Raw genomic sequence first — 72,089 nt, forward strand, 5'->3', positions numbered from 1 at the left:
ATCGTGGGCGGGTTCTGGTCGCTATTCGTACTGCCATGTCGTCTTTGTTTAGTACTTTGATTTGATTCATGGATATCTTGGAGTTCTGTTGGTGGTTGTTTTTGGTTCCTTATGATGGTTCGTCAGGAGGGGTGCTTTCGATTGTTGTCTCTCATTCCCTCGTCTGGCCCTAAGTTCTGTGTGTGAGTTTCGACTTGTGGTGTGGCCATGTGATCACTTTTCTTTTGAGGGGTTGTCCTTTCGTGAGCACGTGGGTGCAAATGACATGGGGTTGTACGTTTTCTTCAGTTTTGTGATTGCTTTCGTAGCATGTTGTGAGAGATACTCAGAGATGTCCTCCGTAGTTATCCTGGTTTCGCCTTTTTGTTTTGGTGGGGTTGGATTTCGAGGACGAAATCCCTTTAAGGTGGGAAGGTTGTAATGTGATACCCCCTAATTTTGGAACACGGATTGATCAAGTCCGCGCACAAAATCAAGGGATATCAAAACAATTTAAGTATTTAACAAGCACAGAATACAAAGATGAATAATAAAGAATAAATAAACCGCTGAAGAAAACTAATAAATAAATATTACTTAATGATTCTCCAACAATTACAATTCGGAAATCCCATAACTCAAGGACCCCTTAAAACATTATCCAATAATCCAATACTATTTAAAAGTACACAAGATGAATAGACGAATGACAGTCTCCCAGCTGCGGATCCTCAACCTCGAGACTGGAACCTCTAATAACCTGAAAAATAAATCGTGGGTTAAACCCTACGAGCAAGTTCACTCTACCAGGCCTCTGAAAACCAATAAGCAGATCATCTCTGATCAAAACCAAACCTAATAAAGTTTTAACTTTAATAAAGCACGATATACATGTCTATATATAATTATATATACTATACTAATCACATCCATTAATAGGTTTATTAAATTTCCATACCTATTAAATAATTATTAAAATAATATTCATACCTAGACCAATCTACCATTTCATTTTATAAAAACTCCTTTGACCTTAATCCCATCCTAGTCAGTTGTTTAATCATTTAAACAACAAATTATAATAAAAGAAATACTCTATTTAATCCCAACCCGATAATGATTTTAATTGTTTAAATCACATATCCAAAATCCAAGTTTTGACAAATCATCCACGTCTTCCCCAATATTATTTTATTAATGTAAAATAATACACTAACCAGTAAGTACTAAACTATTCTCATTTAAGAATATCTAACCCTAATCAAATCCATACATACAACAACCATAGATGATATTTTAATCATCTAACACATAACAACGTAATTATGCTTTGGCAAATCAACCATGCCATTGTAAATATTTTTATTTATATATTGGCAATTCAACCATGCCTCCATAAGTATATTTATTTATACATTGGCAATTCAACCATGCCTCCGTGTATGTATATTTATACATTGGCAATTCAACCATGCCTCCACAGGTATATTTATTCATACATTTAATTAGCAATTCATCCATGCTTTCCATATATGTATTCTATTCATACAAATATTTAGGTAATATATTTAATCATTTGACAATTCATCCATGCCCACACTTTAACCATGAATTAACTTTAAAATTAACAATACGCTAAATCATACATAGCCATCACATGCATATTATACGCATATCATTAATTTAACAACCAGCCTATTAAGATATGCCAAATAAGAATGATAATATTAATCATCTTAAATGATTTATATATATATATACCTACACATATGTTATTTAATGTATATATGTGTTTAACACCTTCTTTAATAATCCTTGATTATTTAAAATCAATATACATACATACATATATATATATATATATATATATATATATATATATATATATTCATCCTTCCATACAACTCATAGACAAATTAAACTATATATACACATATATAAATAATTTTATATATATATATATATATATATATATATATATATACACTTCCTTCCATAACAAATTATTAATTTATTATATTTACACAAATTAGTGCAACTAAATATGTCAGAAATAGTTTCCTTTAAATACTCCATATTGGTTTAAATAGTTTTCCGACACTTTCTCACTAAAACATAAATATCTCCTAGTAGGATGGGAATCTGATAATGAAATTGGTACCATTGGAAAGAAGACGAAAAATCCTTGAATTTGAGCTCAAGAATGACCCGATTTCGATTTAAAATGACTAAGTTATGACCGTTTTAATTTCTAGTGTCAAATTAGGCCAACATAGTTTCCCACGCGCACCCACGTGCTTACTATGCACTTGCACGCGCTGGATTCAAGCCTCCTTGTGTGCTGGTATTGGCTAAGCTCTTTCAGCTACCGTGAGCTCACCACACTGAATCCATCACTTCCTTTATGCCGCATCCAATGGTCATAAATGAGTGCGCAAATGAACACGCTCACACTAGATTATTTTCTATTAACTATAATAGATCTAAGGTCCAGATCAGCGAGTGCACCATCTTCTCATGGTCTGCAATACACCAAATAATCCCATAGTTGACCAGACCACTTCTATGGTCCAGATACACATGCGCACCAAAGTTTTATGCGCCGCGATGCACCATATCAATTCACATAAGTTTAATTAATCAAATGGCCCTAATTGGCGTATACACCCTATTATCCTACACCGCACCGCACTGGATCAATTCTTTATTGTGCCGCCGCTCCACATGTGCCAGTTACCTAGTATATATATATATATATATATAATTATTTTCCTAACAAATAATAGGAAAATAAATCCTAATAAATTCCTAAAAATATCAGAAAAATTCCAGAAAATTCCAGAACAATTCTAGAAAATAAAGAAACCATAATTAACTCTCTTGGGTCACAAATCCACCTATAGATTGATTTTAAAATATACATAACACCTATATATATCAATTAAAATCCAATAATCTAAAAATCAAATATAATAGTTTATACTTTTTAATTATTCCGATCTAACCATAATTTTTAAACAAATAAATTTAATTAAAGCCTTGATACTCAAGGTGAAATTCTTATGAGTTCTAAGAGGAAAGTTAGAGAAAACTCGCCTGAAAGTTTCGAAACAAAACCGACGCTTTAAGCTTTAATTATCTCTTCCAATTCCGACGTCCTCCTTTTCAGATCCGACCTCCTCCTTGTCAGCCCTTCTTCTTCCTCTCTCTCTGTCTGTTTTATTTTTCTAACGTGTAAAACCTTTAACCCTAAAGCCTTATGTGTATTTTTATACACCTTAAATTCCAAATCCTATTCCAACTTGTATTATGAATTAAAATAATAATCTTTAAATAATTTATATCTATAAACATATATATATATATAAATATATATTCCTTCCATAATTAACTCATTAGTTAATTAAATCATATATACTTATAAATATCAATAAATATATATCTATATATATATCTTTCCATAACAATTATTAATTAATTATATTTATATTTATATATATATATATATATATATATATATATAATTGATACAAAAGTGATCATTTAAATAATTAAATAACCACGGACCTTCATTAATTAACCCAATAAGGTTTCATACAAGCCCAAGACCACATCTTTTGGTCCAACTTTCCTTAAGCCTAATCCAATTAATTTAAATAAATAAGATAATTAATTAAATACAGAAATTAAAATAACTAATTACATGAAGCACATAAACAAACAAGAATTTACAACTAAGTCATATAATACCAATAAAATCAACACACCAATAATTCAATCAATAATCAACCACACAAACAATCAATCATCATACATAATCACGAAATATAACTTAATTAAAATAAGATAATTAATCTAGCACTCAATAAAATAAAATAAATCATTGAAAAATAAAATAAAATAATTAATCCTAATTAATAAATCTTTTAAAATTATCGGGGTATTACATTCTTCCCCCCTAACAAACGGAATTCCGTCCTCGGAATTCACAAATCCATGAAATAAAAACTTTGATTATTTAATTTCAAATTTCATTATTCCTTTTATCCGTGTGGAAATTAACCCATCCACACATATTCATTATTAGCAGACACATCACGTAATTAGCTAATTCCATATTTATATAATTGATAAATATAAGTACACACTAGAGACTCTCACTGGACTAAAGCAGTTTCAACCGGATAGTGGGTATCTCATGTAAAACGCACACAAAGGTGGTTACGAGTCCTCCTTCTACCAGAGCCCACACATCCTTAAACCCAGCTACCCATCTCAATCGGCAATATACGCCTCCATCCTAACCACTGATCCTGAGACTCAAGCTTATATCATGGCCCATATATGTGTGTGTGTGTATATATATATATATATATATATATATATATATATATATATATATATAATCCATTATATCCACATAAAAGTAAACTATCCAACCATATTATTTCAATGGCATACCATCCAACTATTCCGTTAACCTGACACGAATAAGTAGGACTTAACGCTATGGTTAATCCGTTCCCTTATAAATATATAGGTAGGACTTAACTTTTTTGGTTAATCCGTCCCTGAAATGCCACCGTCCCATACCGGTGTATTAAACCATACAATTCATAAATAAATAGGTAGGACTTAACTATTCCGTTAATCCGTCCCTAAAATACCTCCATATTATTTTATTGGTGCATAAATCCATAAAACCCATACTTCAAAATTAGGGGAAGACTCAACGATTTACCAATACCTTCTAAATCAGTGTCTTACCATTTTCCTGATAAGACTCAATGATTTACCATTAGGACACACTAACGGACCGAATATAGAATACAACGAATCCTAAACTTAAGCTCTAAGTAAAAGAGTACACAACGCGGAAGTCACACAACGAAAGACACCCTAGGGACACTTGAACCTGGAGTGCTCTGATACCAACTGTGATACCCCCTAATTTTGGAACACGGATTGATCAAGTCCGCGCACAAAATCAAGGGATATCAAAACAATTTAAGTATTTAACAAGCACAGAATACAAAGATGAATAATAAAGAATAAATAAACCGCTGAAGAAAACTAATAAATAAATATTACTTAATGATTCTCCAACAATTACAATTCGGAAATCCCATAACTCAAGGACCCCTTAAAACATTATCCAATAATCCAATACTATTTAAAAGTACACAAGATGAATAGACAAATGACAGTCTCCCAGCTGCGGATCCTCAACCTCGAGACTGGAACCTCTAATAACCTGAAAAATAAATCGTGGGTTAAACCCTACGAGCAAGTTCACTCTACCAGGCCTCTGAAAACCAATAAGCAGATCATCTCTGATCAAAACCAAACCTAATAAAGTTTTAACTTTAATAAAGCACGATATACATGTCTATATATAATTATATATACTATACTAATCACATCCATTAATAGGTTTATTAAATTTCCATACCTATTAAATAATTATTAAAATAATATTCATACCTAGACCAATCTACCATTTCATTTTATAAAAACTCCTTTGACCTTAATCCCATCCTAGTCAGTTGTTTAATCATTTAAACAACAAATTATAATAAAAGAAATACTCTATTTAATCCCAACCCGATAATGATTTTAATTGTTTAAATCACATATCCAAAATCCAAGTTTTGACAAATCATCCACGTCTTCCCCAATATTATTTTATTAATGTAAAATAATACACTAACCAGTAAGTACTAAACTATTCTCATTTAAGAATATCTAACCCTAATCAAATCCATACATACAACAACCATAGATGATATTTTAATCATCTAACACATAACAACGTAATTATGCTTTGGCAAATCAACCATGCCATTGTAAATATTTTTATTTATATATTGGCAATTCAACCATGCCTCCATAAGTATATTTATTTATACATTGGCAATTCAACCATGCCTCCGTGTATGTATATTTATACATTGGCAATTCAACCATGCCTCCACAGGTATATTTATTCATACATTTAATTAGCAATTCATCCATGCTTTCCATATATGTATTCTATTCATACAAATATTTAGGTAATATATTTAATCATTTGACAATTCATCCATGCCCACACTTTAACCATGAATTAACTTTAAAATTAACAATACGCTAAATCATACATAGCCATCACATGCATATTATACGCATATCATTAATTTAACAACCAGCCTATTAAGATATGCCAAATAAGAATGATAATATTAATCATCTTAAATGATTTATATATATATATACCTACACATATGTTATTTAATGTATATATGTGTTTAACACCTTCTTTAATAATCCTTGATTATTTAAAATCAATATACATATATATATATACATATATATATATATATATATATATATATATATATATATTCATCCTTCCATACAACTCATAGACAAATTAAACTATATATACACATATATAAATAATTTTATATATATATATATATATACACTTCCTTCCATAACAAATTATTAATTTATTATATTTACACAAATTAGTGTAACTAAATATGTCAGAAATAGTTTCCTTTAAATACTCCATATTGGTTTAAATAGTTTTCCGACACTTTCTCACTAAAACATAAATATCTCCTAGTAGGATGGGAATCTGATAATGAAATTGGTACCATTGGAAAGAAGACGAAAAATCCTTGAATTTGAGCTCAAGAATGACCCGATTTCGATTTAAAATGACTAAGTTATGACCGTTTTAATTTCTAGTGTCGAATTAGGCCAACATAGTTTCCCACGCGCGCCCACGTGCTTACTATGCACTTGCACGCGCTGGATTCAAGCCTCCTTGTGTGCTGATATTGGCTAAGCTCTTTCAGCTACCGTGAGCTCACCACACTGAATCCATCACTTCCTTTATGCCGCATCCAATGGTCATAAATGAGTGCGCAAATGAACACGCTCACACTAGATTATTTTCTATTAACTATAATAGATCTAAGGTCCAGATCAGCGAGTGCACCATCTTCTCATGGTCTGCAATACACCAAATAATCCCATAGTTGACCAGACCACTTCTATGGTCCAGATACACATGCGCACCAAAGTTTTATGCGCCGCGATGCACCATATCAATTCACATAAGTTTAATTAATCAAATGGCCCTAATTGGCGTATACACCCTATTATCCTACACCGCACCGCACTGGATCAATTCTTTATTGTGCCGCCGCTCCACATGCGCCAGTTACCTAGTATATATATATATATATATATATATATATATATATATATATATAATTATTTTCCTAACAAATAATAGGAAAATAAATCCTAATAAATTCCTAAAAATATCAGAAAAATTCCAGAAAATTCCAGAACAATTCTAGAAAATAAAGAAACCATAATTAACTCTCTTGGGTCACAAATCCACCTATAGATTGATTTTAAAATATACATAACACCTATATATATCAATTAAAATCCAATAATCTAAAAATCAAATATAATAGTTTATACTTTTTAATTATTCCGATCTAACCATAATTTTTAAACAAATAAATTTAATTAAAGCCTTGATACTCAAGGTGAAATCCTTATGAGTTCTAAGAGGAAAGTTAGAGAAAACTCGCCTGAAAGTTTCGAAACAAAACCGACGCTTTAAGCTTTAATTATCTCTTCCAATTCCGACGTCCTCCTTTTCAGATCCGACCTCCTCCTTGTCAGCCCTTCTTCTTCCTCTCTCTCTGTCTGTTTTATTTTTCTAACGTGTAAAACCTTTAACCCTAAAGCCTTATGTGTATTTTTATACACCTTAAATTCCAAATCCTATTCCAACTAGTATTATGAATTAAAATAATAATCTTTAAATAATTTATATCTATAAACATATATATATATATATAAATATATATTCCTTCCATAATTAACTCATTAGTTAATTAAATCATATATACTTATAAATATCAATAAATATATATCTATATATATATCTTTCCATAACAATTATTAATTAATTATATTTATATTTGATTAACTCATGTATTTGACATTGATAGTATGTTTAAAGCATGACTTTTGACTTATAATGGATTTATGAGTTATGTTTCAATATTGTATTATATTGTTATAGCGCGTAACGAATCGCGCTCTGAAGATTCGACATGTGATGTTATTATAGCACGTAACGAATCACGTTCTGAAGATTCGACATTGTCATCCTATAGTAGTTGTAGATTTAGAGCATGTGTTGTGTGGTTTCAGCCTACTTGTGCATGAAGGTAGTTTCGTGTACTATTCAATACGTATATAAGTTGTAAACCTATCTAATTATTTTAGAACCACTTGGGACATTGCATGATGGCTAGGGTTTGGCTCTAGTACGGGGACAAGAGTCCTCTAAGTCAAAAGTTCGTGCATTGGGTAGGCTGCCTAAGGGTTAGTAGCTCCAAATTAGCCCAGAAAAGTTCGCGCGTTGGGTAGGCTACCTGGGGGTTAGTAGCTCCAAATTAGCCCTGTATCGGTCTCATCCGACTGATGTCCAAGTCTTCCACTATTTATTTTCGCATTCAATTCCAAGTTATCAATCATGTTTATATTGTGACTGTGGTTTTGGCTATTGGCGATTTGATGTTGTTAAGTGCATCTATACTAAATTGATATATTTAATTGATTTAGCATTTAGATTTCAAGTTGATAACTTTGAGAATTTATATCTAGTTGCTTTGTGTAAGCATGTTTCTATCTGGTTGCTTTATGTAAGTATGTTTCTAACTAGTTACTTTGTGTAAGCATGTTATATCTTGTTGCTATATATAGCATGCTCTTGTGTTGTTGAAATTGCATAAATGATGTATTTTATGCTAGAAATGATCTTAGGTAGCTAGGATGCTCCCTGAGTCTCACCCTTGACATAGACGTTAGGTGGAATGAACCACAATGATTAAATCATGTACACTTGTAAAACGTAGGTCGATGCATGCTCATTTCCTACGAGTAGCTTTATGTTACTCATCCCTACGATACTGGGGTATATTTCAGGTACATGATACAAGATTGGAGATTGCAATTGCTTGGGTGATTTGCTGAGTTGAGCTTCTTTAGAAGCATTCTTGTTCACATGCAAGTGTTAGCATGTTCATGATTTGTCTATGAAATGTAATTTTTCTAACTTGGAGGTCTGACATGTCAAATGTTGTAATTGAGTTGTAATAAGGTCATGGGCCATTGTAGCATGTTTAAAATACCATTTTACACTTGTATGTATGTTCACAGCATCACACAATAGCATATAATGCAATTTGATCATGCCATGGGGAGTCATTTTAGTGCCTTAGGGATGACGTACATCTCTAGTGGCCACTTAGTTTCCTTCGTTTTCGCATTTCGGATCCGTTATCAGGTCATTCTTTTGGTTCATCACAGGACACACTGGGTTGAAAAATCTAGGGTCGTCACACAACTCATTTGACAAATATGAAGGAGAGGTTAATGATGTAGATAAATGTTATGATCTTTAATGTCAAGGAAGTGAGCTTTTGTGTAAGACCAAAACTTCAAAGGGATCATCTTCAACCTTGCATTCTCAAAGTCTTGTTTCAAATTCTTGCCTTGAAAGGGCATGGTAGCCCAAAGATTGTGATTGCATTGACAAGGGATCAAAAGTTTATTTTGAGCTTAATCCAACAAGTTCTTCAAAGAACTATTTGTTGGTTGGAGTTCAAAGCATCTATCACCCCAACAAGAAGGGGATGCATTACAAGATCTTTAATTCGGGCTAAAAGAGCCCAACGTCGTGCTAAAGACGTTAAAGACTAGCACGACATTTCGTAGGGTGTCAAAACCCTATTCATACCTCATTTCTATCTTAAATTTCGTTTCTTGCAAAGTCTAGATACTTGTTTTTGGTTTATATGCATTTCTAGGAACTGTGATTAGGAATGCATGAACTTTTATGTTGTGATTGAGCATTTTGCATAAGTTCGATCGATCTCAAATGAGAGTTCGATCGATCGAACTTCCACCTGCATCCAACACTTAAAAAAAATTTTGACCTGTATCCACCGGCATCCAAATCACTTCTCTGTCCCATCGTTCGAACTTATTCTCAGATCGATCAGAAGACCTTAGATCAATCAAACTTCAAATTTCGATTGATCTTGAGATCCAACACTTAAGAAAAATTTTGAGCCTGCATCAACCTGTATATTTTAGCTCTCTATCTCATCGATGGAAAACATTTCAAGATCGATCTGAAGTTTTTCGATTGATCCAACTTCATCATTGGATCGATCTGCAAGTTCCAACATTTCATCAAATTTTTGAACCAAAAACCTGCATATTTTTGCTATCTGTCTGATCGATCGAACATTTTGTTCAGATCGATCTCAGTTCTTCATCTCACTATCTTTGACTTTGTTTGACTTTTTAATTTTAAAAATCCAAAAATATTTTTATTTTGTTTTCTGTTTCAAAAATCCCAAAAAGATTTTATTTTATTTAAAATAGAAAAAAAAAAAGGATTTTACTTTATTTCAAAAAAACCAAAAAGATTTTATTTTTTTTTAATTTTATTTTTACTCTTATTTTTCAAAAATCCAAAAATATTTTCCATTTTTCAATTTTAATTTTAATTTTTTTTTTAATTTTAGTTTTTAATTTTTCAAAAATTTCAAAAATACTTTGAAGAGAGATCATCATAGTTCGATCGATCTGAAATCTCAGTTCGATCGATCGAACTAAACGAGAAAAGTTTTTAAAAAATAGAACCTGAAGGTCTCAAGATCGATCCAACCCTCCAAACCCTTGTCCCTCATTCCCGTCACCACTGTGCACTCATCTTCATCATCTTCTCCGGCGAATCTCCGGCGAGATCCAGTGGGCGTTAACTTATCTCTTCTCTCGGATTCCATCACCCCCTTCGCATCTCATCCACTTCTCTTATATTTTAGGTGAGATCTGAGATCCACTTTGTGCTTTAAGCTTCTATTTTATGTATTCGTACTTTATATGCTAGATCCATGATATTTTGATAATGAAATCCACCATTGATGAAGCTTGAAACATTATGTACATATGTGTTTGTATATATTTGTATATATTTGAGTTTTGATTTGTTTTGTGGGAGTATGGGCTTTGTAAAGTGAGTAGGATTGAGGATTGTTGTGTTGATGGGCCCACGACCTTGTTCATGTGGTCCCCGTGCTTCCAAAGTCACAGATCTGTGACCTTTCAGTTTTCATCTTCGCACAGTTCGATCGATCGAACTTCTATCTCAGATCGATCTTAAGAGATCGATCAAACTCATCTTTTTCAGTTTCTCAGATCGATCGAAGTTTTGAGATCGATCTCACATTTTTTGTGATTGATCGAACTTCACATATTTCATACACACATTCCATGCATCTTATCTTGTGTCCATGCTATCTCATTCATGCCCAATGCCTGTGATATTCCGCATTGGATGCATTTCATACTCATATTGCTTAGCATGTTCACCTCCTGTCACTTGTATAGATTCATGTCATATATGTTTTGTCTATCTTATTTGACATGCATGTTTCTATTTTGTGCTTTCAATTCTTTATTCTGGCACTGACTCCCCTTGCAAGTTTTAAATTATTTTTCAGGCCATGACTAAGCACAAGACTATTGCCAAGAGGCAACATAGGTCTCAGAGACGTATCAGACCTAGGATAAAGGAGCCAGCAGAGCCCTCTCATATACAAGAGGAGCCATTAGAGCCTACTCCACCTCAGTCACCTCATGAGGCTGAGGCTGATCATATTCTATCTACTTTTGAGGCTCAGCCTGCATTTATACCATCTCCATCTCCATCACATGCTGAGGCTGAGCATTCACCATTACCATCTCCACCACACCAGCCAGCTCGAGATCGTGACAGGCCCGCGCCTAGATATGTACATATGACAGTGGACCATGAGTCAGTTTTCGACACAGATTTCTTCTCCAGATCGGTGCTGACCCGATCAGCTTATGATGGTATTATCTAGAGGGGCCTTGCAGCTATTCTTGCCCCAGTTACTGAGCCAGTCTACTCGCGGCTAGTACGGATGTTCTTCCAGAACCTCCGATCGTCCCCGCGTACCACAGCAGAGCTGGTCATTACCATAGATGGCCATCAGATTTCTCTTACTGTGGACACACTAGCCAGATCATGCCGTTGTCTACACAGATGCCCTCCGGAGCTACAGGAGCTTTATCCTAGGCTATACAGGCCTTCTTATGCTGACATGGCTATATTTCTGACAGCTCACCATGCCGATGGCGAGACTTTCGCTACCCGCACTTTTCTTCCAGATGACCTATGGTTCTTTGATTCCATTCTCTTTCGGAACATATATATGGCCGGGCACAAGATTCAGAGGTGAGGAAACTATCTGATAGCCCTCTACGCATTGTATACAGGCCACTGGTTATATATCCCCGCGCTCATCTGGAGCGTGATAAAGAAGCTCTTCGATGATTATATCAGTATGGAAAAGCCCATAAGGGCTAAGTCTCTTCCATTCGGCCACCTCATCACCTAGATACTGATCGATCAGCGCTATCTTTTCCATCCTCAGGAGCACCCTGAGAGAGGTTCCTGTCACTTCTTGAAGAAGGACTGGGACAAGAGCTACAATGCTATTATCACCAAACTACAGGACCACGTAGTAGTGGCTGCAGAGGAACTCAAGGCTGAGGAGGCTGAGATAGCAGCAGCAGACCCCGCAGCGGACGATGTACCAGTAGGTCCAGCTACCGAGCACATAGACATCGATTTAGAGCGACCTGCAGATGACGCAGAGCAGCACTCTCCAGCTGGGTCATCAGTACACGAGGAGGAGCAGACTCAGGATCTTTCTTTTGATTCATCCGTACCTGAGGCTCTTAGTCAGACCCCCGGCTTTGGAGAGCGTCTTCAGGCTCTTGAGGATGCAGTGGTTGCTATCAGAGCTGATACTGTTGCCATTCGAGCCAATGTTGTAGCCCACCGAGCTGATTTTGCTACATTCCGCACGGATGTCATGACTGCACTCCGAGACTTATCTCGCGATATCCGCGGAGCTCGCCCTGCCCGTCCTGCCTCGTCCACCTGAGATTCACAGTTTCTTCTGTCTTTTTATACTACACCTCTGTGATCTATACTTCATTTTTGTCACTGTATATTATTTGCAGCCAGATATGTCGGCTTTACTCTTTTGATGTACTCTATACTTTATTTTCTTTATATATATTTTTGCTATGGATGTCATCTATTATGTTCTCATATCTATCTGTTTGACTCCATTTGGTGTATCACAGTGACTACAGTAAGAGAGAATGCTACATAATTTTCAGGACCACCCTTATACCCCTCTCACTGTTTTATTTCATTTACACTTGCATGTCCACTGTGCACTGATTATCCCTTTTTGTTATCTGATGAATTTATCCGAGTGCCAAATTTTAAGACCACAGTTAATCCCAAGTTTGCCATGCCACCCACTTTGGATACTTCAGTCCCAGCCATTCTTTGCCTTAATTGCACCGGTATACTATTTCATTTTGTTCTCTTTGCACATTGAGGACATTGTGCCGTTTAAGTTTGGGGGTAATGGTGTATGTTACAGTATTTGCTTTTAAATTCAAAATTTTGAGTATAACTTGTGTATTTGAAAGATTTTCTATGATTGGTCTATATTAGCGATGATTTTGATCTTTTGAGGACTATATTGCTTAGAATTTAAAAATTGCTTGACTTGAGAGTCCAATACTCCTTGTATGCCTTGTGGATGCCATTTATGAGTAATTTTTTTAAAAGATTGATATCTTGCTTGCATTTGTAGTCCACATCATCTTGATTTTGTGATTGTTTTGAGATTCACTTTAGAATTCTACACTAGCACCGGCATACACTAGCATTCATTTGTGGGGTACATGCTTTGTTTATTATTGAATTGGTTATATCCCAATTGAGCTAGTAGTGCATTGAAAGCTTTCGTTCTTGATAAAGGTGGATAACAAACCCTTTTCATTGAGTACCCGAGATTCTAGCCTCATCAAGTACTGAACTTCTCGCGCCGAAAGGTGGAGGGCCCAAACTCTAGGTTAATAATCGAATATAATAAAAAAATTTGAAGTTAAAAAAAAAAAAAAAAAAAAAAAAAAAAGGAAAGTTGCAAAAGTAATAAAAAAAAGTGAGGACTTCTCCCAAAAGGTGAGAAGTGGGAAATGATTAGATGGAGGTTGTCTTGATTTGTAGCCTAGTTGATTTGAGCTTGTAAGTCCGTAGGGGTGTTTGAACACCTAGTGCCCTAAAACTGTCTGGTTTGGGAGTTATTGACCTAACGCTCGACCTCATGAATCTCTAGAAAGCTTAATAGATCAACACATTGCACCATGCTTCCATCTTTGATCCTAAAAAAAAAAAAAAAAAAAATCGAGTGAAAAGAATAAGCGCACCTAGAACAATAAAGTTTTAATAAAAAGATCCACTTTTTGTCTTGATGATCGGTACTAGATTTGCGTGCTAGTTTGAGGGTAAGGATGTGATTAATTCTTTAGTTGGCTAAGATAGCAACACATTTGATGCCGGTCCACTCAAAAAGGATTACAGTGTTGTTTTGATTTGCATGATCATTTTTTTGATGTGTGAAGGACCATATTTGCTTGCCTGATGTTGAAATTTTGGGAGATTGCTTAGAAATGTTTGAAAAATTGCATACTTGAGGTAGTTTTCTCCCAATGCTTGTTTATAATATTGGTGTCTTTTTTGTGAGAATGAGCTTAATGTTTGTGGGTATCATTTTTGGAAACCCTCACGAGACTTCACTCGTCCACTAGGGGTAACCTAGGGGTTTAAAAGGCTTGTTGCATATACTAAGTGCAATCGTGTTTCCTACGAAAGTGGCGTTATCCATTTATTGTTTTCTAGTTCATAGTTGTTTAGCTATTCATTTCAGTCCTTTACTTTCTAGTTCATTGCTAGGGACTAGCAATATTCAAGTTTGGGGTGTGATGAGGGCTGAAAAGTGTGTATTTAAACCCCTTAAGCTTAGGCATTCTAGTACCTTTATCTATCTTATTTTCCTGCCTTAGATTAATTTCATGTTATTTCCATTTTCAAGTACTTATCCCCTAAATAAGCTAACTTAGCCAAATAAGAGCAGAAATGAAGCAATTCTGGGATGAATCGAAGAAATGAGCAAAGTAGAGCAAAAGGAAATTCAAAGGTGGAATTTCAGCATCTTCGATCGATCCAACATCAGTCTTCGATCGATCGAACTTCCATCGATCTCAGCACTTTAAGATAGATCCAAGCCATGATGTCATTTTCAGATATCCTAAAAGTTCGATTGATCCAACATCATTCTTCGATCGATCGAACTTTCTTGTCCTTATCCAGATGCCAGATTTTATCCAGCTGTACCACCTTACCAACCGCTTTTGTCCTTTTTCCAAAATATCTTCAAAATATCTCAGATTTGTTTTTATCCAAAAAGGCGTCGCCATTGAGGATCGATCCAGCCTAAGTTCGATAGATCTCAACCATGTTCGATCGATCCAAGTCCAAGGTTCGATCGATCGAACTTCTTCCAGTGCAAAAAAGTTAAATTTCTAGCTCACAAAAAGTTATCCTTTATCCAATCATTGGGGAATATTTGCTGTACGACCCTAGCTTATTTTGGGTGTCATTTGACCTACCTATATAAGGATAAGGATTATTTTTTACATGATATCACATCATATCATATCATACCTTGTAGAACTCTTGGAGAGGAAGCTTAGGGGCGGAGGAGGCTAGAGACACCATTGAAGACTCTTCATCAACCAAGGAGCAAATCTCTACCATGGAGTTAGCCCTTGAGGGTTGGAGAAGCACTACCATGAGTGGCTAAACATCTTCTTGGGGCTAGAGTTAGCCCCAAGCATGCTTTCTATGTCTTGATTTTGTGTATTATTGAGGGATTAGTGTTGTAATACATGTTTTGGCACTTTTATATATATAGATCGTGTTTATTCAATGATTTATGTGGTTTAATGCTTCCAATTGATCATTTCATTCTATCCATATGTCTATGTATGTTAGAATAGATGTTCATGTGTTTGTCTCTATTTCTTGTGTTATTGATGCATGTCTATATGTATTAATGCCATAGATCTAGAGATTGTCAAAACATTGTGCTTAATGGAATGCTCTTGTAATTTTTTTGATGGTTCATGCTCATTTCTTGATGAATTGTGCCTCTCCCTTAGCTTAATTAGTTTAATTTCATGTCATTAGCTTAATTGTAATGTAGTGGTAGCATAGTTGTTAGATAGGAAGACAATCCATGCTTGTTGTTTGATGTTCCATACTTTTGAATGCAAGTAGCATATGTCTCTAACCTTGTAGTGTATTTGGCTTGTAAGCTTAATGAAAGGATTAATGACTTGCTAGATATATTGTGCTTTTCACATGTTATTTAGACAATATATACTTAATTGTTAGATATATTATGCTTTTCACATGTTGCTTAAACAATATATACTTAATTGGTCACCCTTACTAATTGAATCAACCAAACACACACACACATCAATATTGCAACACACATTTCCCTCATTAGTCACTTGTTAAAGGTGTAGAAAAGTATTGTTTGGTGGTAACCTCTAAACCCCAAGATCTCTCTCTTACTTACTCTTTATTGCATTCAATTATTTAGTTTAATTGGTTCTCTAGTTTAATCAACCAACCAACTATTTGTTTGTTCACTCGACCTGCTAACCCTAACAGTGATTCCACAACCAAATTTGACTTCAATCCCTTGGGACGATCCCTACTCACCCTAACTATATTTTTAGTGAAGGTAGTAGTGGCTTTTATAAATGTAAAACTTGGCCCTTGTCTTAATGCACACTCTTAAGCTTATGGTGTAGCGACGCACCAATCTCCAAATAGTTTTGAAACTGATTAAGGTCTGGTTGTATGTTCCATCTGCCTAAATAGCCAAGGTTTGGCGGTTCCACTTTGATATTTGTATGCTTCATCAGTACATTGGCAAGGTAGTTGAAATCAATAGATTGAGATTAGTTTAAGCAAAACTTCTTAATGGAAAAAATGTGCTCCCACAATTTCATAATTAAAAAAAAGTACTCCTACAAATGCAATTAATCCCCACATTCCAAATATTTGTGTACTTACATTCCTGGGTGGTATACAACCTAAATGAAATTATCGTACTCAAAATTAGAATTGAATCAGTTAGTAAGTTTTTTTTTTTTTTAAGTTGATACTCACACACCCATCAACTTTCTAGTTGATAATCACACACCCATCAATTCAATTGCAATAGTGAATAGTAACTATATTTTTACAAAAAATAAGGTCATATTGAAGCAATCAAGAAATAAATATCTGTATTCGATATAATAATCTAAGGGTTGTGTAGTCTAATGGTATTCTCTTCCCTTTTAAAATAAAAGGTTGAAGGTTCAAGATTTCATCGGAATAAAAAGTAGGTATATGAGTGTGTTTCTTGTTTAAAAAATAAGAAAATAATAATAATAAAAATTCAATGCAAGAAAAGAAAAGAAAAGAAGAGGGAGATGTTATTGCGCTTCAATCAAGCACGGACCTACAATAAGACCGTCACAATTGAATTTTTTGTTTTTGCATTTTATATTTCAAAATTTTGAGAATTTATGAATATACCCTTACTAAAATTATAATTCGCCCTCACTAGATTTTTTTTTTGCAATTTATACCTCAAATTTTTGGGAATTTATGAAGATTCCCTCACTAAAATTACAATTCTCTCCCACTGGTTTTTTTTTTTTTTTTTTTTTTTTTTTTCATTTTATACTTCAATTTTTTCAGAATTTATGAAGATGACCTAACTAAAATTACTAAAATAAATTCACTATATAAATTTGTCCCCATAAATCAAAAGTCCGCCCCCCTTCTATAAACTTCTCTTGTGCTACAATGACCAAAGTGTCCGTTTTTTTATTATTTATTCTTCAACAACTAAGGTCCATCTCTATTAGTCCTCTTCAACAACCAAGTCTATCTCTATTAATTCTCTTCAACAACTAAGGTCTATCTCTATTAATTACTCAACAGGGTTGTGACGATATTTTATGGAACATTATGATTGACGAGGCATAAGAAGAAGGAAATAAGGGAACATAGGAGAACAAAGGAAAAACTTCTCTGGTTTAATCATTTTGTTTATTAAAATAAGGAGTAAAACAAGAAGTTGAAGTGCAGGAGGGAGTTCATGGAGCACAAATATTACTGCTCCTCTCCTCTAAATAGCCTCTCCGCATATCAACAAATGAACCAATGGCACAAAGGAATGCCAGGTCATGGATCAAATTACAATAAATACGATGTGATTTGTGAGAAATAATTTCTTTCTTCGGATACTTCAAGGCTAATGTTAGAGGTTTGTTCTACATTATATTCTTCGGACGATAAATGTAATGGGTAAAAATGGGTCAAGTGTTAGTCTCATCTAACAATTTAAGTTTTTAGGTCAAATCATTAAGTATCCTACTCGTTACAATTGATATTAGAGCTAGTCCATGATTTAGTGTCACGTTAAGCGTTCGGGTCCCCACCCGAGTAGGTAGGCCAACCTGAGTCGCAATGATTGTGTTACAAGTTCGTGCGGACACCCATTCGTTGATTAGGAGTTGCCCAAATTTGCAGCCTTATTAATCAAATATGGTCGAGATAACCACAATATTAGCTCCAACATAAAATTAAAATAATGATTCACTTATGCCTTATTAATCAAATATGGTCAAGATAACCACAATATTAGCTCCAAAATAAAATTAAAATAATACTTCATTTAAAAAGAACATAAACTATTGGTCGAGTAGGAGTTGCCCAAATTACAGTCAAGACAACCATAATATTAGCTCCAAAATAAAATAAAAATAGCGTATAAGCAGTTTCTCATTTTTAGAACACAAAGGGCCCAAGATAAGATGGGTATAGCAGCAAAAAATTAGCAGCAAATATTATAAAATGCTGTTAAAAAATCAATTTTAAAAGCACTTTATTAAAAATGCCGCCAGAAGTAAAAAAATGCCGCCGACATTTATTATTATTATTATTCAGTTTTTTATTTTTCTTTTTTCATTTTTCATTTTTCATTTTCCAATTTCCAATCACTCCTCACTTTCTCTCTCTAACCCCAATCCTTTCTCTCTCTAGTTCGACTCAGACTCTCTCTCTATCCCCAATCCTTTCTCGTCGCTCCTCACTTTATCTCTCTACCCCACTCCTTTCTCTATCTAGCTCGACTCAGACTGGTCTCTCCTCGCTCCCCGCTCTTCAATGGAGATCTTGATCTACCAAAATTATACTGCGAACACAGTCCCGGTTGGAGTTTGATTTGGGAGCCAAATCGACATCTGATTCGCCAAAACAGGCCAACAATCATCGACATTATCTCCATTTTTGTTCACTCGCAAGTAAATTTCACAGCTCATTTTTTGTTTGAATTCATTATTTTATTATTAATTGGGGATTAATGTTATTTCTCACTTTCTCTCTCCACTCCCGTTCTTCAATCTTCTCTCTCTACTCTCGCTCCTCACTTCTTCACTCATCACTATTTCTCCTATATCAGACTGCGAACCCTAGGTTTTCACTCTTCATCATAATTTGTTTTTATTGGATTTCATGCTCAATTAGGCATTGATGTTTGTATATACAGTAGTGCATTAGCACAATCTTCTAATTTTCAACACCAGCTCGTCATTCTTCTTCCTTTTTGTGACCAGCATTAGCATTGTTCATCATAGGTTATCTGATTTCAGTATCTGATTTTTTTTATTGGTAGCAATTTTCAATTCTTTTGGCAATCTAAAAATCGCCACAATTTGGATTCCAATGAATGGCACTCAAAGCTGGCCATAGTTTACTTGTTCATAAGGTTGCATTAAGTTTTCTAATCATTCAATTCTATCCATAATCAAAGTTCTTTGACAACTTGAACTTGTATGTATGTAGTTTATGTTGAGTATGCGCAGCGGAATGGTTGTGGAATATAATATAGATAGATAACCTAGAGGATTGTAAATATATTTAACTTGTTCTTCTATCCAATTTTTAATTATTTTAATTTTACTAAAATAAAACTAAAATCAAACCATAAAGCAAAAATAAAGTGCAAGTAAAGTAAATAGAGTTTAAGACACCAGGATTTTATCGAGGAAACCCCAATCGGTAAAATAGACCAATTGTAATAGGAAAAACCTCATTGGACTTTACAATCCTGAGATAAACAATCCACTATGTTTGAAGCAAAGTATACCGAACTTTGACTCAGTCTCACACCCTATCGTTCTACCAAAAACCAATTGCTGACAATCCTTGGCTTTGCAACTCCCCCGTCCAACAGCTCTCGACCTCAAACTTACTCTTGATCTCTGTAGAAGAGTTGTAGGTAGATTAGACAACACTCCACAAATGCTCTGACCCCTTCAAAGTGTGATCGCTTCACCCCTTTGTTTCTGGATCTGAATTTGACGAAGAACGAATGAATTTTGCTTTTCTGGAATTTCTGAATCTTCGATTATGCTCCAATTCCGTTGAGATACAGAACAACACTACTAAATCACTCTTGTGTTTATGTGTGTGCTCTCAAAAATAAAATCAGAAAATCAGATAGATTTTCTGAATAAAAATATCTCTCAAAAGGCTCTCAATTAGATTTGAATTTTTTTATGCAAAAGCTACGTATAAAAATATCTCTTAAAAGGCTTTCTCAAAATATAGAATTGATGTTCCTTAAATCCATGAATAAACCTATGTGTATGATAAGGTTTATATAGAGTTTAGAATGTCCTAGTCCCTCCGAAAATATGGAAAAATTCGTGCATAGGACTTGGTACAATTCTAGACCAACTAGAAAAGAAATCAGAAACAAGAAACTGAAATTGTAACCTGAACAGGACTTCTTGAACCAGTTCAAGGGTGCTAAACCGGTTCAAGATTGGCAATAAGAATTCGAAACCAATCTTGAAGGCCTTGAACCGGTTCAATGGAGCTGAATCGGTTCAAGTCTAACAGACTTGAATTTTCAGGTTGAACTTGGTAAAAACCTTGTTTTGGAATTTCTGAAAATATACCAAGTATGGAATGTGTCCTAACCTTTTTAGATTCCTTCCTAAAGTGTTATTCTTACCTTTCTCGAATGATCTCAGTCATGGTAAACTTTGAACAAACTTCCAATTCCGCAGTCGCTGTCGATCCCGATATAGTAACTTGAAATTACAACCCGATTAGGACTTGTTTTGACACCGAAAGTTGCCAAAATATATATCTCACAATCTCCCCCTTTGGCAATTTCGTGACAAAACCTAAAAACAACATGTAATCTACCCAAGCGGAAAAAAACGGAACTCTTCTTGAACATCATGAAGCTTCAACACTTGTAACAACTTGTAATCTGCACATCAGCTCAACAAAACTATTTGTGAAGCTTAATTAAGAAAGATAAACAAGCAACATTTATCAATATATGAATATCAATATATATATATATATATATATATATATATATATATGTCCCCCTCAATTCTAGAAACTCTCCCCCTCAAATATGCACACTTCTCCCCCTTTTTATTACAAATTGACAGATAAAGCTTAACAAAGAAAGAAAAGAAATAATGTGGAAGAATTAGCAAGAAGAGAGATCAAAACTATCATCCATGCATAAGATATGGCAATAATCACAAAAAATTGATGATATATAGTAGCAATAGAACCAAAAACAAGTATCCAAGATGACACATGTTCCATCCACAAGATATATAGAACCAAACATGCTCAAAATCATACACATGATATCTCCATCCAATCAAAAACAAAAATTCCTAATAAAAACTAAATGGAAAATCTTTTTGGATTATTTTTTTATTTTTTAATTTTTTTTTCATTTTTCTGATATTTGAACAAAAAATATGATATAACAATTTCCATTAATTTCAAGCATATATGAGATCCAAAAATTTCTGAAGAATTCAAGAGAATTTTAAAACACAATTTTTAGACACCACAAATTATTCAATCAAATCAATTCTCAAGCATGCAATCATAACATGAAATTCAACTTGCAATTTTATAAAAAATTAGAAATTTGCCTAACAAGTTCACATGTGTGTATATGTGTGCAATCTAATTTCATCAAATTTCAATCAAATCACATTAATTAACTGTCTAAATCATATTGATCGAAAAGCATCAAAATAAGATTGTTTTGAGCAAACTTTTCTAAGCAAGACGGCTTTTACTCTAAAGAGTAGACACCAATTCCCTATTTTGACTTGTCTCCTCTTTTATTTTTACTCAATTAGCTCCTCTTTAAAGTCTAGTAGGAGCTTTCGAACTAGTCTCAATAGGTAGCATTTTCCTTAGCAAAGATTTTCAGCATTCTTTTGATTTTTCTTTTCTTTTCATGCTGAAATTTCATCATTTTTTTTTTATATATACACATGCTCATTTTTTATTTTTTATTTTTTATTTTTAAAACAATAACCTTATACCTTTTATGAGCAATGTGACCTAGTCAACTTCACAATGATTTTCAATTAAATTTCTCAGAGTTGGACTAGTGCACATGAAAAATATGAACTCAAGAGGCTCATCTCTAAAAAGAAATAAACAAAGCAAATTGTCTTTCAACATATAGATTACACATCAAGAACCTTTTCATCAAATAATCATGTGTCCCCAATTTGCATTCAAAAATAATTAATTCAAGAGAAATAATTATCACTCGTGTATTGACCAGAAAAATATGTTCATCACTTTTTCATGAAAGAAAAACAACCTAAATCTTAAACTTCAAGATATGGTCCAATGGAAATAAGATATTTATCAAAGTATAGTCCATGACCATAAAATCTTTTTAGCTTTTTACTCTGAGGGTTTTGCACCCAATGACCTATTGGAAACAAATTCTATGGTATCAAAAGGCACATACAGTTTCAAATCCTCTTTCTTCACCCAAACAGCTTTCACTTTCAACTTTTGATGAGAATTTTTAGGAACATCAAGAACATTCTTTTTCTTATGTGAATTCCTTTTAGCACAATTTTTTATAGATTTATTTCATTATTTTGCTTTCTAGCATGAAACTTATTTTGTACAAAGGAATTATAACCATGAAAATCAGAACAAGAATTATCCATTTTCTTTTTATAACAATAGTGTTGACTATGTCCAGTTTTACCACAATAAGAACAATAAACCACCTTGGACACATTCTTAGCATGCATAGGCTCAACAAAAAGTTTAGGCTTAACAATAGGCACATTCAAGTTCATGGGTTTAACAAAAACAATTTGACCCTTTTTACTAGATGAAGCCTCAATACAATCTACTCGAGTTTCATCACCTACATGTTTACCAACACTAACCATCTTATCAAGCTTAATCTGTCCAGAATTAAAGGCAATTAATTTCTCTTGAGATTTTTTCAATTTAGGTTCAAGAAAAATAATTTTAGCAACAAGAGATTCTCTAACAGAATTAGCTTGACTTATCTCGCTCTCGAGAATTTTTACTTTACCTTAAAGATTCTGAATTTCAACTTTGATCTCCTCAAGCAATTTCTGTTTTTGCTTATTCTCCTTCTTCAAGGTATCATTCTCCTTTTTCATCAACTCTAGTTCCTCAGACTGCTTCTGACTAGCATTTAACATTGCCTCAAAGATTTTCAATGTATTGTTTTCACTTAGTTCTCCTTCAATTTTTTTATCATCTGAATCATAAGAACCAACCTTGCTTAATGTCCCAAATTTGATAAAATCTCCTACACAAAAAGAAGAATTATTAGCAGTATCATTATCAACATTAGCAAGAAAAGTATTAGAAGTATCTTTCTTATTTTTCTTCTCTTTAAATTTAGAAGGATCTCCTTTACTAAATTTTTTATTCTTTCTATTTTTAAAAAGTCTTCCATATCTTTTAGATAAATGAGAAAGTTCCTCATCCGAACTTAAATCATTAAAAACAAGATCCAAGTCACCCTCATTCATAGGATTTTCCATTATGAATTTTTGAAAAAAAAAATAATAATTTTATTTTTCAAAAAAAATTCCACAAGGATTAACTCAATGTATAGAGGATGACTCTTATACCACTTGTTGAGTGTTTGTACGGCGGAATGATTGTGGAATATAATATGGATAGATAACCTAGAAGATGGTAAATATATTTAACTTATTCTTTTATCCAATTTTTACTTATTTTAATTTTACTGAAATAAAACTAAAATCAGACCATAAAGCAAAAATAAAGTGCAAGTAAAGCAAATAGAGTTTGAGAAATGACACCAGAATTTTATCGAGGAAATCCCAATTGGTAGAATAGACCAATTGTATCAGGAAAAACCTCGTTGGACTTTGCAGTCCTGAGATAAACGATCTACTATGTTTGAAGTAAAGTATACCGAACTTTGACTCGGTCTCACACCCTATTGTTCTACCAAAAACCACTTGCTGACAATCTCTGGCTTTGCGACTCCCCCGTCTAACAGCTCTCTACCTCAGACTTACTTTTGATCTCTGTAGAAGAGTTGCAGGTAGATCAAACAACACTCCACGAAGGCTCTTACCCCTTCAAAGTGTGATCGCTTCACCCCTTTTCTTCTAAATCTGAATTTGACGAAGAACGAATGAATTTTGCATTTCCGGAATTTCTAAATCTTCGATTATGCTCTAATTCCGATGAGATAGAGAACAACGCTACTAAATCACTCTTGTGTTTATGTGTGTGTTCTCAAAAATAAAATCAGAAAATTAGATTGATTTTTTGAATAAAAATATCTCTCAAAAGGCTCTCAAATAGATTTGAAATTTTTTATGCAAAAGCCACGTATAAAAATCTCTCTCAAAAGGCTTTCTCAAAATATATAATTGATGTTCCTTAAGGTCATAAATAAACCTATGTATATGACATGGTTTATATAGAGTTTAGAATGTCCTAGTCCCTCTGAAGATATGGAAAAATTCATGCATAGGACTTGGTACAATTCTAGACCAACTAGGAAAGAAATCAAAAACAGGAAACTGAAATTGTAACCTGAATAGGACTTCTTTAACCGGTTCAAGGGTGTTGAACCAGTTCAAGATTGGCAGTAAGAATTCGAAGCCAATCTTGAAGGCCTTAAACCGGTTCAATGGGGTTGAACCGGTTCAAGTCTAGCAGACTTGAATTTTCAGGTTAAACTTGGTAAAAACCTTGTTTTGGAAATTTCTGAAAATATACCAAGTATGGAATATGTCCTAACCTTTTTAAATTCCTTCCTAAAGTGTCGTTCTTACCTTTCTCGAATAATCTTAGTCATGATAACTTTGAACAACCTTCCAATTCCGCAGTCGCTGTCGATCCCGATATAGTAACTTGAAATTACAACTTGACTAGGACTTGTTTTGACACCGAAAGTTGCCAATATATAAAATATATATTTTTCACAATCTTCCCAAAATATATATCTCACAGTTTACACCTCACCCAGCATCCTCACTTCCCTTCCCCCCCATCCTTTCCTCCTATAAACTCTAATCTATTTCCTCTTAGATGTGGTTATTAGTTTACAGATTATGCTGTATATGAGACAATAATATAACTTATTTCCTCACTAAATTAGCAACGGATTGTACCCTATTCTTCATTAAGCAACTATGATAATAAAAGTATTTCCAGTAATAAGTTGGTTTTTTATATTCTCAGTATATTTTACTGTGTGTGAGCTTAGGTAGTAAAGTATATTGCAGCTAGCATCGGAGACTTCACTTAAACTTGAAGAATTAATGCGGTAAAGGTGAAAACAGAATGGGATGGGAGGGGACAGAAGGGGAAGGAGAGATCATAATTTTATGCCTTAGTTGACTCTTTTACATGAAGCTACTAATTTCATGTATCATGCTTGCATGTACTCTATAACCTACTTGCCTTTGTAGTTTCTTCAATCACATTGCTTATAGTTGCCACTTTAAGGACACAAATATGGATAGGAGTTGGATTCACAAATCAAGGTACATTTTTTAGAATACTGTTCCTTTTTGGATTTTTCATTTTCTAATGCAGCTAAAGAGGGGATGATCTTATGTCCATGCACTAAGTGTAGCAATTACTTTTGGAAGAATCATCAAGAAGTATTAAATCATATTATTGCAGATGGATTTCTTAATAATTACACATGTTGGGTGTTCTATGGGGAGAGAATCTCTTCAAGAGATGTTAATAACGTAATAGAGCGTGAGGTCTTAGACATACAAGGGATGTTACATGATGCATTTGGAGTTAGAAGTCTTAACAATGAGGTGGATGATCCGATGTATAAAGCCACCGAGAGACCCAATTTAGATGTTACGAAGTTTTTTAAGTTGGTAGAAGAAGCTGAAATGGAATTATACTCGGGATGTAAGCAGCTCACAAAGCTCTCATTTATTGTTCGGCTGTTTCATATAAATTGTCTTGGTGGATGGACCAATAAGTCATTCACAATGTTACTTGAGTTGTTAAAAGAAGCATTTCCAGATGGTGAAAGATTACCAAAGTCTTTTTATGAGACCAAAAAGATTATTGGAGACTTAGGCTTAGATTATAAAAAAATTGATGCTTGTCCTAATGATTGCATGTTATATTGGAAGAAGACAGTCAATCACGATTCTTGTGCAACATGTGGTATTTCAAGATGGAAAACATTTTCTGATGATGAGGCATCATCTTCCTCCGTTAAGGTTCGAAAAGTTCCTGCCAAGGTACTATATCACTTTCCTTTAATACCAAGGCTTCAAAGGTTGTTCATGTCATCAAAAACATCAAGTGAAATGAAATGGCATGCCGAAGGGCGTATAAATGATAGGATCCTTAAGTACCCTACTGATTCTAGTGCATGGAAAACTTTTGACTATGAGCACCCTGACTGACAGATTCAATCCCTTTAAGACCATGAGCACATCCCACAACACGTAGCCTATTATTCTGATCCTATACAACGTGTCCCGGAAGATCTGCATGAAGCAACCAAATTTTATCATGTCACTACTCATTCCAGGACCTCGAGAGCTAGGAATTGATGTGTATTTACAACCTTTGATAGAAGAGTTAAAGGAATTATGGGAGGTTGGTGTGGACACATTTGATGCAATAAGTAATGCCATGTTTAAAATGAAAGTGGCAGTGCTTTGGACTATTAGTGATTTTCTAGCATCTACAGACTTCAAAAAGCTCGATTTGCACTAGTACTTTGTCACTTGGAAAGGATTTTTCCACCATCCTTTTTTGACATAATGGTGCATTTGACCGTTCATGTAGCAGGGGAGTTAAGACTTGGTGGACTTGTACACTATCAAAATATGTATCCCATTGAGAGGTATGTATTAATTATTGAGGTAATTAATTTTCATATGATGCACTTTGAATTGTAATCAAACATATTTAAGATTAATTCAATTATATACTTATAGGTACTTATGTAGACTTAAGGGTTATGTACGTAATAGAAGTTATCTAGAGGGATCAATTGCTAAAGGATACCTAGCTGAAGAATGCCTAACATTTTGGTCTAGGTACTTGCATGGTGTTAAGACAAGGCTAAGTCGACCAATAAGGAATTTTGAGGGTAATGATGTTGACTTAGGAAGAATGTTCCCATTAAGGGGTCGTCCTCTTGGAAAGACTAGCATGGTCGTGTTGAAATGGATGACATTAACGCAAGCACACCAATATGTATTGTCCAACTGTGAAGCAATTGCCCCATTTCAGATGTAAGTTGATTGTTTAATGCTATAAAAATGTCTTAGCAATGTAATTATATAATATGACTTACAAGCCTTATGTAAAATCCAAAAAACATAAAGATGAAATTATGGCAAACAATCGTAGAGCACGACCAAGGGAAGTACAACGCATGCATAATGCAACATTTCTGAATTGGTTCAAGAATCATGTAAGAATTTGACGTTGTTGACCTTAATTGTCATATTTGTTTAATTATATAACTCTAACAAGTGGGTGTTAAATAATATTTCTTATAACAAAACAGGTAAGTCAACTAGTAGATGCTGGTCATGAGGATATTTCCGATGAAATAAGATTGATGGCTCGTGGTCCTTATAATGTTGCAAAAAGATATAAAGGATATATTGTAAATGGATATCGATTTCACACGAAAGATCTTGAGAAAATAAGAAAAACACAAAATAGTGGAGTTATTGTCACTGCAAAAACATCAAGCTTCTTGAGTTCAAGAGATAGGAACCTTATTGACGGAGATGTCACTTATTACGACGCTCTGAATGATATAATTCAAGTAACATATTCTGCACATTTGAAGGTTGTATTGTTTAGGTGCAATTAAGTGTATGTGGATTACTAAAAGAAGTAAGGTAACAATACAACCCATGAATGACGTAACATTTTCCTCATTGGGGCTTTAATTCTATTTACTTTTGTTAATAAATCGGTAAGATGTATACTTTGGCCGCGATGCTTACATGCTTTTGAATATAGCTTTTACTACAATATTTAATCCTCTTTGTAATATTCAAAAAATTTAAACATGTCATTCTCATAAAATACTCCATCGGGATTTGAAACCTAAGAATTTGCTTATAGATATCGACAACAAGGTCTTGAAGTTTGCTGACTTTGGATTGGCCAGTGCATTTGGTGTTCCTCTTAGGACCTACAGTGGCAAGGTATTTCACTGCTCATTACTATTATTCTTACATTTGTCCTTATAAGAAATCATGTTTATGAAATTTGGTTATGTTCTATTTTCCTTAATGTTGGCTTGGTAGTTTGGAGTGATGTTAAGATTTTTCCTTCATGGGCACCTAGATGTTTCCTGCATACCAAAAATTCTTTCTCTTTTATTGATTTTAGCAAGAAAAGTTGTAACATTTTCAGGAAATATGTGGTGTACTACAAAAGGCAAATGTACCAAGGGCTCCATGACTAATGGAGCACATGGGACACTACACCAGCAACCTCATATGGTCCAACCCAGTTCTAATGGATAATTAAGGCCATCTCAAAATTGTAGTACTGCTGAAACTTTCAAGTTTCAACGTATATATAAATGTGTGTGTATATATATACACATTATACACACACAAGATACTAGCTAGAGTTTTTATTATTATTATTATTATTTATTTATCAAACAGTATTGTCCTTTTCTTTGTGCTTGAAATTCTAAAGGTAAAAAATTAGTTTTCATGAGGAGAGTAATCATATTCTGTTTGTCTTTGATGTTCTGTGTAGAGTGATGCTCTATTTCATTTAGTTACATTGAAACTGCTAGGGCCATTATTGATCCTCGCCATATAGCAATACATGTACCAAGAGTTTAAATTGTAATGTATTTACTTTTGTTTAATGTGATGCCTAATACCTTATATGCTGCATTTCTTAAAGATGATCTTATTTCAATGGATTTTAAATTAGTGCTTTAAAGTTGAAGCAAATGCAGAGATAGATGCCAATTGAATGACATAATTATCTCATTTTTTACTGTTAAAATTTTCAGAAAATATGAGGCATAATAAGAAAGCCAAATGTATTAAGGGTGTCATGACTAGTGAGGTACAATAGTCACTTCAGCAGCAATGGGTTCATCAGGTTGGCTCCATGCAAACACAACACACTGGCTTTGTGCAAACTCTATGTTGAAAACTGTGGCTCAAATTTGCCAACTCAGCATTGATTACATCATCCATTACTTCATCAACTTGGCAGCCAAGGTGAGTGTTCAAGAAGCTGTTATAGTGCCATGTGTGGTCAACAAGAATATACTTGATCAGCAAACATATGTTGATGATGTTTTGGCTATAAATAGCCTTTGCTCCACTTGGTTTTTTCGCATCCTGGGATCATCAGTTGAGTATAGTTGAGTGAATTTGTAGTATTATTTGGAGTGAGAGATTTTAGGTGTAATTGGGTTTTGGGTGTGAGCCATTTTGCCTTGTATCTCTTTATTTCCAAAGTGAAATATTGTTCTATCTTCTCTCCATGGATGTAGGCATAGCCGAACCACGTAAATCCTTATCTCGTTTGTGTGTGTGCTATTTTATTTTCTTGTCATTAATTTTCTTTTTGTTCTTATAAACTCCTTTTCGATCCTTATTTCATAACAAACTGGTATCAGAGCTCGGGTTCGTATATTGTGTACAGATACTGTTCACAAATACAGTACTATTCGCCGAGAAATTTTTTGGGGATTTTTTTAAGATGTCGACCAGATACGAAATTGAGAAATTTAATAACAAGATTAGCTTCAGTCTTTGGCGCATTAAGATGCAGTCCCTGCTGACTCAGCAAGGTCTAAAAAAGGTGTTGTTCGGGAAGGACAAGTTGCCAACAACTATATCCAATGAAGACAAAGATGAGGTTGATGAAAAGGCGCGCAGTGTGATTATTTTGAATCTAGCTGATGAGGTGCTGCGTGAAGTTATTGATGAAGACACGGCGGCAAAGTTATGGCTGAAATTAGAAAGTCTGTATATGACAAAGTCTTTCACCAACAGACTCTACCTGAAATAGAGACTCTACACCCTTTGTATGAAGGAAGGTGTGCCTCTTAAGAAGCATATTGATAATTTCAATTCTATTACTATGGATTTGAAAAAATACTGATATTAAAATTGATGATGAGGATTAAGCCCTTATTTTGTTGTGTTCTTTGCTCTATGGAAAAGACACTATTAGTATGGAGAATATTAAATCCTCATTGAACTCTCAGGAGTTGAGCAAAAAGGTGTCTGGGAATATTGGAGATGAAGAGGCCGATGGTCTATTTGTAAGAGGCAAAAGTGAGACAAAGAGTTCTGGTAGTAGGGGCAAATCTAGATCTCATAAAAATGTGGAATGTTACTACTGTCACAAGATAGAGCACATCATCAAGCATTGTCCCAAACTAAAGGCAAATAATGGGAATGGCAAAGAGAAGGTTCAAGAAGCAGCTTATGTGGCAACTACTACAACGAGTGATTCGGAAAGTGACGAATATGTTCTCATAACAACCTTATGTTCATGTATGTCATTTAATGATGGTTGGATTCTTGATTCTGGTTGTTCCGTTTATATGTGTCCCAGTAAGGATTCGTTCTCTTCCTATAAAGAGGTGAAATGTGGTTTGATTTTGACTGCAGATAGAAAAACTTTCAAAATTTTGAGAATTGGAACAATCAAGATCAAGATGCACAATAGGTTGGTGAGACCATTGTCCGATGTGTGACATGTACCGGATCTGAAGATGAATCTTATTTCAGTAGGTGTGCTAGACTCCAAAGGTTACAAGGTTGTAACAGAGGGTGGAACAATGATGGTCGTGATGGATTCTCTTGTGGTGCTACAGGGCACCAAGGTGAAAATTTTGTATCTTCTCCAACGGAATACAGTAATAGGTGGAGCTACTACAGGATCTTCTACAGTTTGCAGAAATTTGCGTTCGGGTCTTAGCAAAAGAAGAGTTAGAAAGAGGAGTTATGATCCTAGTTCTCAAAAGGGTTGTGAGGGGACTACACAATATGGTAGGAAAATGAAATCCTTTTTTAGATGGCAACCGAAATTGCAGCAGTTCTTGATAAGCGCTAAAAAGTGCGCATTTAAACCCCGTAATCTTAAATGTTCTAGAACCTTATTCTATCTTATTTTCGTTTTAGATTAATTTCATGTTATTTCCCTTTTCAGACACTTATCCCTGAAATAAGTCAATTCAGCTGAATTAGAGCATTAAAAGAAGTAATCTCAAGCCTAGTGGAAGAAAGGAGCAAAGTGGTGAAAAAACCTTCAATGATCGATCGAACCAAGCTATGATCGATCACACTGTGATCGTTCCAACCCTGTTATGATGGATCGAGCCCTTTGTCCTTATCCTCAGGAAAATTTCCTGTTCGATCAATCCAATCTTTCTTCTGATCGATCAAACCCTTTTGATCTTATCCTCACCTTCCACTTTTGTCATTTTCATAAAATTATCTCAGCCTTGTCCTTATCCAAAAAATGTACCGCTATGGTTTGATCAATTCGAGCAACTATGTGATCGATCGAACTGCCTCAAATTGCGTGAAAAACAGAGTTCAAGCCAAATTAAAGGTGTACTCGTGGTGCAATCATTTGGAGGTCCTAGTGCACGAGATCTGACAATTGGGTGAAACATTTGAGCTACCTATATAAGGATTTTGGCTATTTTGAGTAAGAGATGTTAGTTAGAGAAAGAGACTTGGCTAGAGATTAGAGATAGAAACATACAATTTGGGAAAGTTCTTCCACTCGTCTAGGGTTTCTACCAAGAACACAAGATGAAGAGGATGAATTCTACTATGGAAATAGCCCTTGAGGGTTGGATGACAACATCAATGAGTGGCTAAACCATTCTCTTGGGACTAAAGATAGCCCTAAGCATGCCTCATAGACTTTGATATTTTATAATTAATGGGGATTTGTGTTGTATTTCTTGTCTTGACATCTTATATTTATAAATCTTGTTTCTACAATGATTTATGTAGTTTAATACTTCCAATTGATCATTTAATTCTATCTATATGTCTATGTATGCTAGAATGAATGTTCATGTGTTTATCTCTAGATTTTGTGACATTGATGCATGTCTATGTGTGTTGATATTATAAATCTAGTGATGGTCAAGGCATGGTGCTTAAATGGATTACTCTTGTGGTTTATTTGATGGTTCATAATTATTTCTTGATGGATTGTGCCACCTTCTTAGTTTAATTAGTTTAATTTTCATGTCATTAGCTTAGTTATAGTGTAATTGCCTTACTTTCTTAGATAGGTGGACAATCCATTCTTATTATTTGATGTTCCATGCTTATGAATGCAAGTGGTATATTTCTCTAACCTAATGAGTGTGCATTAATTGTGAACTTATGGATGGATTAATGGCTTAATTTGATATGTTGTGCTATTCACTAGATTGATTAGACAATGTATGCTTAGTTGGCCATCCATGTTTAATATTTCAATTAATGGCACACACTTTCATTTACAACACACAATCCCCCTAATCCATCAAATATTGAATGTCTAGGAAGGTAGTGCTTAATGGTGAACTCTATGACCCAAGACCTTTCTCTCATATATTTTCTCTATTTCTAGCTTGTTGCTTACTTACATTATTTTAAGTGAACCATTAGTTTAATCAAATCAAATCATCTTTTGATCATTCGACCTACTAATCCATTATTGATTCCAAGAATACCGCTCCTTTCCCTTGGGATGATCCATACTTACTCTAGCTACATTAATAGTTAGTAGTGGTAGTGACATTCTATAAATTCAAACTTGGCCACACTACATTTTACCACACTTTGTGCTTTGGTATTTGACACACACCAATCCTTATAGGGAGGCAGACCTATGAGGACAGGTGCGATATTGACTTGCAATAATCTTGGTGGCAATGAGATAGTCCATTCGAGTGCCATTAAGATACATAGGAGGTAAGTAGTTGGTCACAATAGAGATGCAAAAAAAAGCCAAGGACGTCCTATTCTCTGCAAGGGTGAGAAGATGACTTTTCATTACCAGCCGGTGGTTTGTGGGTGGTTGGAGAAGGTTGCTGAAGGAGATGTCAAACTTAGAGTTTCTGAGGGTAAGGGTTTAAAGTTTGATAGAAATACTGGAGGTATACTTGTGGCTGCGCAAGACATGCATGGGTTGAAGAATAAAAGGCCAAGGGTTAAGTTTGAGAATGACTTACACTTAACTAAAATTCTCAATTAATTTGTTTTGTGGAGAAGACAAATTATTTAGCAGAGATACAATGGCTCATTTGAATTTTTGCCAATGTGGAGATTTGTTGAAAACTGTGGCTCAAATTTGCCAACTCAGCATTGATTACATCATCCATTACTTCATCAACTTGGCAGCCAAGGTGAGTGTTCAAGAAGCTGTTATAGTGTCATGCGTGGTCAACAAGAATATGCTTGATCAGCAAGCATATGTTGATGATGTTTTGGCTATAAATTGGCTTTTTGCTCCACTTGGTTTATGGTATCCTGGGATCATCAGTTGAGTATAGTTGAGTGAATTTGTAGTATCATTTGGAGTGAAAGGTTTTGGGTGTAATTGGGTTTTGGGTGTGAGCCACTTTGCTTTGTATCTCTTTATTTCCATAGTCAAATATTATTTTGTCTTCTCCCCGAGGACATAGGCATAGCCGAACTACATAAATCCTTGTCTCGTTGTGTGTGCTATTTTATTTTCTTGTCATTAATTTTCTCTTTGTTCTCATAAACTCCTATTTGATCCTTATTTTATAACACTCTACATACGAGTTCCATACAAAAACAACAATTTTTACCTACACAAAATCAGTCTACCTCCAGTCTGGAACAGTCAATCCCTTCTCAAAATTTCAGTACTACTGAAACTGGAGGTATATGAATCTTTGAACATTATTTCAATAAAATCCATCTTGATTTTTGTAAGATTACTCATTTTCTTAAGTAACCACTCATGTAATATAATCATCAAGGATACAACAAAAGACTCATGGAGACACTAGGTGCCCTGACATATGGGGCAGATCTGAGGAAGATTGTACGTTTGTTGCTTTTAATGAATTGGGCAGTCCATTGAGGAAAAAGGCAGAATTTTGGGTCAATTTCTGGGTACTATAGCACGAAGCAGCGAGCTACTACCCTTGCATTTTACAGATTGGAGGAATTTACCTGATCGTTTTAAAGAGGAGGTCTGGAAGATGGTCTTGGTATGAAGCATTGTGTCAATTTGTTTATTAATACTAGTGGACGCACCAACACAGTTTATACTTTGTAGCTCCAACTAAGTTTGTTTTATGTGTTTTGAATTTGTGGCAGGAAAAGTTTATCATTCTAGAGTATGCTAAATCATGGGTACTGAAATCGACTGGTAGGAAATGGAGTAACTTTAAATCTAATTTGAAGAGAAAACATTACAAGAAACATGCGACTGATGCAGAGTGACTGACAGATCGTGATGATTGAGTTCTGCCAGAGCAGTGGTATTACCTAATTCAATTTTGGAACTCAGACAAAGGACAGGTGTAAAGCACACATTCCCTTTTTGATTTCTCTTATCTTTCTCTAAATAATGTTTTAACATGTTTTTCTTAGTTTTAGGAGCGTAACAATACTAATACTATCAGTCGTTCTAAGCAAAAATATACTCACATAGCAAGGTCAAAAAGCTTTATGCGAATACGCGAAGAAGAGGTAAGTTATTTTGTGCATTATGCTTATGTGATAATATTTTGGTAGTCTAATTTCCAAATAATTATTCTGAACTTTAATGTTAATTATTTATTTGAGGATAGCGTAAGAAGAGGCCTAATGGAGAGGAACCAACTCGGACAGAGATGTATATCCTAACGCACACGCAGAAGAATGGACAACCAATGGATGAAGCATCTGCAAAAATTATTATTGTAAGATATGTTCGTGGAATTTGGACTTTGTAGTGGACTCTTTTTTCATAATAATACATATAAGATTAAATTGTTGCTTACTTTATATTGTGGTTGTATAATGCAAACATTTGCCCTTTTTTTTTATGTAGAAACAGCTTAAAGAATATGCAACTCAGCAACCAGAAACTTCACAACGTGGTGCTGCTAGAGATGGCATCTTTTCCCAAGTAGTTGGCGAAGATAGACATGGCCTAGTTCGCACATATGGCTTAGGTCCCTCTCCGTCAGATATTTGGGGCACAACACCTAGTTGTGTGAAGTCAATGAAGATGGCTTCAGAGGGTAGAAAGGCTTGTGAAGAAGAAGTTCATGATTTAAAAGAAGTGCAAAAATTGAAGCAACTAATAATTGGATTGCAAGGCCGGATGGATGCTAGTGATAACCAAAATCAACTGGCTACACATACTGAGCAATATACCACTCAAACTGCCCCCACCAATACTCATCAGGTAACTTCATAGACAAATGATAAATTTCAAAAGCTTCCTTATCTTTTTATCATTACAACAGTTTTTCCTGTAAATGCCAAGGGCCTTGTTATATGGTCTAATGATGAATTTACCATTTACAACAGTCTTTCTGGGTTCAATGATATATTGATTTTTCTAGGAAAAGTACTGGACTTTTTTAGCAATTTTCTTCTGCTTTGAGATATTGTAGAATGAGGGCCATTTCTGGTTTTGTGATTTTCTAGATATTACTGCAATTTCAATTCCTCAAAACAAAGTTATGGGTTTGGGTTTCTATTATTTAATTCATCAAAGTTGATATTTTTGGTTGTTGGCCTCTATTTTCACAACAAACAATGTTATTACATTGTTCATATGTTTCATCATGACAGGAAGCTTTTCAGCATCTTATATAGTATGTTTTAGCATTCTCATCATTCTGAAGATAAATATGTGACTGGCTGATATGTGCTATCTGACTGCAGATCTATGGGTATAGAATGTCGTTCTAGTGTATACAAATTTTAATCTTCTCATCATATATTTCTTCATTGGCTGCAGGGCTTCCTTTTTTGTGCATTTGATGTGCCTGGCATTGGTTGCTTTGGTTTCTCATTGGTAATGGCATGGGATAATCTTCTACTACTACTGTCTTCAGGTGAGAAGTGAGTAATATTTGCCTCCATTAAATTGTACTAAGGTTAAGCTTGGTGGTATTAGAAATTTAGAATAGTGTGCTGATTATTTTACAATGAGATCATTTTAATTTTGACACGATATAATTTGTGCATTATTGACAATGAAATCATTCTAAGCTTGGTAGTATTAGAAATTTAGAATAGTGTGATGAATCTCTTGACAGTATGTGGGGTGCAGAGGGAACTGAACTTCCCTCACAATCAGTTTTCATTTTTCAATGGTGATGGGATTTAATTGCAGTTTTCTCTGAAAGTAGTGTTTCCTTATGCTCAAAGCAGGTTTGAATTTGTTGTTGTGGCCTTAGCCTCAACCAGATTTCTTCTGTCAACTCTGTCCTAATGTGGTTGTTGCTTTGTGATCTCTTACTGGAGATATGTTGTTCTTTTAGCCAAAAAAAAAAAAAAAGTATCACATAAAATAAAAGAGAAGGTATTTTTTTTTTTTTGGTAGGAACGAGATTTCTGTTGAAATGATTAGCTTGGTTTCTAATAAGTTAAATGTTTTATTTCAGGTTGTACAAGGATGATACTTGAAGGATAACAAGGATGATATATGGAGTCTCTCTCTCTTTTTACAAGGCAAGGAGTGTCAGAAGTTAGATTAGTAGACGGACACTAAAAAAATTGTATGGTTGAGGCATTTTTTTTTTTTTGTCAAGGATGATATATGGATTAAATATTCTATGGTTGAGATTTTTTTTTTTTATTTTTTTGTCACTAAAAAAATTGTTTCATTTAAATATATTGTTATAACCTTTAAAAATAAGTGTCATTATTGTGGATTGGATTTATTAATTAGTAAATTTGGTTTATGAAATGGATTGATGTTGATTATAAAAATTTGATTTTTTTAAAAAAAAAATTGTTTCATTTACATTTATTGTTATAATAACCTTTAAAAATAAGTGTCATTTTTTGCGACTTTTATATTTTTTGCCATATGTTTTTCATATATGGCAGCAGATACAATTGCTGCCATGCCTATCGCAGCACAGGTTATGAAAGCAAATACAAATGCTGCCATAAATGTTGCTAAGTAGTTATGGCAGCATTTTTTTTTTACTTTTGACAGCAAATAAAAGTGTTGTTGGAGACCATAATTGTTGTAGTGGAGTTTAGAAAGGCTCATATATACGCAATCTTATTTCTACATTCTGAGAGACTATTTCTCATTTTGAACCCTTATGGATGCGCCAAGATAGTTAACACTAAACAGTGAAGGGTTGTGAGTTCAACCCAAAGTGTGACAATACATCCTTGCTAAGTTATGTCAGCATATGCATATATTCATTCTCTATGTCATTAAATAAGGTGTTTCTGCCCGTGCACGACTTTAAGAAAGTGTATCTTAAACATGTAATATTGAATCATAGGACACCTTAACAAAATGCAAAATGGAGCTTGTAGAACATTTCATACAAGAAGACATTCTTCTACCACACGCTAATTTCAAATTCTGGGATATTATCAGTTTGGACCTAAATCACATAAAGCGAGAGAGAGAGAGCGAAAGTGAATTTGAGTGACGGAGCGTGAGAGCGGCATAATTAAATCATGAGTAGTGATAATTTAAACGAAAGAGCGCGCAGAGCTAGCGTGAGAGCGACACTAAATTATGTAACTTATGTTTGGACATTTCATTACAAATACTACAATTAAGAAGCCAAAAACATATGACCTCATTATATGACATCTATATAATCACCCACCCCTGCCGTGGCTATTCGAGGTACTTCCAATATAATGAATTGCCATTTACACCTGCAAGGAAAACCCACCATCACTAAATAACAATGTGTGTGTGTCGATAAACATAAGAGTAACTACAAAGAAGAATAATAGGGACCTTTTGTTGGAATGTCATTGAGAATAACGGCAAGAACAGATTTCTCATGCAAGGAGAAATTTTCAAAATTTGGATTTATGCCAGAAACATCTAATAATGGAAGCTATTTATTTAATAAGACAATTAATTGACCAATGTAGGAGAAAGCAAAATAAAAGATATACATATGGTTTTTTATTGACTGAGAAAAAGTATATGGTGGACAGGTAGAGTGCTAAGAGATATAATTTGGTGGGCTTTAAAAAAAAAAAAAATTGTATACAAATAATAAAGATTATCTAGGATATGTATATGAATACAAAACTAGGTTTGTTCTACATCTCTTACAACGAGGGTTGGGTGTTACAAAAAACATTGTGTAACTACCATCTAAAACAACTACTCTACAAAACCTAACCTCTTCCGGTACGTAATCAAGAATTATATCACTTCAATGGTTAATTTCTATAAAAATTCAGAAATTTTGGGCTTAGAATAAATAAAATAATCAACTTAAACAACTTGCTTGAGGTTGGAAAAAGTTTGTTAGCGAAATCAATTCAAAATTTCCCCCATCTACCTCTCATATTTTACTTATGTTACATTTGGGGAATGATGCCATTGGAATGTGCTTCAACTTTAATAAATTTTCATATTTAAGTGTTGGTAAAATATATGCTTAATGTGACTTTTAAGATATAACAACCTTTATACTAATATGTCATGAGATAATTAACAATATGCTAATAAATCATTAATTAAATATGCAACTCTATATTTAATTAAATATACAAAATAAAGCAATAAAATAATAATAATATGCAAGGAATGATTCTGTCTTAAGATTGTTGGATTGTTGGTAAAATATATGCTTAATGTGACTTTTAAGATATAACAACCTTTATACTAATATGTCATGAGATAATTAACAATATGCTAATAAATCATTAATTAAATATGCAACTCTATATTTAATTAAATATACAAAATAAAGCAATAAAATAATAATAATATGCAAGGAATGAACCTGGACCGAGGCTAGTATTGGATACTATGTCCTTAAGACAGATTCGCCCCGCTATGGTGCTAACGGACTCAGTGGCGTCTATCTCCCAGGATACAACGGTCTACATCCACCAGTAGCAGCACTACAAACTCGTAGATACGGCGAACCTCCTCCGTGTAATACTCTCTCTGACTAAAAAATGCATCTATATACTATATAAATGCTGCATTGGGTGTAATCCGAACCAAATGGTTCGAACCAATCTTAATATAGCTCGATGAAATTGGATTAGGATCGAAGTGGCTCGAACCACTTAACCTAATGTTTGAACCCACTTGGGTTGGGTTCTAGTCTAGAGAGAGAGATAGAAGAAAATGAAAATGAATGACTTGCAAATGATCTAAAGGGGGGTATTTATAGAAATAGAAATGCCTTTTCGGATGGGGTGCGTCTTTTCATCATTGGACACAACCATTGCAATAGGTTGCAATGGTTCACATGGTGTCTGTTCACCAATAGACACATCCATTCCAATAGGTTACAATGTGCCTTTTCGAGTGGGTGCAACTATGGGTTATGATGGTTCGGAAAAAGGTGTAACCCTTTGGAAAAAACTAAAAGTGGTTTTTTAATTTAAAAGGTGTAACCCTTTAGAAAAAACTAAAATATGGTTTTTTAATTTAAAAGGTGTAACCTTTTAGAAAAACTAAAAAATAGTTTTTTTAATTCAAAAAACCAACCACCCAAAAACCCTACTCATTTGTGAAACCCATTTAAATAAGTCCAGCCCAAAATTAGGCCCAATCCAAAATTCCAAAAAAAGAATAATCTGGACTTTACAATTAGGCCCAAGCCCAAGCCCAAATCCTAAACTCAGCTTATTTAAATTTCAATTTGTTTCAACATTTTTTCCATGTGGGACAAACACTTCCCACATTTTGCATACCCATTTAGGCTTATCAAAACACCACATTTTGGAGCTAATTTCTCATTCATCCGGAAACGGATTTCAGAAAGTAAATATACCACATTCATCTCCTTACGGAGAGAAACGCGCTTGTCTAGAGATCCGTAAAAAATTATTAACGGAATCTATTTCAAATCTCATCCAAAGTTTATGTTTTTAATGCCCCCGTTTCCAACATTAAGTGCATATATAAATGCTTGCAGCAACAGTGAAAAAAAGAAGGTGAATATTTCTTAGTGAAAAATGTTCTTGATATCTGTAAATATTGTTCTGATTTCAAGAGATATTTGGAGATTGGGATCTTCTCAAAAAGTGCTATTTTTCATGATCGCCGATTTTAATTTTTTGACCTTATACTTGGCAGGCTTTAGTTGATGCACCTCATATGCTCAAATGAATTTCAAAAGGCTCTCACTTACAGATATCAAGAACATATCTCTTGAAATCAGAACAATATTTAGAACAATAAAAAATAACACTCAGCAAAATAAGAACGTTCAGCTAGAAGTAAGATCATTGAGAAGATGCAGGAAGAAAAGACACAAAATAGGACTCTTTAGATTTTCCTTGGCATGCATTCCAGTAACAAAAGTAAACGGAACTGATTAGAGAACTATAGTCAACTATTTGAATGGGTTGAGAAAAGGATTTTCATTTTTATGGAGACCAACCAATGCAACATGTAACTTGAGATTTAAACTTTTCTTCTATTTTCTAAGTGACTTTTCCTAGCAATCAAGTGGTAAATTTCTGCAAAATGGAAGTTTATAATAAGCATCGGATAATAACTGTTAAAAAGAACTATCAAAGGTAACACATACAAAAGCAATCTACCTAATAGACTATTAAAAACAGCTACTCCTGTTTGACCGCTGAGAAAATGTAGTAAGAAAATAACACAATATTGGACCTTTAGATTTTCCTCTGTTTGCATCCAAGAAACAAAATAAACGAAACTTGATACAAAACTATAGTCGTCTATCTGAACAAGCTGATGTGAGATTTTCAATTGGAGAAACCAAAAAAGAACATATAAGTTTGAGATTGTTATATAGTAAAAGAAAGAATACATAGAGAATAATTGATGAGAGAGAGCGTTGTATTCAATTCTTGTTTTCAATCTATAAAAGATACTCACACACCAATCATATATATATATATATATATATATATATATATATAGGAGCTTTCCTTCGTAGTTAAGCATTTGGTGTTATCATTACAAATGCAAGTTGCCTTCCAATTTGTAGATTCACAATCCAAATGCATATGTACTGATAATGCATTAATAATGTGGAGCCCACATATTGTAACACTCTTCTTAGGAGTCCACAATGTTATATTAAGAATATGCCTTATTAAAACCTTGTTAGGAAAAACTCAATAAAAATAAAAAATAAAAAATAAAAAAAACATAGTGAAGGAAAAAAAAAAAAAAAAAAGGGTAATATTCTTGTCTGCCTGAAAATAGTATTGTATGGGTTAGAACTATCTCATTAAAACCTTGCCAGAAAAATCTATTGGGACAAAACCTGAGCACCTTAATATTAAGTACTCCCCCTCATTAGTGCCAAAGATCTTTAAGTTGTCGCATCCCAATGTTGTGTACCAATTTCTTGAACGTTGTGGTTGACAATGCTTTAGTGAACAAGTCTGCTAAATTTTCACATGAATGTATATGCTGAATATCAATTTTACCATTCTTTTGGCGTTCAGGTGCGTAAAAGAATTTGATGTGTTTGGTCTTGTCACTTTTGATATAACCATCTTTCATCTATGCATTGCATACAAAATTATCTTTATATAATATTTTGGAGCTATCTGTTATTGATGAGAGGCCACATGTTGTTCTAATGTGTTGGATTATGGATCGCAACCAAATGCATTCCCTGCTGACCTCATGAATTGTGAGTATCTCAGAATAATTTGAGAAAGTGGCAATCATTGTCTGCTTCATAGAGTACCATGAGATAGCAATGCTACCACAAGTAAACACATACCCTATTTGTGATCGAGCTTGATGTGGGTTGGAGACATAACCAGCATCTGCATATCCATTTAACTAAGATTTTAATTCTTTTGAATAAAATAATCCCATATCTATTGTTCCACGAAGATATCGCAATATGTGTTTGACTCTATTCCAATATCTACAGGTTGGTGTAGAACTATATATTGCTAATAAGTTGATTGAAAAAGCAATGTCAGGTCATGTGCAATTTGCAAGATACATAATAGCACCAATTGCACTAAGATAGGGTACTTCAAGACCAACGAGTTCCTCATCATCATCTTTTGGAGGTCGAAAATGATCTTTCTTAACATCAAGTGATCGGGTAACCATTGGTGAGCTCAAGGGATGGGCTTTATCCATATAAAAATGCTTTAGAACCTTTTCCGTATATGTTGGCTGTTGGATATGGATTCCTCTTGATAAATGTTCAATTTGCAATCCAAGATAAAAAGTTGTCTTTCCAAGATCTTCATCTCGAATTATTTCTTTAAATAAGTGGCAGTCTTTAGGAGCTCTTCAGATATTCCCACTAGATTCAAATCATCAACATATACTGCAACAATAGCAAAACTTGATTCTATTTTGTTAATAAAATTGCATGGATAAAGATGACTATTCATATACCTTTCTTTTATTAAGTACTTGCTGAGGTAATTGTACCACATGTGCCCTGATTGCTTCAATCCATATAAGAATCGTTGTAATTTTATTAAGTACATATTTCGTGGTTTTGTTTCTGGCATTTTGAAACCGTTAAGTTTGGGGGTGTTGGGATGTAACCATTTATATATACCTATTGTTGGATATTGTCATTGCCAAGTTGTGGTTATAAAAAAAAATAATAATAATAGGAAATTCTGAAAATATATAAAATAAAAAAAAATTTATATGTTTAGGCAAATGATTTTTAGTTTGTTGGAACTAAGTTTGGGGGGGAGGGGGGGATTTATGTGACTAATACATCTTGTATGTTTATATATGATATCAAGTAATGATTGAAGGTTGCTAGCATGAATGTTTAAATGAAAAAATGTTCATTGCATGATTCAAATGTCTTATTTTGGAATCTTTCATCTCTAAGTAACTTCACAATGAACATTGAGCACTCCAGAAATTGCATTTCCTTTCTTGTGGTCTTATTAAAATGGCTCCCTAAATTAGTAAGTTGGATGAAAGAAATCGTCCTTGGCATTTAAAAAATAAAAATAAAAAGAGAAAATAAAATTGCAATATTTCACTTTGTCAACCGAATAAAAAGTAAGACAAGTTAAGAATGTAAAATGTATGGCTTATTTGAGTTCGTAGCCTAGTCATACCAAGTCATTAAGCCCCTAGGAGTGTCTTTACACTTAATGCCCTAAGACCATCTGGTTTGGGAGTCATTGGCTCAACGCTCGTTATATAGGGTGATTAGAAAACTTAAGGGACTTAGACATTTCACGGTAATATGTTAAAAAATATACAAAAAGTTCAAAAAAAATTCATGCCTTGGATTATTATTTCAAAAGACAAGTTAAGGATATGTAAGCCATTGTATGAGTCATAATAAGGTTAGAATGCATTAGAAAAGAAAATAAATATTTCGGTTCACTTCTAAGGAACTTGAGATAAAATTCTATTGTAAATGAGATGTTGAAGGTCGTGTATGTGGACTATTTTATTTATGCATGAATGCTGAAAATTGTATATTATTTTGAGATATCTTTATATGCATACTTGTTGTAGTATTCATGATAGAGTCCTTCCCCAAGATCATATGTTTCAACATACAAGAATGAGTCTTGTTGCTTAATGGTTGTGAGTATCATTTCTGGTAAATCCTCACGAGACTTCACTCGTCCTCTAGGGATACCTAAGGGTTTAAAAGACTTATTGCATATGCTAAATACAATCGTCACTCCCACGAAAGAGGGGATGTCTTGTAGTAGTATGTGACACCCCCGGATCTCCGGATGCGAGTTGGCCAGGCCCACGCCTGAATACCCAAGGATATCAAAAACAAATGGCAATAAACGAACACAGAATACAATTAGGATTAAAAGGAATAAACAAAAATTACTGAAAGAAAACTAAAATGATAATCCTTTAATGAAAATCTCAGAATAAATTTTTATATATAAGAACTATTCTGGTACATCCAAAACCTCCAAGACAAATACAACTCGGGAATCCATCTGGTGGACCCCTAATCAAGAGCCAACTGAAGATAAACTAAACTAACAAGAAATCCAAAACTAACTATAAATAGCAGTCATACGCCGTCGGAAGAATGAGTGACCGTCTCTGTTCAGCACGAACAAGCTCTGAAACTGGAACCGTCCAATACCTGAAAATAATAGTGGGTCAGGCCCACGAACAAGTTCTATCCTAACTACAATCCAAATAAAGACCTGATAAGCAGATACATCCTAAATATCTCAACAATATCTAACTAGTCCATACATATATATATTCATACTAAAGGACTCTCACTGGACTACAATGGGGGTCTCAACCTGAATAAAAGGCAACATACAAAAACGCACCCAAAGATGGGCATGAGTACCTAGACCTAACAGGGTATACCTCAACCATCATAACCAGCTATGCATCCCAATGCATATACGCTCCCTAACCAACGATCCTGAGACTCAAGCTTATATCGTGGTACCATAAATATATATATATAAATTCCATCCAAAACCAATGAAGTGCCACTCAACTATTCGTTGCCAAGACACAACATTTAATTAGGATTTAAATGTTATAATTAAATCCATTTTCTAAATCCAGAATAGGTAGGAGTTAGCGTTTTGATCTAATTCACCTAATATGCCACCGTCCCATACCGGTACATATAATCCACAAAATCCATATAATTGATAGAATCGGTAAAGCAGTTCACCAATTAAAATTCATAAGAGATAGGAATTAGAGTTTTGAGCTAAACCGTCCCTAGTATGTCACCGTCCCATACCGGTGCATACAATCCATAACATCCATGTAATTACAGAACATAATATAGTAGTTTAGCAATTAAAATCCACAATAGTAATCCATGTAATTGACAAAACAAAATTTAATAGTTTAGCAATTAGAATCCAAAACATTTATTCATATAATTGTAGATCAGAGTTTAATATCTCAGAAATTAAAATCTAGAGTAAGCATAAAATAAGATTTATAAATCATACTACAGTCCGTTAAATTGTTAAAACAAAATTAGACAATTTAATCCTTCCTATCCGTTAACAGCGTGCAAGATTGTTTAAACTTCCCTACTATTAAATCCATTAGCATAAAAGTATTAATTCTGCCGTATGGCTTCTAATACAGCCTAATAGCATGTTTAGAGTCCATGCTATAGTCCATTAAATTGTAAAACAAAACTACACAATTTAATCCTTTCTATCTATTAACAACAAGCAAAGTTGATTACTTTTCTATTGTTCCATCCATTAACTTAAAGGTATAAAGTATACCATAAGTGCTTCTAATATTACTTGAAACTGGCATTTGCAACCTTCCAGTAAAGTCCCAAAACAATTCGAGAAGTACAAACCGTCCAAACAATTTCCAGAAAGTGCATACATAAGAGAGCCTGCTCTCAAAACTTGAGAGCAGGCACTGTGCAAGCATGGAGCCGGCTCCATATCCCTTGGAGCCGGCTCTAGAGGGGTGGGAGCCGGCTCTAAACCCCTCAGAGTTGGCTTTACACTTAAGGGAGCCGGCTCCCTCTTCCATGGAGCCGACTATCTCCCTCTCCGAGAGCCCTGAACACTTTTCCTTTCATCTACTTCGTCTCCGGCCACTTCCAACCCTTCTATTCTTCCTTGATATTGATCTTAACAATTTAATTTATATCCAGTATCCTCCCAGTCCTTTATTTAAACTTAAACAGTTACCGATTCATTATGCTTTAAGGTTCGACGATGCGATCCAACTTTGTAACAACTATTCCAGTTAAAATTAGACACATGCAGGCGAATGAGCACTGAAAAGTGCGCATTTAAACCCCTTAAGCTTAGGTATTCTAGGACCTTTATCTATCTTACTTTCCCGTTTTAGACTAATTTCGTGTTATTGCCCTTTTTATGTGCTCATCCCCAAAATAAGCTAATTCAGCCAAATAAGAGCTTAAAAGAAGCTAACTTAAACTGGATGGAAGAAAGGAGCAAAGTGGAAGTAGATTGAAGCAAAGTATGGAATTCAGCAGGTTCGATCAATCACAAGTATACTTCAATCGATCAAAAGTTCATCGATCTAGACATTTCAAGATAGATCCAAGTTTTTTGTCCTTATCCAAAGATCCCACAAAGTTCGATCGATCCAACAATTCTCAGATCGATCGAAAAGATTCCATCTTATCCTGTTGTACCACCCCATCTACCACTTTTGTCTCTTTCCCCAAAATATCTCAGATCTGTCCTTATCCAAAAAGGCGCTGCCATGGGAGGATCGATCCAGCCAAAGTTTAATAGATCTCAGCCATGTTCGATCGATCTAACCACAAGTTCGATCGATCGAACTTCCTCAAGCCCGAAAAAAGATAAAATCCAGTTCATTAAAGGTTGGCTCATGGTGCAATCATTGGAGGAATATTGATGTGTGAGCCCATGTCATTGGGGGTGACATTTGACCTACCTATATAAGGAATATGAGCCACTTTTACAAAAAGACTTTTGACACAATTTCCATATCATATTCTTAGTGAGGAAGAAAAGAATGGAGGAGGCTAGAGATACAAGCTTGGAGTTCTTCCATCAACCAAGAAGAGGGGCAATTTCTACCATGGAGTTAACCCTTGAGGGTTGGAGGACACCATCCATGAGTGGCTAGACATTCTCTTGGGGCTAGATTTAGTCCTAAGCATGTTTTCTACATCTTGATTTATGTATTTTTTAGGGGATTTGTATTGTGATATATGTTTTGACATTTTTATATACATAGATCTTGTTTATTCAATGATTTGTGTGGTTTAATGTTTCCAATTGATCATTTCATTCTATCCATATGTCTATGTATGCTAGAATAGATGTTCATGTGTTTATCTCTAGATTTTGTGTTATTAATGCATGTCTATGTGTATTGATACTATAGATCTAGAGATTGTCAAGACATAGTGCTTAATAGAATGCTCTTGTGGTTTATTTGATGGTTCATACTCATTTCTTGATGGATTGTGCCTCTCCCTTAGTTTAATTAGTTTAATTTCATGTCATTAGCTTAATTGTAGTGTAGTTGTAGTTTAGATGTTAAATGAGAGGACAATCCATGCTTGTTGTATGATGTTCCATACTTATGAATGCAAGTACCATATGTCTCTAACCTTGTAATATGTTTGGATTGTGAGCTTAAAGAAATAATTAATGGCTTAGTTTGATATATTGTGCTATCCACTATGTTGCTTAGACAATATATACTTAATTAGTCATCCATGCTTGTTGAAACAACCACACACACACACTATTGTAGCAATACATGTTTTCCCCCTCATTAATCAATCATTAAGGGTGTAAAAAAGCTATACTTAGTGGTGATCTCTAAACCCCAAGATCTCTCTCTCTCTTATTTTCTCTCTATTGCATTTAATTGTTTACTTTAGTTTAAATTGCATCTTAGTATAATTCAATCACCAACCAATCTTTTGATTAGTTGACCTACTAACCCTAATCTCGATTCCACAACCTAATACGACCCACCAATCCCTTGGGATGATCCCTACTCGCCCTAACTATATTTTTAGTGAAAGGTAGTAGTGGCAAATTATAAATATAAAACTTGGCCACACTCATCTTAGTCCACTTTGCAAGCTTTGGTCTCGCGGCAACACCAAGTTTTTGGCGCCGTTGCCGGGGATTGAATTGGCAACGCCGTGTTTTGGAAACAATTAGGGATTGGTACTCTTTTGATCGTATCTTTACTTTATTTTTATTTTTGGTCACTTATTTGACTAAGTGAAATTGAGCAAGGAGGTTAAGCAAAGGAGACTTCAAAGCAAGGAGCTAAGCTAAGCACAAAAAGGACTAAAAATCTAAAAAAATGCAAAGCATAACAAAGTTTGGAAGTTGAAAATCAATTGAAGTTGCTTAAGGACCCTTTGTGAGATCTTTCTAACTCAAGCTCTAGTTAAATCATCGGCCCGCGTGAAGGCTTGTTTTCCATTTCTTAGATAAATCGTGAGCCCATGTGGAGGCAATTTACTTTTCTTTGCATGTTGTTTAAGCATGGGAGTATGGGATTGTTGAATGTGGAGATTTGTTGATTTATTTGTTGCGGGGGTGAAGTGGTTGATACTTGCTTGTTATTTGATTTTCTAGTGTATGCATGGCCGTAGGTCATTGAATCCTACTCTTGTCCCTCCTAATTTGCATCTTGAATCGGTTGTTCGTAATCCTAGGGGAAGGGGTAGTTCTCATCACTCCATTTCACCAATGGAGGATTTGAATAGCGACCATGTGGAAGACCTTGGTCACATAAACCAACAAGGTAACCTCCACCCTAATGTGCATCATGAAAATGTTCAAGTACCATTAGGCATGCCTAAACCATTCATTCACCCACAACAACAAGGCCAAGTTCCATTGGGAATGCCTAGGCCAATATTTGCTCCACAACCCCCCATAGTTCAAGTTAATCAAGGTGTTCATCTAGCACCACCAATTGTGAATCCTCCCATTGCATTGAGAGACCATTATGTGCCTAATGAATACAATGCACCCACTTGCATTCAATTGCCTCCATTTAGAGCACATCACTATGAAATTAAACCACAAACTATTCAAATGCTTCCAAACTATCTTGGACTTTCAAGTGAAGAACCTTATAAGCATTTGGATGAGTTTCTTAAAGTGTGTTCCACCGTGAAATACACGGACATGCCGGTAGAAGTGTTAATGTAATGACCCGGTCTTTTCCTTCCTTTCCTTTTTTCCTCAGAATTTTACGGATGATTTTTTTTTTTTCGTTGAAATTTCTTTTCTAAGTTCAGTTTCTCGTCACTTTGTGTCATCTCGAGTGCTCGAAAATGGTTTCTGAGACTCTTTCCCTTGAATTGACAACTTCCTTTGGGGACCGAGTCATTTCCACATTTTTCGTTTTTCGACACTATTCATTTTTCGTCCTTTTCCCTATTTTGTCTTTTCCCCATTTGTCACTTTGTTGGCATAAACTCACTCCTTGTGTTCGGAGTTAGTTTTTGACTTCACGTATCTTCATTCTAAGTGGTTTCCACGAAATACGTATCTTTACTTTTGCAGAAAAGTACTTTGGTTGCTCCCGGTGTCCATAGGGGTATGGATGCATAGTTTTTCAGAATCTTTTTCTTTTCTTGGAGTATTTTTTATAAATATCTTTTGAAGATATTTTAGTTCAGGGTTATCTAAGAAAATATCTTTTAGAAGATATTTTCATTCTGAAGCAGTTTTGCAATTATCCCTTTTTTGTAGGGGCCATTGTTTAATTAACGAAAGTTATTACAAAATACCTTATTTTGAGCCTGGATCCTCGTACGGGATTCATTTTCACATTTCGTCGAGTCATGTACTCATAGAATTTCCTTCTGGTCATTTTTCTCCAGTTTCAGGGTTTCTGGACCCAGTTGCCGCCGAACTTGTTCGGGGCATATCTCTCTACTCGGGACTTGATTTTTGATGCCGTTTCTTCTGTTGTTCATATTTTCTTATTTTAAATCTTATTTGTTCACAGAGCTTCACCGTTTGAGCAGATCTACTCAAATTCCACTTTTCCAGACCTGGCGGGGCACTTTTAGGGTTTTCTATAAATAGGGGACTTAAAGAGAAAATATCAAATTTTCTTCTCTCTCTCCTCTCTCTTGGCCGGCAGCCATGGCTGCCAAAGGGCTGCCACCCTTCTCCTTCTTTTTCCGACCACTTCCCTCGAGTGAAATGTTGTCTTGCCTTAGTGTTTTATGTTCTCCTTAGCGAGGCCTTCGATTCCACCGATTGGAATCTCGTTTTGGCCATTTCTTGAGTTCGGGTTTGAAGTCAAGTTGTGATTTTGATGGGGCTTTTAGGGGGTTCATGTAGATCGTGTTGTCCCTGACAAAACCCTGAAGTTTCGTCGAATTCGGAGCGGTTTCATTTTGGTGGCTTTTGAGATTTTCATCTCAAATTGAGGTAGGGGATGTCTTAGGTTTATATTATTGTTGTATTGATTATTTTAGAAGCATATACAACTTGTGAGCATGCCTTGTTCAAGTTTTTAGAATTGAATTTATTTATTTTCTTTATTTAGGATTTAAATTGTAGCATGCTAGTAAATTAGGCCTTGGTGAGTTGTTTAACATATATTAAATTTGGAACATTTAAATAAGAATTACAAAACTTATTTAATATTTATCTTTTGTGAAAGATTAAATTATATAGTTGAAACAAGTATGAAATCAATTTGTATTGTAATATTAAAGTAGGCCTTGGTGAGTTCTTTAACATATGTTAAATTGAGGTTATTTGGAGTAGTTTGAAAATTTAGAGAAAAATTAATTGATTAGCTTAATTAATTTTGCTTTAAGTATTGTGGTCACTTAAATTGATTTTGGGTATAATGTATGTGAAGACCATGTTATGATCTTTAACATATGTTAATTTGAGCCTAGTTGGAATTGACTTGAAATCTAGAGACTTTTCATGTTAGGTTGATAATTCCTTGAAATAGAATATGATTAATTACCTTATGAGCATACTACTAACTTATTGTAGAATTAGTACTTGTAGTCTCTAAAGAAGGTGACTTGACTTAGAATGATATGTGATATCATTGTCTTGCATAGCTTGTTTAAATATGTCTTGTGTAGGTATATAACTTGTTAGAATATTACAATTGTTTACCTTGAAAGCTTGATGCTAAATTGAAGCTTATTTAGTACTTGTGGCTTAGAATGGTAATGTGGCTCAATTGTTGTAAGATATTCTTGCTTTGTATATAAATTGCATATTGAGGACATGACATGTCATATGCTATTTAGACTTGAATTCTAGGACATGGTTTGTGTGGATTCAACCTTATTTGTGCATGGAATGTGGTAACTTGCATTTAATTTTGTATAAGTTTTGAACTTATTGATTTTGGAAAACTTGTGAGGACATAATTTATGTGATGGCTAGGGTTTGGCTCTAGTACATGGACAAGTGTCCTCTAAGTCATAAGTGCGCACTAGGTGGTACCTTGTGGGTCGTAATTACCCGAAAATACCTGCTTGGTCTAGCGACCACATGTCCTAGTTTTTCCACTATTTGATTTCGCATTTAATTTCAAGTTGTTAATTATGGATTACTTGTAGCTTGAGAATTGATGCTTACTTTGGTAATTGAATATTATTTAGTTGCTTGCTCCGTGAGTTTAAATTGCATTTAGTATGCTCGTGCCATATATACTTGTCCTATGCGTATTTTGTTTGACTTAGTATACTTGTGTTTGTATACTTGATTTATGAGTGCTCTATATATATAGAATACTCGTGTATGTATGATAGATACTGCTTATCTTGTTCAACATGATTTAGAGTACTTGAGCATGTATACTTGTATGTCGTTGTTCATTTCAATTGCATGAGTAGCTTAGGATGATCCCTGAGTCTCACTTTAACATAGACGTTAAGTGGCATGATCCCCTTTAACATGTTTCATCTTAAGGTGATATAATTGTAAAATACTAGGTCGATGCATGCTCATCTGCTACGAGTAGCTTTATGTTACTCACCCACGTAGTGGGAACATTTTTCAGGTACAGGGACCTTGATTTGGGACGTACACTATGCCATGGAAGTTTCGTAGACTTGAAGTATTATTTTCATGAAAATGTTGGCATGAAATCCAAATTGTAACTTTGTATATCAAAACTTGTATTATTTGATTCCATCTATGTAATGTGTACATAAGTACACTCTTTTCAATGTATCTGACGTGTATAAGATGAGGCCGGAGGCCAATGACATGTATCATGTAATCTATGCACTTTTGCTTTTATGGTTCATTATGGAAATAATGGAAAATGTCAAGTAATTGCTTCACCATGTTTGCATCGGGTGTGGGAATTCCATTCTTTTTCTTTCATATGGTCTCTATTATCACGTATGAGGTGTGGCCAAGGGCCAAACACCATTTCATTCTAGGTTTTGCAATTTGGTTTCACTTATTCCATTTTTAGGCATTTTTGGCCATTGAGAGGTCATATTTTGCATTGAGGTTATTTTGAGGCCGCGGACTATTGGGACGCATCTTAAATGTCGTTTTACGTTTGCGTGCAAGTCCATATTATACAAAACTCTTAAGTTTCAACTTTTGACCTATTTTTAGGCGATTTTATGAATTTTTATGAAAAATTCATCCATGAGAGTGTCATTTAAGCTCCTCCTTGTTTTGGCTTGTTTTAGATGTTTGAACGGGCCTAGAAAGTGTTTTGAAACTTGTTCGGATCATGTAGGATGCATGTAGAACCATAGAGATGGACGTAGCACCATTTTCACCATTGCAACAGCTTTCCATAGCAGCAGCAGAGGCGTCGGTCAGCTGATGGAACTCCATCGATCGGCTGACACATGCTCGAGAGTCTATTCCAGTAGGCTTTTATTGAAAAACCTTATTTCGCCCTGCTGATGATAGGGGTTTGACTGAACGATGGTTGAGTTTCGGCCGGCTGATGGTTGCATTTCGGTCGACCGATCCTCCCTAGGACCTTCTCCTTCCAGTTTCTTGGATAGTTTCCTTGCACCGACTTCAGAAGGACTTATCTCCTTCATTTCTGATTCAAATCTGGTCATTATTGAGTTTAAGTTCAAGAGCTCGAAGTTAGCTTTCCAACGTTACCAACCACTCATCAAAACTCTATCTATAATGAGAGTTATTCTAGTTTTAGTAAGATAGGGTCGTGGTAACTCTTAAACGAAGAAGGCCACTTGTTCTAATTTCATATTTTTTTCCGTAACTCAGAATCAGGCGATTCTTGAATCGAACTTGTTCATTTTTCATTGTCTTTCCAATGGTGTGCACGGTGGCACCCATTTCAGTGTGAGATGACCATTTTGCCCTTAGTTTATTTCTTTTTGAGTTAGGCATTCTTGCTTCATTTGTTTGGCTCATTTGAGTTCCGTGGCTTCTTGGGAAGTCATCTTGGTGCCTTAGAGATGACGTACATCTCTTGAGGCCATTTTGCTTCTTTTGCTTCCGCATCTTGGATCCGGGTTCGGGTCATCACAGGACACACTGGGTTGAAAAATCCAGGGTTGTTACAGTTAAGGCTTAAACTTTTTCCTTTTACCCTTAAAGACAAGGCAAAATATTGGTTCAACAATCTTAGGCCTTTTTTGATAACTTCCTAAGACTAATGCCATGAGAACTTCTATTCGTGAATTTTCTCAAGGGAATGGGGAAATGTTTCATAAGGCATGGGAAAGGTTTAATGATTTGCTTAGAAAATGCCCTCATCATGACATACCTAAGTGGCAACTACTTCAATATTTCTTTGAAAGCTTACCGGATAATCAGAAGGGTATGGTTGATGCATCAATGGGTGGTTCTTATCTTAACAAGCATGAAAATGATGTGTGGTAATTTATGAAAGTATAAGTGAAAATTCCATGCATAGGTCTTTATTTTCTCAAAATGGTAGAAATCTAGGAGGAATGAAGAATGTTGGCTTGTATCAAGTTGACAACTCCAATGATATAGCCGCCGAGATGATATCATTATCTCAAAGGTTTGATCAATTCTTGATTAACCAAAATTCGGCGAATCAAATGTCTTCTGCCCCTAATCATGTTCATCATCGTGCATCTAATGAATCATATATGACTTGTTCTAGTGTCTTGCATTCTACTTCTAATTGTCCCCATAGACATGTGCAAAATGACAACCATGAGCAAGCCAATGCTATTTTTGCTAACCAAGGGAATAATCCCTATGGCAATCATTACAATCCAAGTTGGAGGAACCATCTGAACTTTTCTTGGAAAAGCCAAGGGGAAGGCTCAAACCCTCCCCAAAGTGGTTTTCAAGGGAAGTATGTTCCACCTCCGATGCAAAGCCAAGGTTCCCAAGGTTTTAGATCATCATTTCAATCGCATGGTAATCAATTTTCTAATTCTCATTTTCCTAATCAACCATCATATTCTCAAGGAAATTCTAGGAGTCCCGCTTTTGAAGAGAAAGTTTTGACCACTCTAAGCACTATAGCTAGAAACCCAAGTAGGGCAAATAACTAGTACTTTAAATGCTAGAGAGAAAGGGAAAATGCCTTTAAATGCCCCACCAAAGCAACAATGTGTTGTGGAGACTCATTCCTTATCGGAAAGTCCTATAATATAGCATGTCAATGCGGTGACAACCTTAAGAAGTGGGAGAATCATTGACAACCAAGTAGGTGTGTCCAATGAAGAGAGTGAACCGGCGCAACCCAAAGTTGACACCCGTCCCGTTTCTTAACATATTCGTCCTTCATTGCATATGCATGATCATTCAAATGAGAAAGTGTCAAAATGTGATTTGAAAAGTGAGTTCAAAAATGATTTGAAGGATGAATCAAAGCATGATTTGAAAAATTCTTATGTTGAAGATGTTTCAAAGAAGGATTTTGAAAAAGTTTTTCAGCCAAGAGCTCCATTTCCGAATGCTTTGAAAGGATCCATTTATCTTGACAAGCAAAAGACATAGACAAATGAAATCATTGATATGTTTAGGCAAGTAAAGGTTAACCTTCCACTTTTGGATGCAATCAAGCAAATTCCGGCTTATGCCAAGTTTCTAAAAGATCTTTGCACCCAAAAGAGGAAGAACAATAGCCAAGCACCTAGGAAAGTGGTCTTGATCGAGCAAGTGAGCTCTATTTTGCAATATAACACTCTTTCAAAGTTTAAAGACCCGGTTCACCTACTACATCTTGTGTCATTGGTGACCATGTCATTAATTGGGCTCTTCTAGACTTAGGAGCAAGTGTTAATCTTCTTCCATACTCAGTATATGTCAAATTAGGCTTAAGAGACTTGAAACCGAAGTCGGTGGTTTTGCAATTTGTCGACCGATCTATCAAAAAGCCTAGGGGTATCATTGAGGACGTATTGATTAAGATTGATAAATTTTTCTTTCCCGTTGATTTCATTGTCATTGACACAGAACCGGTCCCGATTCCTAAGAGCCAAATTCCCGTTATCCTTAGCCGTTCTTTCTTGGCAACCGCGAATGCCAATATTAATTGTAGGATGGGGATAATGAAGATCTCATTTGGCCACATGAAGGTGAAGTTGAATATCTTCAATCCATCCCCGAATTCATTTGACAAGCATGAAGAAGTGAATGTTGTAGAAAAATGTCATGCTAATAAATGTGAAGGAATTGAGTCTTTGCTTGAAACCAAAATTTCAAAAGGGTTATCTTCAACCCTGAATTCGAAAAAAGTTGTTTCAAAATCTTATTTTGAAAGGACATGGAAGCCCAAAGATCACATTAAAAAAGGACCAACAAGTTCCTTTGAGCCTAATCCAACAAGTTCTCTAGGGAACCATTTGTTGGGTGGAGTTCAAAGTACTTATCACCCCATTAAGGAGGGGATGCACTACAAGATGTTTGATCCGGGCTAAAAGAGTCCAACGTCTTGCTAGAGACGTTAAAGACTAGTACATTTCGTAGGGTGTCACAACCCTATTCCTCCCTCATTTCTATTTTAAATTTCATTTCTTGCGAAGTCTAGATATTTGCTTTAGGTTCATATACATTGTCAGGAACTGTGATTAGGATTGCATGCACCTTCATGTTGAAAATGGATATTTTGTTCCTGTTCGATCGATCTCAAAAGAGGTTCGATCAATCGAACTCCATACCTGCATCCAATCATCTCTCTGTCCAATTGTTCGAAGAAAACTTGCATATTTCAACTCTCTGTCTAATCGATTGTAAATTATTTGATCAATCCAAATTCATCTTGGATCGATCTGCAGTCTCAACACTTAGAAAAATTTTGAACTTGTATCCAACCTGCATCCAAAGACCTCTATGTCCCATCGTTCGAACATGTCTACAGATTTTTGTATGTTCGATCGATCGAAGTACTTCTAAGATCGATCTTGGAGAAATCGATCTCTGTTCTTTGATTTACTATTTGGACTTTGACTTTGACTCTTGTTTCGAATTTAAAAAAAAAAATCAAAAATATTTCTGTTTATTTTATTTTATTTTTATTTTGTTTTTTTTAAAAAAAAAACTTAAATATTTTCAATTTTCCATTTTTAATTTTCCATTTTTTTTTTTTATTCATTTTCCAAACAAAATCCAAAAAACATTTTTGATTTTTAATTTCTAATTTTTAAATTTTTCATTTTTAAATTTTAATTTACCAAAATTCAAAAATAGTTTTAATTTTTAATTATTTTTAATTCAAAAAAATCCAAAATTTTCAAAAATAATTTTGTCATTTAAGAGGAGAGATTGATTCCAGTTCGATCGATCTGAGGATTCAGTTCGATCGATCGAACTAAAAAGGGAATGTTTTTAAAAATCGAACCTAGGGTCATTCGATCGATTTCACAAAAATCAATCCCTAACCCTAGCTTCTCCTCGCCGCTGCAAAACCCATCCCTTCCATCTCCGGCGAGTGCTCCGGCGATTTCATCTCATCCTGATTCTCTCTCCCTCATCTCGGATCTCAGATTTTACCTCTATCTCCTTCGATCCACTTCTCTCGGTTTCAGGGTAAGATTCGAGATTTCCCTTTTGATTTTAAACTTTATATTAATGAATCCCTGTTTTCAATGCTAGATTTCAAGTTTTCCATGTTTAATCATGCCATTTTTGAAGCTCTGACCCACTGTATATATGTGTATATATATGTATATATATCGATTTTATATTTTTGGTTTTAATTTTTGATTTTAGAGGTCACGGGCCTAATCAAGTGACCAAAATTGTTGATTTGTTGTGTAGAGGGGCCCACGAGCTTGCTTGTGAGGCCCCCGTGCCATCCACGTCACAGATCTATGACTTTTCAAATTTCACCTCACAGTTCGATCGATCGAACTTTTTCTCAGATCGATCTATAATAGATCAATCTCACTTATTCAAGATCGATCGAACTTACATCGATCTCACATTTTTGTGATCGATCAAACTTCACAGATTTGCATATACACTTCACACACCATCTTTTGTGATTTCATGCTATCTCATACATGCCTAATACTTATGTTTTCCACATTGGATGCATTCCATACTTATACTGTCTAAGCATGAGTCACTTAATGTCTTTTATTTCTCATCACGTGCATAGATTCATGTCCTTCATTCAATTTTTTCTATCTTATTTGACATACATGTTTCTATATGCTATGCCTTTTTTCCTTATTCAGCTACTGACTTGTTCTGCAAGTTTTCCTTTTATTTTGCAGGCCATGGCTAGGGTCAAGACTGTTGCCCGTGGACATTATCATCACAGAGTTAGGCGGAGATTAGATGACCAGGCAGGTCCATCTCATGTCCAGGACCCCATTCCTGAGCCAGAGCCAGAGCAGATACAGGACCAGTCAGAGGCAGATACAGTTCAGTCCCCATCCACTGACTCTAGACTACAGTCTTCGGCTGCCGCATCATCTTCTTCAGCTGAGGCTGAGCATGTACCATCTCCATCACCACCACTAGCTCAGCCAACCCAGGACTTAGACTGACCATTGCCGAGATTCTCACGCCTTTAGGTGGCGCATGAGTCGGTCTTCGATATAAACTTTTTCTCCTGGTCTGTTCTTACCAGAGCAGCATATGATGACATAGACCGGAGGGGCATTTCAGCCATATTAACCCCTATTACATATCCAGTGTACCCGAGGTTGGCCCGGATGTTCTTCTGGAACCTCCGACCTGCCCCGAGTAACCTGAGGGAGCTGCGGACTACCATTGACGACCACCCTATCAGTATTACTGTGGACACTCTATCCAGATCTTGCCGATGTCCACATGTCTGCCCTCCTGATCTCGAGGCTACATATCATACTCTATGGAGGCCTTCCTATGCCAACATGGCAGTGGCACTCACAGGTCACTGTGCAGCTGGCGAGACTTTTGCCACGCGCACTTATCTGCCAGACAACCTGTGGTTCTTCGATTCGATTTTTATTCCGAAATATATTCATGGCCGGCCACAAAATACAGAGGCGCGGCGACTATCTAATAGCTCTGTACGCCTTCTATACAGGGCATTGGCTATCCATTCCTGCGCTCATCTGGAGCGTTATGATGAAGTTATATGTTGATCACATCAACAAGACCAAGCCCAAATGAGCTAAGTTTCTCCCATTTGGCCATCTCATTACACAGATATTGCAGGACCAGTGTTATCCCTTCCAGCACGGGGAGCGTAGTGAGGCTGGGGCCTGTTCGTTCAAGAAAAAAGGACTGGGATAAGAGCTACAAGGCTCTTATCAAGAGTCTACAGGAGGATGCTGCAGAGGCAGCTGAGGAGCTTGAGGAGCAGGAGGGAGCGACAGCAGCAGCAAAGCAGGCGGCGAACGATGTACCAGTCGATCTGGTTGCCATGCATATGGACATTGATTTAGAGCAGCCCGCAGAGGACCCAGAGCATCACTCTCCGGTTGGGTCGCCCGTTCATGATGAGGAGCAGGCTCAGGATCATCATTCTCTCGATCTAGCAGCACCTAAGGCTCCAGTTCAGATACCCAGCTTCGAAGAGCGTCTTCAAACTCTGGAGGATGGCATGGTTTCCATCCGGGCTGATATTGCTTCACTCCGTACGGATGTCATAGTCGCATTGCAAGATCTATCCAGAGACATCCGCGGAGCACGCCCTGCCCGTCCTACCTCCTCTTCATGATTTTTATATCTCCTTCTCATTTTATATCTGTGATTTGACTGTTATATTTCTGATACTGTTATATTTTTACGGCCAATCTGTTGGCCCTCTACTACGATGTACCATATACTATTCTTATTTTATACATGCTTTGTTTTTAGATGTCATATTGTCTATTGATATATCTATCTGTCTGACTCCATTAGGTGCATTCCAGTTATTTTAGTGAGAGAGTGCTACAAAATTTTTAGGACCATCCTTATTTCTCTCTCATTACTTTATTTGACTATCCCATTTACACTTGAATGTCCACTATGCACTGTTATTATCCCTTTTGTTATCTGATGAGTTTTATCCTAGTGCCATCTTTTCAGGACCACAGTTAATCTTAAGTTTGGGGGGGGGGGGGGCTATGCCACCTATTTTGGATACTTCTGTCCCGGTCATTCTTGCTAGTTGCACTAGTATACTCTTTCCCTTTGTTCTCTTTGCACATTGAGGACACTGTGCCATTTAAGTTTAAGGGGAATGGGTGCTATTACAGTATTTGCTTTAACTTCAAATTTTTGAGCATGACTTGCGTATTTGAGGAATTTTCTATGATTGGTCCATAACTAACTATGAGTTTGATCTTTTAAGGACTTTATTGCTAAAAATTTAAAAATTACTCGACTTGAGAGTCCAATATTCCTTATATGCCTTGTGGATGCCGTTTAGGAGTAAATTTTTTGAAAGATTGATATCATGCTTGCACTTGTAGTCCACATCATCCTGATTTTGTGATTGTTTTGAGATTCACTCTAAGATTCTACACTAGCACAGGCGCACACTAGCATTCATTTGTGGGGTACATGCTTTGTTGATTATTGAATTGGTTATATCCCAATTGAGCTAGTAGTGCATTGAAAGCTTTCAATCTTGATAAAGGTGGCTAACAACCCCTTTTCACAAAGTAGCCACGATTCTAGCCTCATTAATCACTGAACTTCTCGCGCTGAAAGATGGAGGGCCCAAACTCTAGGTTAATAATTGAACTTAAAAAAAAAAAAAAAAAAAAGTGAGAACTTCTCCCAAAAGAAGAGAAGTGGGAAATGATTAGATGGAGGTTGTCTTGATTTGTAGCCTAGTTGATTTGAGCTTGTAAGTCGTTAGGGGTGTTTGAACGCCTAGTGCCCTAAAACCGTTCGGTTTGGGAGTTATTGACCTAACGCTCGACCTCATAGATCACTAGAAAGCTTAATAGATCAACACATTGCACTATGCTTCCATCTTTGATCCTTAAGATAGTATTTAAAAAAAAAAAAAAATTGAGTGAAAAGAATAAGCGCACCTAGTTTAATAAAACTTTAATAAAAGGTTCACTCTTTGTCTTGATGATCGGTACTAGATTTGTGTGTTAGTTTGAAGGTAAGGATGTGATCATTTCTTTAGTTGGCTAAGATAGCAACATATTTGATGCCGATTCACTCAAAAAGGATTCTAGAGCTGTTTTGATTTGCATGATCATTTTCTTGATGTGTGGAGGACCATACTTGCTTGCTTGATGTTGAAATTTTGGGAGATTGCTTGGAAATAGTTGAAAAATTGCATACTTGAGGTAGTTTTCTCCCAATACTTGTTTGCAATATTGGTGCCTCTTTTGTGAGAATGAGCTTAATGTTTGTGGGTATCATTTCTAGAAATCCTCACGAGACTTCACTCGTCCACTAGGGATAACCTAGGGGTTTAAAAGGCTTGTTGCATATGCTAAATGTAATCATGTTCCCTACGAAAGTAGCGTTATCCATTTATTACTTTCTAGTTCAGAATCGTATAGTTGTTCATTTCATTCATTTACTTTATAGTTCATTGCTACGGACTAGCAATATTTAAGTTTGGGGGTGTGATGAACGCTAAAAAGTGCGCATTTAAACCCCTTAAACTTAGGTATTCTACGACCTTTATCTATCTTACTTTCCCGTTTTAGACTAATTTCGTGTTACTGCCCCTTTTAGGTGCTTATCCCCAAAATAAGCTAATTCAGCCAAATAAGAGCTTAAAAGAAGCTAACTCAAACTGGATGGAAGAAAGAAGGAAAGTGGAAGCAGATTGAAGCAAAGTATGAAATTCAGCAGGTTCAATCGATCACAAGTATACTTTGATCGATCGAAAGTTCATCGATCTAGACATTTCAAGATGGATCCAACCTCTTTTGTCCTTATCCAAAGATCCCACAAAGTTCGATCGATCCAATAATTCTCAGATCGATCGAAAAGATTTCATCTTATCTTGTTGTACCACACCACCTACCACTTTTGTCTCTTTCCCCAAAATATCTCAGATCTGTCCTTATCCAAAAAGGCGCCGCCATGGGAGGATCGATCCAGCCAAAGTTTGATAGATCTCAGCCATATTCGATTGATCTCACCACAAGTTCGATCGATCGAACTTCCTCAAGCCCGAAAAAAGATAAAATCCAGCTCATTAAAGGTTGGCTCATGGTGCAATCATTGGAGGAATATTGATGTGCGAGCCCAGGTCATTGGGGGTGACATTTAACCTACCTATATAAAGAATATGAGCCACTTTTACAAAAAGACTTTTGACACAATTTCCATATCATATTCTTAGTGAGGAAGAAAAAAAGGGAGGAGGCTAGAGACACAAGCTTGGAGTTCTTCCATCAACCAAGAAGATGAGCAATTTCTACCATGGAGTTAGCCCTTGAGGGTTGGAGGACACCATCCATGAGTGGCTAGACATCCTCTTAGGGCTAGAGTTAGCCCTAAGCATGCTTTCTACATCTTGATTTATGTATTTTTTAGGGAATTTGTATTGTGATATATGTTTTGACATTTTTATATACATAGATCTTGTTTATTCAATGATTTATGTGGTTTAATGCTTCCAATTGATCATTTCATTCTAACCATATGTCTATGTATGCTAGAATAGATGTTCATGTGTTTGTATTTAGATTTTGTGTTATTGATGCATGTTTATGTGTATTGATACTATAGATCTAGAAATTGTCAAGACATAGTGCTTAATAGAATGCTCTTGTGGTTTATTTGATGGTTCATACTCATTTCTTGATGGATTGTGCCTCTCCCTAGTTTAATTAGTTTAATTTCATGTCATTAGCTTAATTGTAGTGTAGTTGTAGTTTAGATGTTAAATGAGAGGACAATCCATGCTTGTTGTATGATGTTCCATACTTATGAATGCAAGTACCATATGTCTCTAACCTTGTAATGTGTTTGGATTGTGAGCTTAAAGAAAGGATTAATGGCTTAGTTTGATATATTGTGCTATCCATTGTGTTGCTTAGACAATATATACTCAATTGGTCATCCATACTTGTTGAAACAACCACACATACACACTCTTGTTGTAACATATGCCTTCCCCTCATTAATTGTGAATTGAGTATAGAGAAAAGTGATGCTTAGTGGTGATCTCTAATTTCCAAGACCTCCCTATCTTGTTTTCTCTATCCTTTAATTACTTGTTTAATATTGATCTTGTTTAGTTTTAATTGTAGTTTAATCAACCAAACAACCTACCTTTGATCACTCGACCTACTAACCCTAAGCCTTATTTCCACTACTAGTGCATCCTTAATCCCTTGGAACGATCCCTACTCACCCTAGCTATATTTTTAGTTAGAGGTAGTAGTGGCATTTATAAATTTAAAACTTGGCCACATTGCACATTCACTACCTTTTGAACATCTTTTTAGGCTTTGGTGCTTGACAGGCGCTAAGACACATGTAGGCGAATAATCTAACATATACTAAGCATGCAAGATTCAGTTAATATCCAATTAAAACCCCTAGAGATAATCTAGGTATGCACAGAACATAAGTCAAGGGGAGAGAGACAGAAAGGTTTCTGTTGAAACCTTTAACCATCTTCTTCCTAGGTTTTCCAGCGACCGTAGTTGCCGTTGAACCTCCTCTGTTACTCTTGGTTTAACCCACGAGCCAGCCTCTGTTCCTCCTCCTCCTTGATTCAGCCTTCTGGCTGAACCCTAGCTTTTCCTCCTCTTAGTTTCTCTCTCTGTTCTCACGTCCCTCTCTCTACTGCTATAAGGGTTTTCAAACCCTATTACAGACATTATATGTATTTATAGGTTAAATCTACTCCAACCCTAATCCTCATTGAAATCCAAAACTGAACGGAAAAAAAAATAAAACCTAATTACATAAAATATAATGATTAAATATATACATAAATTATAATTATATATATATATATATATATATATATATCGATAACGTGCTAAATTCCTATTATTAACATAAATAATAAATAATAAATAATTATAAATAATAATACTACTCTATCCTTACATACGTATATACCCAATTAGATATATACCATCATCCATATATGGGTAAATACCCGTACCCATCATACATTTTTTCCAAGTAGTTCTATGTGACCCTTTGGCTGGCCCATTACTACCCTCCAGTACCATTCTTATAAAAACATAAAAAAAAAATCAAAATAAAATACATTTAAATCATTAACAAATAAAATTATAATAAATTAAAATCATTTAAGCACACAATAACAAATAACACATAGACAATTAAAACAAGAACTATTTACATAAATTAAAACACACAAGCAACTAATCAACAAACCAATTACAATTAAATCAATTCAAATAAAATATGAAACCATACAACACATAGCCACATAAGCACCTAAAATACAATAAAATAAAACAATTAATTTCTAATTATATCCTTTTGAAACTAGGGGTATTACATAGTATTTGTTAAGGGACTAGCAAATTGTAAGTTTGGGGGTATGATAAGCGCCAAATACTACATATTTAAGCACCCTTAATTGCATTGTTTAGTCTATCTAGTATGTTAATAAAGTATGTTTTATACACTTTTGAGTTTATTTGTCATTTTCAGGGCTTATCTACAAAATGGTGTAAAAAGGGGATATTAATGGCTTTTAATGGATAAGGGAATTGGCGAGTTACGGAACCCGGCAAAATGGACTTAGAGCCTAAAGATTGTATTCATCCTAAGAATGAAGTCAGGCCAGGGGAGCTGAGCAAGAAAGAGGTCAAACATGAAGGATTCAGCCTTACGTCCGAACACACCTCTTAGTGCAAATCTTGCGTCCGGACGCCCTTCACAACCCGTGATGAACAAATAAAGCAATTGAAGAAGTTGAAATTCCAGTTGCCTCGTAAATTTGTGTCCGGGTTCTCAGCCATGCGTTCGGATGCCTGATGCCACAGCCCCACGATGCCAGCGTCCTGTGCACGCACCAAGTAAAACTTGGACACTCAACGTCCGGATGCACTTCCTGGCGTCCGGACGCAAAACCTGCGACTTTGAAATTCAAAAGAAATTTTCAGTTACTTATCTCTCTCCTCCTCACTTGAATGCACAAGTTTAAAGGCTTTTTGAACTAATTTTGCCAAAAAAAAAGGTTATATACACTTGTATAGGATCATATACAATATCATCTACCATTATAGAATTCGAATTGGGAAGTTCTAAAGAGAAAAAGTGAGAAATAGCTAGGGTTCTTGAGTGTTCTTGGTTTGGGGCTGCCATGGAGCTGAAAATGGAGTCTTCCTCTTCAACGATTGGAGCTTCTACCACCACCAGGATGAGCTAAATCCCTTCCTAGGGGATTGAGGTAGCCTCGATTAAGTAATTATGTAATTTTGTAATGTAATTTGGGGAAAACTCTTGTGTGTGATGAGTTTCATGAACAAAGATGTAATGCATTATTCAATTTGTGTTTTGTTTACATTTAAATTGATATATAATCTGTGCAGAATATATATATAGGTATATACACCATGTAACTCTTGTCTTAGAAAGCATGATTATATACTTATATACTTAGTATTTCATATGTGACAATGAAGATTGATATTTATGAAATGGGATTATTGGCATGTGATACATAAATTTAGATATATTATGCCGAGGGAAGATGGACCATGCTACACCCCTAGATTAATGTAATTAAGTAGATGGTTCATGCCGACCAAAAACAGTCTATGCCAGATGATTGATTTCATGTGCTAAAACTTGTAATGTTAAGATTTTGATAGGCCATGCCTAGGGAAGATGGCTCATACCACACCCTAATTTAGGTGGATGAGTCATGCCAACCATAGATGGGTCATGCTTAGTCTTAAATTACATGATTTTCTGGAAATTGTTATAGTTACTTTATATTTCTACACTTTACACGTCACACATAATTATATCCCTAAGTTACTTACAAGTATGCATGATTAAGAGGTCGTGGTGAACTCAATTCCCTAGCCTCCCCTTTAATTACTCTTTAAATTCAATTTAGTTTATTTTTATCTTTATGCAAACGATAAACAAACAAATCAACCATCATTTGTGACATTAACAAGCACGAAATTAATCTTTGAAACTTGATTGCCATAAACTTCACAATCTTCGTGGATTGATGCCCCTACTTAACCACTTTCTTAGGAACTTGTGTTATAGCTAGTGCGATTTTATTATTGGTAGCTCCGCGAGCACATCAATAACAACAACAACAAACGACAACAGTAACAACAAACAACACCAAGATCAATTGTTGCTTATTACTATTATTGTTGCTACTATTGCTGTTATTGTTGCCACTGATGTTGTTGTTGTTATTGCTACTGCTGCTACTTTTGCTGTTGCTATTGCTGTTACTTGTTGTTGTTACTGTTGTTGCTGTTACTACTGTTGTTACTGCTGCGGCTTCTATTATTATTATTACTGTTGTTGTTGCTGCTGCTTCTGTGGCTATTGCTATTGATGTTATTTTTGTTGCTATTGCTATTGCTGTTGCTACTGGTGTTGTTATTGTTGTTGTTGTTGTTGTTGTTGTTTGTTATTGTTGTTGCTGCTGCTACTACTGTTGTTGTTATTGCTGTTGTTGTTATTACTGCTGCTATTGCTGTAGCTGGTGCTACTACTGTTGTTGTTGTTGTTGTTTCTGTTATTGTTATTGTTGTTGTTGTTGTTATTGTTGTTGTTCTTGTTATTGTTGTTGCTGTTGTTGTTGTTGCTGGTGTTGTTGTTGCTGTTGTTGCTACTGTTGTTGTTGTTGTTGCTGTTGTTGCTGCTGCTATTGGTGTTGTTGTTGGTGCTGTTGTTGTTGCTGCTGGTGCTGGTGTTACTGGTGTTACGGCTGCTACAGTTATTACTATTGTTGTTAGTGTTACTGCTACTACTGTTTGGATTCTCGAGTTGTACTTTGGAGATTATTATTCTGTTGGTAGTGGTGGTGATGGTGGTGGTGTTGGTGGGGGGAAGGTTGTTGTTGCTGTTGTAATTGCTGGTGCTGGTGCTTGTAATAGCCCGGGTTTTAGATTAAGCTTTAATCTTGATTAAAGGTATGATTAGTAAATTTTGGACACTTTTTTATTTTATTTTGGGAGTTTAATTTTATTAAAGGGATATTAGAGGTCATTGTGAAATTATTCATGTGTGATTGGAACTTTGGGAATTTATGAATAATTAGGATAATTGATTCTAGGTGGTAGCCATGCAAGGTCTTAAGACACATTCCACGCATGCACCACTCATCTGATGACTCAACTATTTACTTTTATATACATCTTACACTAAAAACAACCTACCACTATCACATTGCAATTGTTCCACATGGTTAAAGAGATTGAGAGAATAAGATAGGGCTGAGATTGGGACAAGAGGAAATAAGAATGAGAGGTGGTTGAGAATTACAAAGAGTTAGAGAGGAAGAGAAATATGAAGGAAAGGAAAGAAAGAAGAGGAAAAGGGTTGTTCTTCATCTTCATTATCATCCGCACATTTAATATTATCCTGATTTCAATTAAGGTAGGTTTTACTCTAACTCTTGCTACTTTGTGTGATTTGGTTTCCTACACCATCTCTTGTTGCCATGAATCTGTTATTAATTTTGGAAATTTCATGTGCACAGTCAATCCCTTGATAACTCTTTTGATTCTAACTTACCTTGCTGGGTTCCTTATGATTAATCTTTTGAACAAGTTGCTTGATTCACTTTTGCTTATTTGATGTGGGATATATTTCCTTAAATTCCCAAGCATGCTCTTCATGGCTTTTCTTGTGCTAAAATCTCTTAGGAGCAGTTGCTAATGTACTTCCTACTAGAACTTTAGTCTTACCCTATTATTTTGCAGGTTCTCATGACCCTTGAAAGTGCTGGAGCTGTTGATTTCGTTTACTTGGAGACTATCCAACATTATCCTTTTATGTGTTTGATAAAATGCTTGATTCAATTATAATTTTGACAATTGATGTAAATTGAGGATTTCATGTGGTTATGCATGTATCTAAATTAACCTATGAATATCTAAAGACTTCTTATTGATGTTCCTTATGGGTTTGAATGATGGAATTGATGATGGGAAAACCGGAAATTGTTTTGTTGCTGGAAACACTTCAGACTCTTTTGATGCTTGTCATTATATTATGAAAAAAAAAAAAAAAAATGGTCTTTATTTTATTGGAAAACAATATTTTCTATAAGGGTTTGTAGAAATCCAAATGCTTTCAAATTTTTATCATAACTTCATTTATGATCCTAGTATTGCTCTTTAACATTTTGTAATTTTTGGACCAATAGATATTTTTCTAAAAATTCGAAAATATCTGATGTCCGTATTTTATCTCTACTGAAAATCAGATTTTTGAATGAATTATTTGACCAACTTCTTGACACCGGATCTTTATTAAAATTTCCAGTTTTATACTTCCCTAAGTCTAATTTCTAAAAATGAATTTATTGGAATTTTCTTAACTTCGGATATTTTTCAAATGAACGAAGTTTGCCAGAAAAGTTTATTTTCAGCTCATTCTTTAACTGTCATTTTCCTTCCAAAAATTGATTTTATTAGCAAAGCTTAAATTACTGGGAATTGCAGTTTCACATTAGCCTTTGAGTCTAGTTTTCAAATCATTTTTGTTTGCTCCATTTTGATTTAAAATGAATTTTCTACGAGTTTTTTAATTAATTGCAGCACATATTTTGTTTTGAGATTGTTTGTGAAATGTTTAAGTTGGTAATTATGAGAGTAACGCAGCGGGATTTGGTTTGTGGTTATTTGGGTTGAAGTAGGACTAAGAATGGTATTATTTTATTTGGATGTTTTTTTCGAAACTTGTTTGTCATAGCCCCTAATTTCGGGTCGTTACAGTGTTGCTGTTGTTGCTAGTGCTGCTACTGCAGTTGTTGTTGTTGCTACTGCTGCTACTGCTGTTGTTGTTGTTATTGCTGTTGTTGTTGCTATTATTGTTGCTGCTATGCTGATGTTGTTGTTATTGTTGTTATTGTTATTGTTATTGTTGTTGTTGCTGCTGTTGTTGTTGGTGGTTTTTCTTCTGCTGCTGTTACTATTGATGCAACTGCTGCAAGTGTTGTTGTTGCTGCTGTTGGTGTTGCTTCTGCTACTGTTCGGATTTATGATGTTCGGATTCCCGAGTTGTACTTTGGAGATTATTGTTCTATTGGTGTTACTGTTACTGTTGCTGTTGTGGTTGTTGTTGGTGTTGGTGTGGCTGTTGGTGTTGTTGTTGCTACTGCTGTTACTATTGTTGCTGCTTCATAGGAATAAGTAACTATCTCGTTTTCATGTAGTAGAAGTGTATATAGAATCTTTGAATATTTTTATAGAAACTTTGAAAAAGGTTTCACTCGTTCCAAATTCCTTTTAATATGGAACACATTGATCAATTCATTTTCAGTTCTGGGCCTCGAACGGTATGGAGGTTGGTGTCATACGAGGGGTGGGTGAAAGATTGGTGCCTAGCATCTAACAGATGAGAGCTTTATACCAAATAGATTGGGGGTACGGTAGTCGACGATTGGCGTTGTCGTTAATTACGAGTTTCACTCCATACGAACCATTTCTAATACAGGACACCCAGGCATGGTGTTCATAGTCCTTGGTGTATTTGATTTATGTCATACCTTTATAGGTTATGTGAGAATCCCGAATTTTTAAGTGCGGATTGGATAGGCCTACACTTGAAGACTCTGAGATATAAAAAAATAATTGATAATAATGAGCATAAAATATAAGAAGAATATAATAAAATAAATAATAACACTAAAAGAAGAACTAAAATAATAAATAAATCTTAACCATCTGATAACAATAATCTCCAAAGTACAACTCGAGAATCCGAACAGCAGCAACAACAATAACAACAGCAACAGCAACAGCAACAACATCAACAAGCAATAACAGCAACATCAACAATAACAACATCAACAACAACAGCAACAACAACAACATCAACAAGCAATAACAGCAACAGCAACAATAAGCAGCAACAACAGCAATAGCAACAAACAACAACAGTAACAACAACAATAATAAGCAACAGCAGCTACAACTACAGCAACAGCAACAACAACAACAAAGAACAACAAAAGCAGCAACAGCAACACCAATAACCACACCACTAAGAACAACAACAGAACAATAATCTCAAAAGTACAACTCGGGAATCCGAACATCATGAATCCGAGCAGTAGCAGAAGCAACACTAGCAGCAACAGCAATAGTAGCAGAAGCAACAACACCAACACCAACAGCAACAGCAACAACAGCAATGCAGCAACAACAACAGCAGCAATAACAATAGTAGCATTAGCAGCACCAGCAACGACAACACCAACAGCAGCAGCAACAACAACAACACCAATACCAACACGAACATGGACGACGATAACGACAACAACAACAACACCAACAGAACAATAATTTTTAAAGTACAACTCGGGAATCCGAACATCATGAATCCAAACAGTAGCAGCAACAACACTAATAATACCAATAGCAACAGGAGCAACACCAGCAGTAACAACAGCAACAGCACCAACAGTAACAGTAACAGCAACAACAGCAGCAGCAACAATAACTGCAACAACACCATCAACAACAAAAACAACAACAACAATAGAAGCAACAACAATAGCAACACCAGCAGCAACAATTACAGTAACAACAACAACATCAACATGAACAATTGGAACAACAACAACAACAACAACAACAAAAGCAGCAGCAACAACATTTACAGCAATAGCACCAGCAACAGCAACAACAAACAACAGCAACAACAAAAGAAGCAACAGCATTAACAACACCAACAGCAGCAACAACAACAACAGCAACAACAGCAACAGTAATAGCAACATCAGCAACAACAACAGCAACAGCAGCAACACTAGCAACAACAGCAACAAGCAATAGTTGCTCTTGCTGTTGTTTATCGTTGTTGTTGTTTGTTGCTGTTAACGCTAACATCCTTAAAAAAAAGTTTCTCATCACATTTATTTTTTTAACTCTAACATCTTTAAGATCTTTTTCAAATCACATTTATTATTCTAATTCAATAACCTTAAATCTTTTTCTCATCATAATTATTTTTCAATTCAATGATTTTAATTTGATAAATAATTTAATATTAACTTAGTTATTAGTAATTTTTTATTAATAAAATAAATAAAAATATATAATTATTTAAAATACAAGCAGCCCTAAACTTGAGCGCCGCTGCTCTTCTTATTGTTCCGAAATAAAACAGGCAAGTCCCAGTTTTTTTTTTTTTTTGGTCCTCATCCGCGCATGTATATAAAAACTAAAGGTCTACTACACCCATTATACAAAGAGCGGTGAATGAGATCGAAAGAAGAGAGAACAGAAAAGATGGAGAAGAGAGAGATATGTGTCTGAAAAAAAAAATTAAAAAGGGAAGAGAGAGAGTCGTACATTTTGTATAGCGCGGTAATATAAATAATAAAAGAACAATACGTATTTATTTATTTATATAAGGCACCATTGTTGTCTTTTGTTTTTTTATATACTTTTTTCGACCGGCTGGTGAAATCCAGTGATGACTCCTTAATTGAAAACCAGGGATACCTGCTTTTCTCTCACACAGTAAAACTCAATACTCCATATTTAGCGATCAGATCTATATCTGGTAGATCCCATCTCTAATTGTTCTTTTGTATTTCTTTTTGTTTATTCAATCTATTCTTGATTTTAGGATCGATGTGGGAAATTGATAAGCTTGAAACATGATTCAGAAAATGGATCAAGTATTCTTCCGGAACAAGTATATGTCAGATTTTGAGCAAGGAGTCATTCTGGCTTTGTACTCGTATTTTGTTCGTGCACAATCAACCGAGGCCTCCCCGGCTCATGTGGCAAGGTAGTGTTCTTTTATAGAAATATTTAACTGAGTTTTCATAAACCCAGATATGTTAACAGATAAACCCGAAAGCCATTTTTTTTTTTCATTATTTTGCTCTACTATTTTTGTCAGTTTGATATATATATATATACACACACGTACTTACAAAATATTACCTTTCTCCCCCCTGGAATTATTAAAAAAATTCAATATTGCTAGTGAGTTTTTGGGTGCATCCCTGACAATGCTGTGTCTGATTTTAAGATTCTTTTCATAGCAAACATTTTTTCATAACACATGCAACAACGCCGGTAGTGTCTAGTGTCTGATTTAGGTTAATAATCTGAGCAAAGAAATTCATTCAAAGCCAAGTGGGGTGCCTTTGCTTTGCCATCGTAAGCGCGTTCTTTCATGAAGTATGTAAACATTTTTTCATAGCACATGCAACAACGCCGTCAGAGTATAATGTACGTTATTTTATGAAGTATGCAAACATTTTTTCATAGCACATGCAACAATGCCGTCAGTGTTTGATTTTAAGATTTTTTTAACAGCAATTAGTCTCTGATCTAGGTTAAAGTATGCAAACATTTTTTCATAGCACATGCATGCAACAACGCTGTTTGTGTTTGATTTTAAGATTTTTTTCATAGCAATTAGTCTCTGATCTAGGTTAAAGTATGTAAACATTTTTTCATAACACATGCAGTAGCGTTGGTAGTGTCTGCCTT

General features: G+C 35.0%; 3 protein-coding genes and 1 non-coding gene across 10 annotated transcripts; 2 read left to right on the plus strand and 2 right to left on the minus strand.

Moving 5' to 3' along the window:
- Positions 1–19,080: 19,080 nt before the first annotated feature.
- On the plus strand, positions 19,081–37,271 carry LOC132300523 (uncharacterized). Of its 7 annotated transcripts, none has more exons than XM_059797634.1 (9): positions 19,083–19,398; positions 28,562–28,644; positions 29,478–34,682; positions 34,792–34,995; positions 35,068–35,166; positions 35,268–35,378; positions 35,510–35,869; positions 36,431–36,527; positions 37,080–37,271. In XM_059797634.1, exons 5-9 carry the CDS (start codon positions 35,146–35,148, stop codon positions 37,106–37,108), a joined length of 618 nt encoding a protein of 205 aa, XP_059653617.1. In that variant the 5' UTR covers positions 19,083–19,398; positions 28,562–28,644; positions 29,478–34,682; positions 34,792–34,995; positions 35,068–35,145; the 3' UTR covers positions 37,109–37,271. The 7 variants fall into 7 exon arrangements, with proteins under 7 accessions (XP_059653621.1, XP_059653622.1, XP_059653617.1 ...); XM_059797636.1 differs by having other exon boundaries at positions 35,074–35,166; XM_059797635.1 differs by having other exon boundaries at positions 29,478–34,349; positions 34,449–34,682; positions 34,792–35,166.
- Positions 37,272–53,703: 16,432 nt separating this feature from the next.
- Positions 53,704–53,810, minus strand: LOC132301941 (small nucleolar RNA R71). Its single transcript, XR_009480685.1, has one exon. It is a non-coding gene; the product is annotated as a small nucleolar RNA R71 (small nucleolar RNA).
- Positions 53,811–65,798: 11,988 nt separating this feature from the next.
- On the plus strand, positions 65,799–66,537 carry LOC132301598 (uncharacterized). Its single transcript, XM_059798839.1, has 3 exons — positions 65,799–65,997; positions 66,107–66,109; positions 66,344–66,537. The coding sequence occupies exons 1-3, from the start codon at positions 65,799–65,801 to the stop codon at positions 66,535–66,537; spliced, it is 396 nt and encodes a 131-aa protein (XP_059654822.1).
- Positions 66,538–69,172: 2,635 nt separating this feature from the next.
- LOC132301599 (uncharacterized) lies at positions 69,173–70,466 on the minus strand. Its single transcript, XM_059798840.1, has 5 exons — positions 70,238–70,466; positions 69,933–70,077; positions 69,655–69,702; positions 69,297–69,549; positions 69,173–69,187 (listed from the first exon to the last, which is right to left on the minus strand). The coding sequence occupies exons 1-5, from the start codon at positions 70,464–70,466 to the stop codon at positions 69,173–69,175; spliced, it is 690 nt and encodes a 229-aa protein (XP_059654823.1).
- Positions 70,467–72,089: the final 1,623 nt, after the last annotated feature.

The sequence above is a fragment of the Cornus florida genome, unplaced genomic scaffold (assembly GCF_030987335.1).
Source record: "Cornus florida cultivar Cherokee Brave unplaced genomic scaffold, ASM3098733v1 CherokeeBrave_3.0.0_Hap2_Chr03, whole genome shotgun sequence".
Classification (NCBI taxonomy): Eukaryota; Viridiplantae; Streptophyta; class Magnoliopsida; order Cornales; family Cornaceae; genus Cornus; species Cornus florida.

Excerpts from the sequence above, each read along its gene's own strand:
- LOC132301598 (XM_059798839.1), top strand. The coding sequence starts at position 65,799 with ATGTTGTTGTTGTTATTGCTACTGCTGCTACTTTTGCTGTTGCTATTG.
- LOC132300523 (XM_059797638.1), top strand. The coding sequence starts at position 35,146 with ATGCGAATACGCGAAGAAGAG. Across the intron at positions 35,379-35,509 it reads CATCTGCAAAAATTATTATT|AAACAGCTTAAAGAATATGC; the intron begins GTAAGATATGTT and ends TTTTTTATGTAG. Across the intron at positions 36,535-37,079 it reads CTACTGTCTTCAGGTGAGAA|GTTGTACAAGGATGATACTT; the intron begins GTGAGTAATATT and ends GTTTTATTTCAG.
- LOC132301599 (XM_059798840.1), bottom strand. The coding sequence starts at position 70,466 with ATGTTAGCGTTAACAGCAACAAACAACAACAACGATAAACAACAGCAA. Across the intron at positions 70,078-70,237 it reads CTGTTGCTGGTGCTATTGCT|TTATTGTTGCTGCTGCTGTT; the intron begins GTAAATGTTGTT and ends GTGTTGTTGCAG. Across the intron at positions 69,703-69,932 it reads GATGTTCGGATTCCCGAGTT|TGTTGCTTCTGCTACTGCTC; the intron begins GTACTTTAAAAA and ends TGTTGCTGCTAG.